The sequence below is a fragment of the Apodemus sylvaticus genome, chromosome 4, assembly GCF_947179515.1.
Source record: "Apodemus sylvaticus chromosome 4, mApoSyl1.1, whole genome shotgun sequence".
In the NCBI taxonomy this organism is placed as follows: domain Eukaryota; kingdom Metazoa; phylum Chordata; class Mammalia; order Rodentia; family Muridae; genus Apodemus; species Apodemus sylvaticus.
Genome location: NC_067475.1, coordinates 55248241 through 55317420, shown reverse-complemented (window position 1 = coordinate 55317420; position 69180 = coordinate 55248241). Strand labels below are relative to the sequence as shown.

General features: G+C 49.3%; 4 protein-coding genes across 11 annotated transcripts; 1 reads left to right on the top strand and 3 right to left on the bottom strand.

The window, feature by feature from the left end:
• Positions 1-25569: 25569 nt before the first annotated feature.
• On the top strand, positions 25570-33979 carry Amigo1 (adhesion molecule with Ig like domain 1). Of its 4 annotated transcripts, XM_052179454.1 has the most exons (3): positions 25570-25921; positions 26342-27845; positions 30943-33979. In XM_052179454.1, the coding sequence occupies exons 2-3, from the start codon at positions 26438-26440 to the stop codon at positions 31011-31013; spliced, it is 1479 nt and encodes a 492-aa protein (XP_052035414.1). In that variant the 5' UTR covers positions 25570-25921; positions 26342-26437; the 3' UTR covers positions 31014-33979. The 4 variants fall into 4 exon arrangements, with proteins under 4 accessions (XP_052035414.1, XP_052035412.1, XP_052035413.1 ...); XM_052179452.1 differs by having other exon boundaries at positions 25570-25707; positions 26342-33979; XM_052179453.1 differs by having other exon boundaries at positions 26377-33979.
• Positions 33980-34873: 894 nt separating this feature from the next.
• On the bottom strand, positions 34874-40356 carry LOC127682808 (probable transmembrane reductase CYB561D1). 4 transcript variants are annotated; one of them, XM_052179457.1, is made up of 3 exons: positions 39794-40356; positions 39286-39323; positions 34874-38741 (listed from the first exon to the last, which is right to left on the bottom strand). In XM_052179457.1, the coding sequence occupies exons 1-3, from the start codon at positions 39939-39941 to the stop codon at positions 38313-38315; spliced, it is 615 nt and encodes a 204-aa protein (XP_052035417.1). In that variant the 5' UTR covers positions 39942-40356; the 3' UTR covers positions 34874-38312. The 4 variants fall into 4 exon arrangements, with proteins under 4 accessions (XP_052035417.1, XP_052035415.1, XP_052035419.1 ...); XM_052179455.1 differs by having other exon boundaries at positions 34874-38816; positions 39794-40348; XM_052179459.1 differs by having other exon boundaries at positions 34874-38816; positions 39927-40338.
• Positions 40357-41449: 1093 nt separating this feature from the next.
• On the bottom strand, positions 41450-49975 carry Atxn7l2 (ataxin 7 like 2). 2 transcript variants are annotated; one of them, XM_052179450.1, is made up of 12 exons: positions 49446-49537; positions 48020-48198; positions 47528-47593; positions 47077-47181; positions 46557-46767; positions 45998-46284; positions 45401-45483; positions 44820-45070; positions 43915-44113; positions 43699-43820; positions 42447-43242; positions 41451-41614 (listed from the first exon to the last, which is right to left on the bottom strand). In XM_052179450.1, the coding sequence occupies exons 3-12, from the start codon at positions 47544-47546 to the stop codon at positions 41600-41602; spliced, it is 2088 nt and encodes a 695-aa protein (XP_052035410.1). In that variant the 5' UTR covers positions 47547-47593; positions 48020-48198; positions 49446-49537; the 3' UTR covers positions 41451-41599. The 2 variants fall into 2 exon arrangements, with proteins under 2 accessions (XP_052035409.1, XP_052035410.1); XM_052179449.1 differs by lacking the exon at positions 48020-48198 and having other exon boundaries at positions 41450-41614; positions 49446-49975.
• A 3836-nt stretch (positions 49976-53811) lies between these two features.
• Positions 53812-65964, bottom strand: Sypl2 (synaptophysin like 2). Its single transcript, XM_052178526.1, has 6 exons — positions 65911-65964; positions 65670-65744; positions 58504-58628; positions 57144-57345; positions 56112-56303; positions 53812-53958 (listed from the first exon to the last, which is right to left on the bottom strand). Exons 1-6 carry the CDS (start codon positions 65962-65964, stop codon positions 53812-53814), a joined length of 795 nt encoding a protein of 264 aa, XP_052034486.1.
• Between the last annotated feature and the right edge of the window lie 3216 nt (positions 65965-69180).

Sequence of the window (69180 nt, the reverse complement as noted above, 5' to 3'; positions counted from 1 at the left end):
TCAGCTTCCCAAGTGCTAAGCTTGCAGGTTTGGGCCCCCACACTCAATTCCAGAGGGTTATTCTAGAGTCCATTAGTTTCTGACCACAGTTACCCTGCTGTGCTGTAGGAGAATAGAAGCTTCTTCTGGGAGGGGCATTAACTGTGAGTGACAGAAGGAACCTGAGTGGGTGGTCCAGAAGAAAGGCACAGGCTTAGCAAATCATGGAGAATGGTGAGTCTAAAATCATATGGGGGAAGGGGAGGGCTGGAGAGATGGCTCAGTGGTTTCTGCACTTTCAGAGGTCCTGAGTTCAATTCCCAGTAACCATATGGCGGTTCACAACCATCTGTGCTGGGCTCTGATGTCCTCTCCTGGTACACACACACACACACACACACACATACACACACACACACACCAGGTCTGGGCAGAGGTGGCACATGCCTTTAATCTCAACACTCTGGAGGCAGAGACAGGTGAATCTCTGAGTTCAGGGCCAGCCTGGTCTACAGAGCAAGTTCCACAAAACCAGGGCTACAAAGAGAAACCCTGTCTCATAAACAAAACAAAAACAAAAAAACAAAATAAAAACCCCAGAACCTTTGCATGCTGCCTCATTCGCTGCCTCGAGTTCCCACGAGTGTCGACTCTGTTGTAGAGACAATCTTGATTCCTCCGTCCCCTCTGGTTCTTACATTGTTTCTGCTCCCAGGATTCCCTGGGGCCTGAGGGAAGAGATTTGATGGAGACATCTGTTTCAGGCTGAGTATTTCAAGGTCCCTCACTCTCTGAATGTTACCTCACTCTCTGTATTGTTCCCATCACCTTCTCTAGTGATGGCTGAGCAAGGCGCTGATCTGCGTACAGCAGAATGGCGTTAGGAGTGTTTGCTACATTCTTTTAATCCAACAGTAGTGCCTGGCTTTACCTTAGGCCCTAAGCTATCTAAGGTTCTTGGTCTCCCACGCAGTGTCCCGTGTGGGTTAGCTATCTGCCATGAATACAAATTGAAATGAAAGTGTAGTTTTCTCCAACTGGAGTCTCACTGTGGAACAAACTACTCTTAAGGGTCGACTGTGTGCCCAGCGGTAGTGGCCAGCAGGAAACAAAGCCAGCTGCAGCTGTGGTGCTTCCTCGCTCCATGGTGTCAGAGATTTTTGTTTCTTGAATTTCCCTCTGTGTGTCTGTGTCTCTCTCCTCACCCTACAGGTCCTTTGTGTGTTTCCCAGTTTTGTGTTTTTATGGGACTCCCGAGTGTGCCTGTGGCTCTCCACATCCGTGTCTATTGTTTCCGAGTTTCCTTGGGCTCTTTCCTTTAGTTTGTTTTGTCCTATTCTGATGTGTTTGATTATGTTATATTAGATTACATTATAATTGCTTCTTTGTTTTCTAATGAGAGACAGAAAGGGGGCAGAACCAGAGGAGGGGAGGAGCTGGGGGGGCAGAGGGAGGGGAGCTGTAATCAGGATGAATTGTATGAGAAAGAAGCCTATTTTCAATAAAAGAGAAAAACATATCAGGAGCCCTGAATGGAGATGCACCCTTGTAATTCTAGCACTCAACAGGCTGGGGCAGGAGGATCATGAATCCAAGGTTAGCTTAAGCTACGTTTGAGATTGTCTCTAAGAAACAGAGATCTGAGATGGCGGCTCAGGTCAAGGCAATTGTGCTGCAGGCAAGAGAATGTGAACCTGATCCCCAGAATTCATGTGAAAAGAGAGGGCATGACAGCAGGTGCGCGTGACCCCAGGACTGGGGAGGCAGCAGCAGGGGTCCCCAGGGCTTTTTGGAACAGCTGGTTTAGCCTTAAAGGGTGAGCTAGGGTCACCATGAGAGACCCTGTCTCAAAAGAGATGTGTAGGGGCTGGAGAGATGGCTCAGCGGTTAAGAGCACTTCTGAAGGTCCTGAGTTCAAATCCCAGCAACCCCATGGTGACCAACAACCAGCTATAACGATATCTGATGCCCTCTTCTGGAGTGTCTGAAGACAGTTATAGTGTACTTACATATAATAAATAAATCTTTTTTAAAAAAAAAGAATAAAAAAAGATGTGTAAGGTGTTGGTATCAGAACCTCTGAAACCTGTGACATCACATAGGCAACAGTGTGACCTACACACCTGTTGCCAAGGCAATGACTACCATATTCCCAGAATCCACTTGGCTCACCTCCCACCTTTACCTGACATCACCATCCATATATAAGAGGAACACCCCTTCCCCTCTCTCTTCCCCCTCTTTTCTTTCCACCACCACCTTGCCCTTTCCTCTCTCAATAAACCTCATGTGAACTGTTTGGCCTGGTATGGTCTTTCTGGAGCTGCTGCCTGATGATCCCAACATAAGGCATTTCCAAAGATGACACGCAAGGTTGCTCTTTGGCCTCCACATGCATGCACAGACATGTGCACATGCACTAGTCGCCCATGACCACACACACACACACACAGAGAGAGAGAGAGAGAGAGGGCAGGGAAGAAGGAAGGTAGACAGATGAAAAAGAAAAAAGGAATTATCAAGACGTTCGTCTTGAGTTATTCACTTGACAGGAAAATCATTCGTACACAGGAAACAAGGGAAAATAGACAGGCAGCTCTACGGAGTTGTGGGGGTCTGGTGAGCCTGGCTGAGGCGTGTCAGGCTTGGACAGCAACACAGCAACATGTGGGCAGGGAAGCATGGGCCTAACCCCAGTGATCTTTGAGTCAATGGTTAAGTATGGCCGAACCTACAAGTCCTAGAGAAAAGGTAACTAGACATGTAGGCTTTTCCTTGTGTTTTGATACCAGAGAGAGAAGCATAACGTGTCTATGTCATGAAGGAGCTAGGACTTGGGACCAATAGAAAAGAAAAGTCAGACAGAACACAGAACAGGACAGGTCAGAGGGTAGGAGACACAGAGATCAACAATTCTCAGGTTTCCAGTGGAGCCTTTAGACCAGGTCCCTGGTTCGATCTAAAGGTCCCTGGTTCGATCCCGGGTTTTGGCACCAGTTGTCGCGTCCACCCTCGCCGGCAAGGAATGACGCAACACAGGAAGATCTTCTTCGAGCAGTTTACTCAGGATCCTTGTACTTCTTCTTCTCCCCTGTACTTCTTCTCCCTCCTGTACTGCCTCTGCCCACCAGCCTGATCCACAGGGGCGTGGCACCCAAGGTCAGCTTCAGATGCCCATCTGAAGACCAACTTTAGCTCTGGCCTAAGAACAAGGAGCTGAGCTGATTTCCCTTCTGAAAAGAACCAGCCCCGGGTGTCTGGCCTCTTCATCTTGGAGCCACCTCTGCTCTGTCTCTGGGGCAACCTTTCAAGGTTAGCCTAACCCAACCAGGCCCTAGTGGGCGCCAGAGAAATCTAACTCTTCCCTCCCCAGGCTGGCCACCACCTCATGATCTTTTACCTTAGCAATTCTTCATCCCTCCTAGCTGTCTCCCTGTACTTCCAACTACCCACAATTAGAACTGTGCCGTACTTGGCTTTCATGCCCCTCTGACCACCACACTTAAACCCTGAACGGCTCCTTGCAGGTCGAGAGATGTCTTGCGAATACCCCCTTGGAGTGCGTGATAAAGGGTGCTATGTTAAATCTGTTTTTCTTACAGTCTGGCTCTAAGGAATAATCTTAAGAGAGTCCAAATCCGCCGGGCGGTGGTGGCGCACGCCTGTAGTCTCAGCACTCTGGAGGCAGAGGCAGAGGCAGGCAGATTTCTGAGTTCGAGGCCAGCCTGGTCTACAGAGTGAGTTCCAGGACAGCCAGAGCTATACAGAGAAACCCTGTCTCGAAAAAAAAAATCCCAAAAAAACAACAAAAAACAAAAGAGAGTCTAAATCCGCTTCAGACTGAGGCAGGGGGACTCTGGATAAGAAAGATCAAGATGGGAAAAGAACCAATCTGCGATGTTTCGAGGCCCTCAGCCCGCACTGGTGGATTTTAGCCACAAGAGGGCAGTGTTGGCCACAGAGCTCTGCTGAGTTACTACAGTGTCTTGGTACACAGCTCTTCTTTGCCAAGCCCACACCTACTTGCTTTATCCCGAGGCTTGTGGTCTTGCGGGCACCTTTTCACATGGCTGCAGTCTCATGTGTGAAGGGTGGACAGATCTCCTAAGAGAAAAGGCTGTGGTGAATCTGATGAACTGAGGTCCCCGCAGCACCCCTGTGTAAGCCTCAGCTTCTAATGGATAGTTGAATTGAGACTGCTGACACGGGACTGTGGTGTCCGTGCGTACTTTGCTCTGAGTTAGCAGCTGTGGTCTTTGGGTAGCTCCTGGCTCCACAGCCCTGACAGCTTCAGAGGCTCACTGCCTGGGCAGGTGGGCTAGAAAATGAACGAAAAGGAACACTTCTGATCTCTCCAAATGGGTCTCTTCTTGGAATCGCAGCCAGACAGAAATAGTACCCGAGATCTCGAGATGGGCAAGAAAGTGATAACCATAATCAACTGGGTCTGACTGGTTTGTGTTTGAAGTTTCAAATGATGCAATGGCTGGGAATACACACTCTTTAACCCCGGCTACCCCTAAAAACCATGGGGCCATATTGACTTGCTCTGAATTAGAGGCTACAGAAATCCTAGCCCCCCTCCCTCCAGAGCCTTGTTGAGGATCCTAAAATAACTCCTTCTCCATTCTTCCGACTTTGCTCTCAGCGTCCCCTGAACTTAGAGAGCACAGCTCACTGCCTGCTCACCCCTCAGGCAGCCCCGCCCACACACCCATGGTTCTCGCCTTGTGGCCTTGTGACCTTCTGACCCCAACCATTCTCTTCCTGGTCCTGAAATTACACACCAGGCCCCTGGAGAGTCTCTGTGGCACCTCAGCTTCCCTGGTGGGGCATCCGATCTGTCACCCGGGGCCTGACCCTCCAAACACAAGGCGTGGCCTGTTTCTTTTCCCCAAGCTCCTGCTTCTTCTGACAAACGATGTGTCCCATTTTCTCACCTTTTCTGCCTTTCTTGTTTGACTTTTTTGTTTCCCTCCTTTTGCTTCTTCCCTCCCTCTCTCCCTTCTTCCCTCCTCCTCTCCCTCCCTCCCTCCCCCCTCCCTCTGAACTCTGGTCAGCTCCCCACTCTAGAGTCTGCCTGAAGGTGCACCTTTTGTCTCCTCCCCTGCAGTGACCACACTGAGAAGCTGATCCCTGCCTCCCTGGCCCAGGGTATAAATAGCAGAGGGAGGCTGGGCCAGCGGCCAACCTTGCCTTTAGCCTCTGGCTTGGCCATCTGGGACCTGTGTCTGGGAGAGTCCTCGACAGAGCCTCAGGCCTACAGAGCTGGAGGGGACCAGGGCTGAAGACCACTGCACAGTAACTGCCAGCAGAGATCAGGATGTGACAGCAAGCAAGGGGAGCACACACACACCACACACACACACACACACACACACACACACACACCACACACCACACACACACACCACACACCACACACACACACACACACACCACACACCACACACACACACACACACACACACACCACACACCACACACACACACCACACACCACACACACACACACCACACACCACACACACACACACACACACACACACACATATAGGAGAGAGAGAGAGATGAGAAAGGAGGAAGAGGAGAGAGAGGGGAGGGGAGAGAAGGGAGAGAGAAGAGAAAGGAGGGAGGGAGGGAGTGAGGGAAGTGGAGAGAGAGGAGAGAGAGAGAGAGAGAGAGAGAGAGAGAGAGAGAGAGAGATTCTGCAGCCCCTACTTCTGCTTCCCTAGATAGACTTCTGGGCCACAACCCCTCCCAGTGGCCACTGGAGGGCCGTCTGTTCCTCCAGGGCGCAGATGCAGGGGCCCAGGTGGCTGCCAGCAAAATGCAGCTGGAGACTGGAGTGGAAGCTGCCCCCTCAGGAAACAGGCCACACGTTCACCCCAGCCAGTTCCCGGCCTAATTAGAGACCGGAACGGCATTGATCGTCCCTGAGCTCATTATGTCACAGCTGGGGAACAGCTGGCCAGTCTTTTCCAGGCCATTAGCTGCGCCATGAAGTGGAGAAAAGGCGGGGGTGAGCGAGCAGGATCAATACCCTGTCTGTGTGTGGGGGAAACAGCTCGGTGGCTGCCTCCCCTGGCTCTCCGGCCTGGGTTTCTCTCAAAGGCTGCCTGCCTCCTGCTCACAGCTTCAAGTTCACACGTGGAAGCTCAACTCTAACTATCTGGGAGCTTGGGGAGGTAGACTCACTTTGGGGCCAGTGCTGTCCCAGTTCTGGGGACCATTCCAACCTTCTCTCCCAGGGCAGTGGGAGGGGAAAGGCTCACGTTACCTCCCCAGTCTCAAAGGGGACCTTAAAAGTCTAGGTCCTCCACTCCTGCAGCAAGATGACACCCAAGGCAGCTGTTTCTCTTGGCCCCTGGCCACTTCAGTGTGCCCCTGGGCTCAAATGGGTTTGGTTTCCTGTGAGATGGGGAAATCACAGTTCTTCTGATCCTTAGGGGATAGGGGTGCTGGAGGGAAGAGCCCTCAGTTTTCCTGAGTTCCATCCCTGGCCTAAGGCTCAGCTAGGTGGCGCCTGAGACAGGCTGCCTGACCCCAGGAGTTCGAAGGAGCCCAGAACTGCTTCGTAAAGCCAGTCTTTACTCTCAGAATTTTAAAGTGTCGAACCTGGAGGGAACCCCTAAAACACTCACGGGCTTCCCTCTCATTTGATTTAGTGAGCGAGAGTTCCGAGTTCTGCTGTGCCCGACTGAGTCTTCTACCAGATGCTCCTGTCTTGCAAGCATCCCATACTGAGTTTTCACAGAGCCTGAGGTCTCCCAGGCTCATGTCCTGGCAGAGAGGTAGAAGAGGAGTGATCTGTAGGAGAGGGAGGATCTGTAGGAGAGGAGTGATCTGTAGGAGAGGATCTGCTCGCTCGCTCGCTCGCTCGCTCGTTCGCTCTTGTCCGGCTCACACAGCACGGCCATGAGAAGTAGCTCAAGTCTCTAGGCCACTTAGGACCCCCAGATGCTGCAACGCCAGACAGTGGTCCTGCCCCTGCGGAACAGAGGCCAGGCCCTCTGCTCTCCAGACTGCTATGCCGGCCCCGGCAGAAGCAGCCGTGATTAGACCCACAGTGGTCTGAACTCTAGACTTGAGCTCCTTCCGGGCTGGGCTCCAGCCCTTAGAAGCCAGCGCTTGGCTCTAAGCAGAAGCACGAGGAAGCAAAGGGTACTTGTGTCACAGCATTTGTGTCACAGATGAGGAGGCCGTGTCCCTGTGAAGAGGCTTTGCTCACGGGCACCCACAGGCTGAACGGGAGATCAGATTTCCAGACCCCAACTGGGTCAGTATTGGTAAGTTTCACTGCATGGGCCTAGCTCTGAGATCTTTGCCAACAAACTAAAATCACCACCTACCTTCATCCCCACCTCCACTCCCAATCTCTAGCCTCTGCTCAGTGACAAGACCCAGGACTGTCCCAGGCATGTTGGTCACACCACCAGAGTCATCTATCAGGTAAACTTTAGGAATGTAAAGGAACAGCGACTGTCTAAGAGGCTTAGCAGAGACCACTGGGCTCCGCTCTGTCTGGCTCTGTCTGCCGGGCGAGCCATCTGTCTGTCTGCAGCCAAGCAGTGCTGGGGCAGACAGAGGCTGGGGGTGGCTTTGCCTCAGCTGAACTCCCTCTAGCCAGGTACACAGGAACACACTAGAAGCCAGGGTCGCTCGCTCTTCCTTCTCACACTGAGAGGGAAGGGGACATAGCAACAGGACCAGGAAGCAGGGCAACACATTTCTGGGGCTCCCTGGAGCCACTGGCATCTTTGTTTCCTGTGCCCATGTGATGCCAATCTTTGTTTGTTCCTCCTCCGGAACAGGGAGGGAGTGAGTGACAGCCTCAGCCTCAGCCTCAGCCTCAGGGACTAAGAGGTTGGGCCCCTGTGGTTCTACCTGGAATATGGGGCCTGGGGGACAAGGGCCTGCTGGACCAGCTGGAGCAGGAGTGCCAGAGCAGAGTATTTCAGGCACCAAAGATCTAGCAGTGGAAGTCTTGTGATTGGAAAAGATGGCGCTGAGAATCAAGGACACCAGAGAGCCCCCTCTCCAGGCAGAGAAGGGGTCCCGGAGAGGGAACAAAGGGAGACAAAGATGGCTGTGGTGAGGAACACTGCTAAAGCCCCCAGTTTGTCCCCTTGGATGCCCTTTATAAGCTCTGTGGCCTATGGCAAATCCTAGACCAGATCAGGGCAAGTTCCGATCTGTAAGAAATCAGCCACCCAGGTTGCTGTGGCTTCGAGGCTTACATGCAGGAATGTGGGTGAAAGGCTTTGAGAAGGGTTCAGACCTCAGCAGTGATTTTCATTGGCCCGTGCTGCTGTCTGTCAGCAGGTGGGTGGACAGCATTAGGACCCTACTTCCCAAGCCTTCAGAGTAGCTTGACCTTACACAACAACGCTGTGTGCCCAAGTAGTTCTGTCACTCGGGACAAAAGCAGAGGGCTTTCCTTCTAGAAGGGACTACCAGCCACTCAAGCAGATGTTTATGAATCTGCAACGACATCCATTCATCCCCACAGCCTCTCTGCTGATACAGATCAGAAACCAAGGTGTGTGCACTTACACAGCTGCACACATGAGCACAAATACACTCCACATTGCCAAACTCTGGTGTCTGTGCCAACAACCACCTCTTTCTGGGAGCCAGGTGTCCTTAGTTCTCAGTCCATAAGAGAGGTCATCTCCATGAGAGTGACCATGTGGAGAGACTTGGGTGAGAAGCTGAGAGGCCTGCGGGGGAGGGGCAGCTCAGCATTCATTGGCTGTAGTTTCCTGAGAGAAACAAAATACTATTGTGACATGCCTGCTGACACATTTCATGGCTCACAGACTTCTGTCACATATATTATTATGTTAATATTTAAAGCTGCGTGGCACTCTTGAGGGGCTCTGTCCTGTCATCTGAGGCTCAGCCAGGTGAAATGGCTTCTTCCGGATCCCCTGACTGACCGAAGACAAGATCAGAACCCAATCTAGCTCATCAAACCCAGATCTGTTCACTCCCTGACTTTACCAGCTCCTTCTCACAGCTGTTACCCTTCCTCTATGTGTCTCTCCTGCCCGGGTCCAAAAGCATTCTGCTCACCGTGTGCGTTTTTATTATTTATTATTTTGCAATTCTATTTATTTGCATTTTGTGCATATGAGTGTTTTGCCTGCACGTCTGTCTGTGACCATGTGCATGCAGTGCCCAGGAGGCCAGAAGACAGACAAATGACATCGAATCCTCTGGAACTGGAGTTACAGGAAGGTTGTTAGCATCATCTGGGCACAGGGACCTGAACCTGGATCCTCTGGAAGAGTGACAGGACTCTTAACCACTGAACCACCCGTCCAGCTCTGACTTTTTATTTTGAAATAGCTTTGAATTTCAATTTCCTCGGTTCCTTTTACATCTCAATTTTTCTATTCTTTCTGTGCCCCTGTCTCTCTTTCTCCCTCTTCTTGTATATGTGTGTGTGTGCATGTGTGTGTGTGTGTGTGTGTGTGTGTATGCATATGGATGTACAGTTTTTGATACATTGGGCAGTAAATTGCAGATATAATATCCTTTTACCGCTTAATATTTCAGTATATACTTAATGTTCTCCAACATAACCACAGTACAACATTGCAGTTGGGAAACTAATCGTGATGCAGAACAATGTTCAATTCAAATTTCATCGATTGTCCTAATGACATTGCTTACAGATCTAGGTTTTAATCCAGATCCAGAATGATGTGTGTTGCATTTAGAATTTTTTTTTTTTTTTGAGACAGGGTTCTCTGCGTAGCCGTGGCTGTCCTGGAACTCACTTTGTAGACCAGGCTGGCCTCGAATTCAGAAATCTGCCTGCCTCTGCCTCCCAAGTGCTGGGATCAAAGGTGTGTGCCACCACCGCCTGGCTAGAATTGTTCTTTAATTCTCTCTCTCTCTCTCTCTCTCTCTCTCTCTCTCTCTCTCTCTCTCTCTCTTTCTGGTTTTTTGAGACAGGGCTTTTCTGTGTAGTCCTGGCTGTCTTGGAACTCACTCAATCTGTAGACCAGGCTGGCCTTGAACTCAGAAATCTGCCTGCCTCTGACTTCCAAGTCCTGGGATTAAAGGCATGCACCACCACTGCCCAGCTATGTCAGTTAATCTCTTATACACACAAACACATACACACATTTGTTTTGGGTTTTGTTGTTGTTTTTTTTTTTTAAGATTTAGTTATTATATGTAAGTACACTGTAGCTGTCTTCAGACACTGCATAAGAGGGCATCAAATCTCATTATGGATGGTTGTGAGCCACCATGTGGTTGCTGGGAATTGAACTCAGGACCGTCGGAAGAGCAGTCGGTGCTCTTAACCGCTGAGCCATCTCTCCAGCCTCTGTCTGCTTTTCATGACAGAATTTCTCTGTGTAGTCCTGGCTGTCCTAGAACTCCCTCAACCTGAAGGAGATCCGCTTGCCTCTGCCTGCCAAGTGCTGGGATCAAATTCATGCGCCACCACATTCCTTTTTCTTAAGAGTACCTCTCTGGTTACCTTTAGAGCATCTCTCAGTTTGGGTTTGGCTGATGCAGCCTGAGCGAGTGGCCTTAGGTTCTGAGACTCTGACAGGAATATTACAAAAGTGATGGTGCTCATTATTGTTCTCAGTTCATTTCACGCAGACATGACCGTGGTCATCTGTCCCATTACCTGGGATATTAGCTTTTGTCACTTGGTTGGGTTGAGGTCAGCCACCTTTTTCCACTATAAAGTCAATTGGTATTGTGTACTTATCAATTAGCAAGTATTTGTGGGGAGACATTTTGAGGTCGTGTAAACATCTAATTCTTCATCAAAATTTCACCCAGTGGTTTTAACATCCACAGATGAGTCTCGCCTAAATTATTTATTACTGTGATGGTTGTTGCCAAGTGGTGATTTTTCTAACTTTATCCTTTTTTATATTGGCATTCTATTGTAAGATGAACACTTCCCTTTTATTTATTAATGCATGGACCAATCCATTCATATTTTACTCTGGGTTATAACCTAATACCAAAATGATTTGTCTTGATGTATAACTTGTCTCAGATTTGACCTGTGAGCACCCCTTAAGGCTGAATTTCCTATCCTCTCCAGAAGTGAAGACACTTCACTTCTTTGATATTTCTTCATTTCTATTGTAAGATATTCTGGGCTTATGAATAATCTCTAGGTTCATCAGCTGTGTGTGTGTGTGTGTGTGTGTGTGTGTGTGTGTAAAATGATAGAAGCTAAGATCTGAGTGGCTGGGGTGCTTGCTGATAGTGCTTTCCATATCTCTGTAAGCACATAAGTGAATTCTTAGATTACAATAGAAAAATAATCGTACTGTGTTGACGAGGTGGCTTGGCCAACGAAGCACAAGGACCCGGTGCTTTGGGTCCTCAGCTTCCTCACAAAAGCCAGGCTTGGTGGTTGCTGCCTGTGATCCCTAAACTGAGAAGGCAGAGACTGGAGAATCCCTGGATCTCACTGCCCAGTCAATGTAGCCATGTCTGCGAGCTCCCGGTCCAGGGAGGACCCTGCCTCAATTGCTTGATTAGGGAGCAATTGAAGAAGACACATGATTTGCCTCTGGCCTCTGCAAGCAAAGGAACAGATATAAACACACCCATTACTGCACCTACACCATAGACAAGAGATATGATTGCATATATACACACATAGCTACACCTATTTATATTGCAAACATGAAGGTGGAATTAACTACCTCCTTCTTACCAATGTACCTATATATGAGGCTTTCCATGCCCATAACTCCAAGATTACTACAGGAGAAACACTGTTCTCATAAATCAATAAAGCATTTGTTTATTCAATCTCTGATCAAGACCATCTACTGACCACACAGGCACCATCTCTGCCCCAGGCTCCTCCAGTCCGCAGATGGGGGCAGGCAGATCATGATCCTAGGCACGCTGGCCACGCCAGCGGTGAAGGTTGCGTCTTCCATTCAGAACAAGGACAAGGGGAGAGGAAGGACATTTTAAGAGTTGAATGTATGGAAGAATTTATTTCCATCACAGCATGAATTAAGTTTCTCTGCCATCCTAACACGCGTCCTCTGGTTCAAATAAATGTATTCCAACTACAGAGAGCTATAATGGTTCTAATAGAGCCAGTAATTTTAATGTTAATGTTAGATCAGTTTAAAGGGGAAAAAAAAATGAGACACGGTCTCACTATGCAACCCAGGCTGGCCTGGCATTTGTTATGTGGACCAGGGTTTAGACTAGTTAATTATATGTTAATCTGAGAAGCACACACTTGTATATCTGCTCCGCATTTGTGAAGGTCATGCATCCTCTCCTGTTTTATATCTTGCCCACTCAGATGACAAAATACAGGCTCCTTGCCACACAGAAACAGAATTTCAAGCAATGTCTTTCAGGAACTGACTAGTTGTTTACCAAATGGTTTCCTTTTTACCTCCTGTGTACACAGCCTGACTACATTTCCCAAGTTCCCCTTTAGTCAGAAGTGCTCATATGACCAAATCTTGGACAGGGGAATGTGGCAGAAATGATGAACGCCAGTTGTAAACTTGACTTCTGAAACCTTCCATATAATTAGGCATGTTCCCTGTTTCTTCCTGCCACTGCCATCTGAATGCAGAGGGTCCAGCAGAGACTTCTAAAGCGGGTACAGTGAGCAGGACTTCCGGATAGACAGAGCTGCTTCCCAGCGTCCCCAGTCAGGACGGTCACTGTACACCTACACTGCACCTTCTGCTGAGATAAGCAGGGGTGCTGGGGTTTCTGGTAAGCTCACCCTACCTGATTCAGAAATCAGCAAATTATCAGGATACAACTTAAGAAGTGCTGAAGTCTAGCCTCTCCACCAGGTCAGGCCAGGTAGTACAGACTTGGTTCCTGGGGCTATCCCCAAACAGCACATTTCTCTTTGGTCCAAATATAGCATCACTCCTCCCCCTTTCTCCTTCTCCCTTTGAAAGGAGTTTATGACCCATGCGAAGTTCTTCATCCTTTTCCTAGGTTTGCTTTCTCTAGATTTGACTTCAGCAGATGAAAACATCTGGCTTGTGTAATGTCTGCCCTCCAGTAGAGATAGACTTAACATCCTATACCCATCGACCTCTCACCCCTCATCCCTTACCCCCCAACTCTCAATCCCCTTCTCCCCCCTATTTTGCTGGGGGGGAAGGGGATGGGCCTTCCATTTTCTACAAGTGGGTCTTGCAGTTGGTGTGAAGGTGCTAATAGAACCTCTAGCCGGGGATGGTCCAAAATGCCTAGGAGGCAAACTGACTTTTTCTTCTGTCCACGGTAGTCCAGAAACAGTTCTGTTCCAATAGAAGGCACCTCCACATCTATCTTTTTGCAGGCTGCTAACTACCACAGGCTCTGCAAAGTTAGTTAGCACAGTATAGGCTGCTAAGATTCTTCTGGGGTTAGAGAGATGGGTCAGCAGTTAAGAGCATTTTTGCCAAGGAGCCCATCCCATCCACATCTGGATGTTCACAACTATGCATAACTCCAGCTGCAGGACACTTTCTTCTGGACTCTTCAGGGACCCTCATTCATGTGCATATACTCCTGACACACACATATGCACATATAATTACAAAAAAATAAACCTTGAAAAGAAACTCTTTCTAAAGGCAGGTGTCACTCAGCCTTTGTTCAAGATCCCATGGAGAGGAAGGGCTAAGTTAGCAGCACAGAAGGGGACATTCCTGCTGGGGATGCAGCCATCAGAGGCACAGGTAGCTTCTTCAGTGTGGAACTCCAAGACAACACTGTAATCGGATTTCAGGGAAATAATCGCAAAACTGTGTTTCCAGACAGAAACAAAGTTCCAAAGTCATCATTCTTCATTTATAAAGAAGAAAGAGGGACCAGAGTGATTATGGAGGACCTCTAAGGTTGAAGAGGTAGTCATGGTCTGACGAGAGTCCGGACCAACGTCCTCCTTTACACTTTTCGTCTTTTATCTGCGAGCCTAATGGAAATCACTCAGTTTTAGGAGTCAGAGTAACAGATGTAATTAGGATACTAAGTACTGGAATATGTGGTCCCTAAGGACCGTCCTTCCATGCCCTTGGCCAACCTCTAGACTCCCTCCGAAAGCCTTTGCCTGCTTCTTTGAGAAGCCGGCTCCAGCGCCCACTAGGGAATGACATAAACAGTCTGTCTGGGGTGAGTCTCTCAATTCCAAGGTGAAGCAGAAGAGTGAACATTTCCACTCAGAGCTCCAGGGCATCTGGGAAGGGAGTGCAGCAACAGACTGGAAAGGCATGGAAATTTCCCCGAGCCCAGAAGCTTGCTTGGAATAGTATCAACTGCCGCATCACCACTCCAGCCCAGCCTTGTTAGTGAGGCAAGCCGCAATCAGGGAGATAATTAGCTCGCTGTTATTTATTCCCCGCGCTAATCAGCGGCCCACTGCTTGCACAGTGGAGAGGGCTCCCGCCTCCAGAGCTATTGGTGGGGGGGTCTCAGGGACCTCTAGTTACCAGCCAGAAAACAAGCAGCAGAAGACAAAGGGCTCGGGAGAGGACAGGACAGAGGGAGGAGGAGACCTGGACCCCCAGGCCCCAGCTCCTCTGCAAGGCTTTCTGCTCAGGACAGAGGTCCCTGGGGAGAGGCAGCCCAAGCCTCAGCAGGAGCTCAGGGCCACAGGCCACATTCTTCATTTTGTTCTCAGGCTGGGCTCTGGTCGATAAAGGGCGGCTGGTGTTCAGCTCCCTGTTCTGCCTCACTGCAGTCAAATTGCCTTTTTCCAAGGCGACTTTCAAAAAAAAAAAAAAAAAAGATGACATTTATCAAAGCCTGCTGAGTGGTGACCTTGGTGGGAGGGAGGAAGGGCGGGTGTACTGTCTGTGGAAACAGGCACAGAAAATGAAGAAAACCTGCAGGGAAGGAAATGCTTTCAACCTCAGAGTTGTCGGGACAATTGTGGGGAGCTGGCCAAGGGTTTGAGCATAGCCAATCTGTGCTCGCTCGGCACCCTCCACTCTGTTCACCTCAGCATCCTCACCAGTCCGCGCGCACAGCTCCTCCCTGGCTTCCACCTCAACAGCAAATTGAAGATGTTCCATCCCAATATTAATCACGGGGATGGGCTCAGGACTTAGGGTCCCTGGTGGTTCCAGAATTTCCACATAGGACAGGCTAAGAGGTTGCCAGTCGATTGAAAGGCAGGAGGCGAGGGTAGAAGGTTTGTCCTGAAGTTCATTTGTATAGAGTACATTGTTGCTTTAACAATACATCTGTCTGGAAGGACATGGCTGAAGCCCTCTCCAATGCCAGTTAGCCACTGGCCCTGTTGCTGCACTGTACAGAGCTGGAATAAGACAAGAAGCCATCTGTGCTGGGCAGGACCCGTCTGTACATTCGTTTCTTTCTCGTCTCTGACTCTCTGAGCCTTTTATACCACCATATCCGATGGCAACACGTATCTTGGTTTCCTTTACGAGCGGCAACTCTAAGAAGAGAGTTTCTCTTGTGTGTGCCTTTGTATTCTGCTCTTGCACTCCTAAACACTCACAAGAGTTCTTACCATGTGTGAATGGGGGTATGTATGAAAGACTGAATGAAAATATTAAATGAATGGACATCTGTGCAAGCCGGTCATGCACACGATCGCTTCCTAGGATGGGATGCACACTGCCTCAAGATGCAGATGATTCATCGCTGAAATGGCAAAAAGGATATTTCTGGACGTGGAATAGAAATCTGTTTCTCTGACCCTTGCTACTCAATAGTAAAGTTTCATCATTGAGGGGCCCAGAAGAATAGATGTTGTTCTCAATCTAGCAAAGCATGAGGTCTAGCCTCTAGGAGATGAACATGAAACTGCATGTATGCCTACACATGTGCTTTGTGGAACATGAAACTGCATGTATACCTGCGCATGTGCTTAGTGGAAGGGAGTCTGCTGGTTTCACAAAAGGGACAGAACTTCCAAATTTCTGAAACACACTTTATTTCTTTCCTTCTTGTGTCTCATAAACATCTAGATGAATAAAGGGCTTGCTTCCCCCCCCCAGATTTTATTGTTTATTTTAAATTATATGGGGGGCTGATATTGGGAAGTATACTGAATAAATAAATAAATAAAATTTAAAAAATTATGTGTATGGGGGTGGGAAGCAGTTGGGCACACGAGTGCAGTGTCCACGGAAGCCAGAAGAGACTGTTGGCTCCCGGAGCTGTGGGTAGAGGTGGCTGTGAGCCCACAGGTATGGGTGCAGGCCTGAAGGAAGGTCTTTGGAAAGAGCAGAATTTGCTCTTAACCGCTGAGCCACCTTGTCAGCCCCACGCTTGCTTTAAGATTTTTCCCCTGCTTACTTTCCTAAAAAGAAAGCAGGCCCCACGTATTACGTATCCAGTTATTATAAGCAAAACTCACTCTGTTCACTAATCAACACGATTAAATGGAGATTGGTCAACAAACTAAGATTAAATATGAATGGTTGGGGTGCTAAAAGGAAAACACTTGACAAAAATTCTACCAAGGGTTCTTCATATTGGATGGTAGCAATTTGACTTATTCAAGACCTATATGCATGCCCTTGTAGAAACAACAACAAAAAAGTAAGTGACTCTTGGATAATAAGCCTCTTTTTATTTTTATTTTATTATTCTTTTTCTGAGACAGGGTTTCTCTGTATAGCCCTGGCTGTCCTGGAACTCACTCTGTAGACCAGGCTGGCCTCGAATTCAGAAATCCACCTGCCTCTGCCTCCCAGAGTGCTGGGATTACAGGCGTGCGCCATCACGCCTGGCTTCTCTTTTTATTTTTTTTAAGGTTTAAAAAAAAATTTATCCGGGCTGGAGAGATAGCTCAGCGGTTAAGAGCATCGACTGCTCTTCTGAAGGTCCTGAGTTCAAATCCCAGCAACCACATGGTGGCTCACAACCATCCGTAACAAGATCTGATACCCTCTTCTGGAGTGTCTGAAGACAGCTACAGTGTACTTACATGTAATAAATAAATAAATCTTAAAAAAAATTTAAAAAAATTTATCCATCTTAGTGCCCAGCTGGCATGCACATCTGTGTGCCACATGCATGTCTGGTACCTGAGAAAGGGATGAGCCTCCGCATGGGTGAAGGTAATTGAATGCTGGTCCTTTGCAAGAACAAGTGCTCTTTACCACTGAGCCAACTCTCCAGCCCCCGAAAGCCTCGTTTTAGCATTTCACAACACTGTTTTAATTCTCTAAATTGTGGAGGCTCTGGGCCAATGGTTTGTGAAGCTAGTACCTTTTGAGGTCTTACAGCAATCTCTGTTCCCAAAGCCTGCTATCTAAGATTATTGTTAATATTGTTATTGTTTTGATGATGATAGTGATGATGATAAGGAGGAGGAAGAGGAGGAAACAGGGTCTCACTAGGCATCTCTAGCTGGTCTGACTGGCCTAGCATTCACTACATAGATCATAGAAGTCTCAGATTCACATATGTCAGCCTGCCTCTGCCTCCTAAGTGCTGGGATTAAAGGCATGTACCACCTCACCCAGACTACATGAGACTCTTGTTTGCAAAGATTTCAAACAGCACATCATTCTCCATTATTCAAAAGTGCTTATGATGACTTCTTTTCATGTTCTACCATCCTTTGTGCATGAGCTACCAATGTTTCCCCAAAAGTCTTCACTTAATCCTGCCAAATTCTATAATAATGGCTTGTAGATCTAAGGATACAAACAATCACTTAGAATCACATTAAAGATTTACAGGTCCTAAACCCCAGCATTCTAAGTAAGACTGGAGAGGGTCTTTGGAATCTTCTTTCCAAGTTCTTTTGAACATTCCGATGGAGTAGGTGTGCAGCACACATCTGGAGAACGTCGTCCTGAAGTTACTTATTTTATTTATATGAGTACACTGTTGCTCTCTTCAGACGACCAGAAGAGGGCGTCAGATTCCATTACAGATGGTTGTGAGCCACCATGTGGTTGCTAGGAATTGAACTCAGGACCTCTGGAAGACTGAGCAGTCAGTGCTCTTAACTGCTGAGCCATCTCACCAGCCCCACAGCAACTCTTATAAAGGAAAACATTTTATTGGTGCTGGCTTACAGTTTCAGAGGTTCAGTCCATTATTGTCATGGTGGGAAGCACAGCAGTGTCCAGGCAGACGTATTGCTGGAGGAGCAGGGAGGTCTACATCTTGATAGGCAGGCAGCAGAAGGAGCCAGTGTGACAAACTGGGCATAGCTTAAGGGTGAGAAAGCTCAAATCCCACCCAACAGTGACACACTTTCTCCAGCAAGGCAATACCTACTCCTACAAGGCCACACCTCCTAATAGTGCCATTTCTTATAGGCCAAGCATTCAAACATGTGTCTATGGGAGCCAAACCTATTCAAACCACTTCTGATAGTGTTTCCCCAACTTCCCTGATCAAAGTGCTTCTCAGGATTTTAATTAAGAAGATTCTGATTCAGTAGGTCCGCAGCTCTGCAATTTGTGGTTTTTAAGTATTCATTTTAATTTTATGTATCTAGGTGTTTTGCCTGAATGTAGGTATGTGTGTCGTGTGTATGCCACGCCCATGGAGACCAGAAGAGGGCACTGGAACTGGAGTTACGGTGGTTATGAGTCTCTATGTGGAACCTGGACCTTCTGCAAGGACAGCAGGTTGTTTTAACCACTGAGCCATTCCTCCAGCCACAGTGTGAACTGTTAATAAAGAAGGTCTTATAACTTCTACTTTCTATGTGAGAAAACTGAGACTTGGGGTAATGTCTCCATAGTCTCACAGCTGGTTGATGGGGCAGAACTAGAGTCCAGCTGCCTTGGAGTCAATCCAGTGATCTCCTTATCAGACCCCAAAGCCGTACCACCATCAGGGAATCCTGAACACAACAGGCAGTTGATAGGTGCTTGCTAAAGTACATATCTTACTTTCTAGGCTCCAGAAAGGAGGAAAAACTATTTCCAAAGGATATTTATATTCTGTTTTACCCAGCCTCACCCTGAGGCCCGTAACGTAGTGCTCTGCCCTAGGGACTCAACAGATGTTTGTGAGCAAATGCATATAATATGATTACTGGACTCTGTACAGCTCCATCGGCGACCTCTGGCTGTGCTCCAGGCTGTAAACGAGCTTCCCAGAACTGATCTGGACACTGCAGAGTACAGCAGAGCTCCTGCAGTCTTAAAGGAACTGCTGTCTGTGCTGGGGTCCGGACCTGCTGGAAAGACATGAGCCCTCTCAGGAGCCGGCGGGACGGCTACTGACGCCTGGTCCTTCTTGCTGGTTCGGCTTCTATTGTGGCTTCCTCATGACTTTCCAATCCTTTAAATGTTTTTCTTCATTTTATGTGTATGGTGTTTTCCTTGCATATGTCTATGCACTGCATGTGTGTGTGCAGTGTCTGCGGAAGCCAGAAGAAGAAGGTGTTAGATCCTCCAGGACTGGCGTTACAGCAGGTTGTGAACCTCTGTGTAGGTTCTGGGAATCAAACCTGGGATCTCTAGAAAAGCAGTCAGTGCTCCTATGCCCCAAGCCGTCTCTCCAGCCCCTAGCCTTCCATTCTTTAACAATTACAACTCTGTTCTATCCATAAGTTCCACTGGACTCTGGAACACAGAACTCTGCAGAACAGACTGCAGATGACAGCTCCCCCTATTCTGTGTGTTTGGAATTGTCCCTAACAGTCTTATAGTACACAGAGATTCAATGAAGCTGTGGTTACCTGCAGGACATTAGGCCCATTGACATTCTATTATAGACAGGGAAAGAGCTCATGAGGCTCTGCCCTCGTCTGAGGGACTATGGACTGTTAATTGTGGCTGGGATGAGAGGTTTGGCTTTCTTTAGTGATGTAGCCTTTCATAAACTGCCCGTCCTACACTAAATAAGCTCCCACTTACACTTGTGCAGGAATGCTTGCTTAAACTCTCTCTCTCTCTCTCTCTCTCTCTCTCTCTCTCTCTCTCTCTCTCACACACACACACACACACACACACGGGAGAGGCAACTTGCTATGAAGAAGGATTTCAGTGGGAGGCATGGTGGTGAAAGAGTACTGGGGTGTAGGAGAATGACTGCAAGTCGTTCTGTACATGTATGAGACTGGGAAAGAATAAAAATACATTTAAGAAAAGCACCTCAACCAAAGATGCAAAGACAGTCTTCTCGTACTTCCTGATGTATGTGGCACTTACTGCCTATTAAGAGACTATTGGGATGGATAAGCTAGCTAAAGTCTCAGGATCCAATTAGGCAGGTATTCTTATCGTCTCTACAGCAGAGGTTAAGTAACTTGTCCCCACCCCAGTAAGAGAGGGCAAGGACAGGAAGCCTGGCTGCAGAGGCTACGCTCTAAACCACAAAATCAAACTTCTCTCTCCTGGCCCCTTTTGCTCTTCCAGCTAGCTTGTGAACTCAGCTGTTAACATCTCTTATGACACAGGCAGTTTGATGTTCTCTTATTACAGGTAAGGGCCAGATCAGCCAAAATTATAAGTAACATGATAACTAGTTGAGAATAGTATAAATGGTTGGAATTCCTCAAACCTAATTGAACTGGATGCAGAAAGCATAATAAGAGCTGGACATGGTGACACACGGCTTTCATTCCAGCACTTGGGAGGAAGAAATAGGTGGATTTCTGTGCATTTGAGGCCAGCCTGATCTATATAGTGAGTTCTAGGATAGCCAAGGCTATGTAGAGAAAGCCTGTCTCAAAAAACAAACAATAAAAACAAAACAAAACAAAAAAAGAAAGAAAAAAAGAAAAGAAAAATAAAACAAACAAACAAAAAGAAAGGTTAGAGGAGAAAGATCTGTTCACACAGAGTTAATCAAATGGCCATTGATCAAGAGAGAGAAATCCTTAGCTGTTCCTTTAACAATTATTTGTCCTTAAGTGGAAAAATCCTGACTTTCTAAACTGTAATATTAAGCTCTCCAGATACAATGCAAACTAGTCAAGAATCTGTCTGGTATGAAAATTAGCTGAGAAGTCTCAGAGTTAGCTAAAATTTAATTTTAGACCCAAAAGCCCTTAAAAATCAAAAGAGAGGGAAAAGAAAATGTTTTCAGGTTCATGACAAAAATCTAAAAAAAAAAAAAAAAAAAAAAAAAAGCCAAACCCCCTTTAAAAGATTGTACTTGTACTTTGGGGGCTGTAGGGGATTCTTGTTTGTAACCATGCCTTGGAAATGATCCTCTGTTTCTGGGACGCCTGATCAGGTGCACAGAGACTGTGGTAGCAGAATCCTGTCCTTCAAGGATGAAATAACAGTTTGGACCATCAAGTTGTCAGCTATATTTCCAAGAAACGTCTATCTAGTGACTCAGCACAGGACTATGTGAACATCAAAAGTCAAGACAGTGTTCATAATTTAGCTGCCTGGAACAATCACTTCTGTAAAGGCAGGGCGGCCTTGACTGGGAGCTATAGATTAAAGGAAACACCGTTAGATACGTTTGATAAATCCAAGGAGCCCGGAGCACTGTAAGCTGTCTATGGTACCCGCTCCGGCCCACATCACCCATCCATTTTCAGTCTCCAGTTAACTTGCTCATCCTTGTGGTTTCTGCAGACCACCCAGAGCTTTCAGGAAGTGTGAATGGCTGAGGTGACAAGGGCAAGGAGTGACGAAAGGGGAGTGTGACATCAACTGTCTAAAGAGAAGGAATCACTTACGTCTAGGGTGGGAAAGACCTCAGTATATGAGCATGTTCAGAACTGAGTAAGAAACAAAGCAAAAAAAAAAAAAAACAATCGCTAACTTATAAGGTGGGAGGTGGTTGTAGAAATTCCCTTATAAAAGAGCCATCAAGAACGAAACAAAAGGGGAAATGCAAGTGAACTTCTTGATATAACTGGGGTTGGAGAGATGGCTCAGTGGTTAAGAGCACTGACTATTTTGTTGAAGGTCCTGAGTTCAAATCCCAGCAACCACATGGTGGCTCATGCCATCTGTAATGACACCTGATGTCCTCTTTTGGTGTGTCTGAAGAGAGCTACAGTGTATTTACTTATAGCAATAAATAAATCTTTGGGATGGAGCAAGGAGGGCTAGAGCAAACAAAGGTCCTGAGTTCAATTCCCAGCAACCACATGGTGGTCACAACCATCTGTAATGGGATCTGATGCCCTCTTCTGGTCTATCTGAAAACAGCTACAGTGTACTCACATAAAATAAATCTCAAAAGAGAGAGAGAGAGGGAGGGGAAGAGGGAAGGAAGGAGAGAAAGAGACAGAGAGACAGAGAGAGCGCTTCCCACTGGGGCTGGGGAGACTCTCGGCAGTTAAGAGCACATACTGCTCTTGCAGAGAGGAGCTAAGTTCCCAGCACCCACATCAGGCGTTCACAAACACCAGTAACTCCAGCTCCACAGGATCCAACCCCCTCTTCTCGGCTCTGCAAGGGCACCTCCACATATGGTACACCCACCTACACACACACACACACACACACACACACACGATTTTGAATCCTTCCTTATTACTTATTTTTAATTTTAATTTGTAAGGTGGGACTTTATATAACCCATGCTGGTCCTTATCAAACTCGGGGTGTCTTGAATGCTAGGCAAACACTCAACCAGCTAAGTATATCCTCAACCCCAAGTTTTGGTGTTCTCTAGACCCAAAGTTAGCATCCTTAAAGGGTGTCTTCCCCCACCATTCTCTACTTTGATTCCAATGGTCAATAACAGTCAGTCCAACAGAAGGAAAAATACTTCTAGTGTGTAGGGATGGGACTCATCCAGTCTCATAAACTTGTAGATACATGCAGCCTCTTTTGTTCAAGCCCTGAGCTAGACAAACAACCTTTGAAATTGCAGTTAGGAACACTGAGTTGATCTATTCCAGCAAGAGGAAATAAATGCAGACTATAAATAACCTGTTGCTATTTATCCTGCACAGGTTGTCTTTTGTTGTGAATTAATAGATAGCTGTTTGGCCTCAAAAGCAGCTGTGGGAGAGTTACTATGAGTCAATTCTCTATACAGTGGCACCCAAAGGACTTCCTGGGACAATGCCTTGTTCCATTGGGTAGCTGGCCACATGTCACTGCTATTTTCAGCGTGGCTAGGAAAACCAAAGATGTGGTTTCTAATGCTGTTTATTTGTAATTAATTCCAATAGCCAAATGTGCTGAGTAACGGCTACCTATTTAAATGGCACACGCCTAGCCCCTGTGACTCAACACATAGTCTGTGGATCCAGAGCAGTAACATCTAACATGTTAGAACCACAGGCTACTGGGCCCTCTCTGGACTAGTGCTTCAGAATCTCACTGTTAACAAGAGTCCTCAGTGGTTTGTATGCATATTTAAAAAACATTTAAGTGTAATCGAGATTAAAAGAAACTGAAGAGCTATCCAAATTATAGATACCAACTCTTTTGTTGATTGGTTGTTTTTCAAGACAGAGTTTCTTTGTGTAGTCCTGGCTGTCTCTGTAGACCAGGCTGGCCTCGAACTCAGAGATCACCTGCCTCTCCCTCTCTGCTTCTGCCTCTGCCTCTGCCTCTGCCTCTGCCAGTACTGTGATTAAAAGGGTGTGCCACAACCCCCTGGCTTAGATACCAACTCTTAAAACTGATGTCCAGTTCAAAGGGCCTTTTTTTGTTGTTGTTGTTACTTTGTTTTCCCTACCTTTCAAACACAGTAGAGTGATGGTGGTGCACGCCTGTAATCCCAGCACTCTGGGAGGCAGAGGCAGGTGGATTTCTGAGTTCAGGCCAGCCTGGTTTACAGAGTGAGTTCCAGGACAGCCACGGCTACACAGAGAAACCCTGTCTCGAAAAAACCAAATAAAAAAAATACAAAAAAACAAAATACAAAAAACAAAAACAAAAACACACAGTAGAAAGAGGAGAGGGACAGACTGATAGACAGACAGACGGATAGACGAGAGTCTGGAATGCTGGGGTCTGAAGGAAGAATAGGAGAAGACAAAGCAGGGTGGGAGGAACATGCATTTTCCCAGGGATATTTGCATAAAATACAATGATAGTATTTCTTTGTCAGTTATGGAATAAGGATTGTGGATTTATAGGAGTTCATTGCATACTTTTAGTATGCTTGAAAAATCTCCAAACTTAAAAATAGATTCAACTTCAGAGACCATGTGTGTGCTAACAGCTTCTAGAGGGCCCCCATCTATCCTCTCCTGCTGGAATCCATGCCCTTGTGTGGTCCCTTGCCATCAGGATCTGTCTCTGTGACCAAAGTGAAGACGACAGCAACACTTGGAAGAGCTGGTCATTGTGACCTCTGTCTTGCAGGCTCTTGGGTCTCTTGCCCTGCCAGAGGGATCCATGCGACACTCTGTGAAAGTTGACCCTCTGCTCCCAGCCACTGTGTCTGACGACAAGCTTCCACGCCACATGTGCCTGCCATGGAGAACGCACCAAGCCAGGGCAGCCCAGCACACTGCTCTGCGTCTCTGGCCAACAGAAACTGCGCTTCTCAGCAACTGATTTCCTGATTCCCTTTTCCTTCTCCTCCAAAAAGGATCACCCACCATCTCAACTTTTCACCATGCCCGGATTAAACAGGAAAGGGAAAAAAAATCTTTTCAGATCATGCATAAGTTTAATATGCTAATACCCCTTGAAGAGGTAAAGTCACTTAAACACAGTAAAAACATGGGAGAGATCTATCTTCCTTCTTTTTTAAACTCTTAGCAAGCTAATTTGTTGAGAAATTAATTTCAGGCTTGGACTTGCTATCGTAAAAGACTGGAAAGAAAACCTTGCTAATTTCTCCCTCTGTGTCCACTATCTCAAGAATGAATTCTTGGATGACATTATCTTGGTTCATCCTGGGCCTTGCCCCCAATCATCAATTATCAAACATTGATTAACAGCTTCTTGGTCTTTAGGGAGGCCATCTTACAGAAAACACCTCAACGCCCACCACTGGCCTTCACTTTTGAGAATTAATAGAAAAAGTGCTGGAATCATGATCCGACAACCAGGAAGTGCAGGTACTGCTTCGGGAAAAGACAAGAGAGAGCTGGATATGACGGTAAGTGGGGGTGGGGGGATCATGGTGGGTTGCCTGGGGAAGGACACACCGTCCCAAGCCCAGTCGTGACTAGCAAGCTTGCAGGCTAAGCAGCTGTGTTCTTCAATGGTACTCCAAGATGCATAGACTAGTTGCATCAAAAATAGAGAGGGAAGAACAAATCCAAAAAAGAAACAAAAACAAAATAAAGCTCTTCCCCCAAATTTTAGTGACTTCACAGCTCCACAGAGAAAGCAGAAGGAACGTCAAAAAACGTGACTAATGAATTTCCCGCCAACACTGACAGCAGGAGGCGAGCCAGATTTCTTTAATTTGGAAAATTAAAAGACGCGTGACGCTTCTTGCCCTGGAGTCAGTTCACTGGATCCAGCGAGCTCACTCTTGTTAGACTTACTTTTCCCGACAGTGGGTTTGGGTAGGAAGAGCGGTACTGGGGCATGAAGAGGATGGAGAAAGGGAGCCTAGGGAGGAGAGGCGCTTGAGGGGCGACGCTCGCTAGCTCTGGACCCAGCCCAGGATGGCGGAGGAAATGACCCCCGAGTGCAGCCAGCGGCCCGCGTGTCCGCCGGGAGCCGGAGACAAACACACGCACGTGCGCCCCGCCCCCGCCGCGCGCACGCGCCCCGAGGCTCCGGCGGCGGCGACGGGCGGGCGCGCGCGCGGTGCTCGCTGCCCCCACGCTGCTCCCTCGGCTGGGATCGCGGCGTCTCCCGCTCGCCGCACTGCTTCTTGCCTGGCCGGTGGCTCCGGAGGCGGCAGTCGTGCCAGGTGGGCTCGGGTGGACGGGCGCGGCGGTGCGGGCGAGGCGGCGGCGCGGGTGGACAGCGCGGAACCCAGCAAGTTCCTCGCGGGCGATGTCGCCGGGCGCGGGCCCCTGCGTACGCCGGGCGCCGTGACAGGCCAGCCGGGGAGGCGCGGACGGGGGAGGCCGCGACGGAGCTCCCGGACTGGCCATGGGCTGAGACGCAGCCTCGCGGAGCAGGTGCAGTGACCGGAGGTTCTGGGGAGGGAACCCGCGCCACAGGCCCTGGGAACCTTCGGCCCTTCCTAGCCCAGTATCCTGTTGACCTTCCCTTGGTTCCTCGGGAAAGGCCCCATGACCCCGCCTCCAAACCTCGAGCGTGCAATCCCTGTGACACCCCACCACTGCCACCACAGGGGACACGCTGTGCACACCCTCACTCTGCACCCGCGACCCTAGCCCACTGGGCCTTTGCGCCAGTGCCTCTAATGCCCTAGTATTTTGAGCCCACAGCCTGCCTCACTGTGCCTGGGACCTACCCAGGATGGCTTCCTCTCTACTCACCAAAGGGTAGGAGCAAGGGTGGGAGAGGAAAGTGGGAGTGGTGGTCTTTCCCTCCTGAGTCCTTGGTGACTACAAACCCATCCTCTTTCTCCCAAGCCTGTAGTGAAAGTGGCCCTTCCATACTCCACCAGAACATGCCGGGGTGACTCTGTCCCAGATCCTGTGGCCTTCCTCGCTCTCCTCAGTGACACTATGCAACCCCTGCGTGACCTGCGAGGCCTCTGGCTCCTGCTGCTCTCCTTCTTCCTGCTTCTCTTGGAGGTAGCCAGGGCTGGCCGAGCTGTGGTTAGTTGTCCCGCCAACTGCCTATGCGCCAGCAACATCCTCAGCTGCTCCAAGCAGCAGCTGCCCAACGTGCCCCAGTCTTTGCCCAGCTACACGGCGCTCCTGGACCTCAGCCACAACAACTTGAGCCGGCTGCGGGCTGAGTGGACCCCCACGCGTCTGGTCAACCTGCACTCCCTACTGCTGAGCCACAACCACCTAAACTTCATCTCCTCTGAGGCCTTTGTCCCAGTACCCAACCTCCGGTACCTGGACCTCTCCTCCAACCATCTCCACACGCTGGATGAGTTCCTGTTCAGCGACCTGCAGGCGCTGGAAGTGCTGTTGCTCTACAATAACCACATTGTGGTGGTGGACCGGAATGCCTTCGAGGACATGGCCCAGCTGCAGAAACTCTACTTAAGCCAAAATCTGATCTCTCGCTTTCCTCTGGAACTGATCAAGGATGGAAACAAATTACCCAAACTAATGCTCTTGGATCTATCCTCCAACAAGCTGAAGAAGTTGCCCCTGACCGACCTGCAGAAATTGCCAGCGTGGGTCAAGAACGGGCTGTACCTGCACAACAACCCCCTGGAGTGTGACTGCAAGCTCTACCAGCTCTTTTCCCACTGGCAGTACCGGCAGCTGAGCTCTGTGATGGACTTCCAAGAGGATCTGTATTGCATGCATTCCAAGAAGCTGCACAACGTCTTCAGCCTGGATTTCTTCAACTGCAGCGAGTACAAGGAAAGTGCCTGGGAGGCTCACCTGGGAGACACCCTGACCATCACGTGTGACACCAAACAGCAGGGGATGACCAAAGTGTGGGTGACCCCAAGCAATGAACAGGTGCTAAATCAGGGGTCCAATGGCACGGTGACCGTGTCCGAGGATGGCAGTCTTCACTTTAAAGAGGTGCAGGTTGAGGATGGGGGTGTGTATACCTGCTATGCCATGGGGGAGACGTTCAACGAGACACTGTCTGTGGAGTTGAAGGTGTATAACTTCACCTTGCACGGACACCATGACACCCTCAACACAGCCTATACGACGCTGGTGGGCTGTATCCTTAGTGTGGTTCTGGTCCTCATATACTTGTACCTCACCCCTTGCCGCTGCTGGTGTCGGGGTGTGGAGAAGCCTTCCAGCCATCAAGGAGATAGCCTCAGCTCTTCTATGCTCAGTACCACACCCAACCATGACCCTATGGCTGGTGGGGACAAAGATGATGGTTTTGACCGGCGGGTGGCCTTCCTGGAACCTGTTGGACAGGGGCAGGGTCAAAATGGCAAACTCAAGCCAGGCAACACTCTGCCGGTGCCCCAGGCAACAGGCAAGGGTCAGCGGAGGATGTCAGACCCAGAGTCGGTCAGCTCGGTCTTTTCTGATACACCCATTGTGGTGTGAGCAGCATGGGCTGATGGGGAGGTTCTGCCCCAGGAGAGGTAGTGTACCCCTGAGGGAGATGAGGGGGCGGAAGAGAGGGCTGGCTGCCCAAGGGAGTGGGTTTCTCCTGACCACCAGGGAATTGGTCATGGGCACAAGAGGAGGCAAGACCCCAGTGAGGGTGTGGATGCTGTGAGTTTCACATATGGATATATTAATCCTCAGGCAGATGCCACACCCCTACCCAAAGCCTTGGCTATTCTCAGCGTGGTAGAGGAGGAGAGACGCGTCTGAGTTGGACAGGAACGAGGAAAGGGGTGAGGGGAGGAGCAGATTCCCTAAACTTTTTTTGAGGTCATCCCTAGCTCCTTAAGAGAAAACCATTTGAAAAACAACTTTTTTTTTCCTGTCTCTGCCCACCCACACCTGCGAAGTTGTGTGTGTTGGGGGAGCTTCACAGGAGCCGTGCTGGGGAGCTGCAGTTTCTTCTCTGGTCGGGAAGTCACATTCATAGCTAGAGAACTGGAAACCTTTGGAAAATGAGTCAGGAAAAGGCTGAGACCTGGATCAATAACACTCCCTAAAGCTGCTGTAAGAGTTCTCGCTAGAGCTGTCTTCTCTCCCTGGGAGTCCTGAGTAGGTGGATCTTTGCAGGAGCCTGGCCTCTTGCCTGTTAGTTATGGCAGCAATATAGGACATTGTGTCTGTGCCTTGTCCTGGGGCAGGTGGCTCGGATGGGTACAGAATGAATTAAGAGGTCACTGTCATAGCATAAAACTTGTAGATAAGGCATAAAGTCCAGGTAAGCTGATTCCCTGGCTGGGGAAAGCTTTGATTAGTATTTGACTCCCAGTGTCTATCTATCGGGACAAGAGTAGGGAATCCTGAGGAAGTAGCATTGATGGCTGCCACCACTGTGGCACAAGGGCTGCCACACTTGCTAATAGGATAGGGAAAACCAGCCTCTTTGATTTATCGGCCAACCAGACCTACCTGATCTCCCATGTATTCCATCTCTTCCATCAACCTTCTTAATCAGCTCAGGTGGGGTTCTGAGCCTTCCATAAAATGCTGCTCTGCAGAGGCGGAGTCAGGAACATCCACTCCTGCTCCGTTAGGCTAGGTCTGGAGCTAGACAGGACCTACCGTTTGTTTATCTTCTCTCTGCTGACAAGGCTGCCTCACTCCTGCAAAGTGTGGGATTTTTTTGTCAACTGAAGGGTTGGAACTTAGTGGTCTCTGTCCCAGAACGGTGATACAGAGTGTGCCTTAGAGTTCTGCACTCCCCTACCAGACTCGAAGGCAGGCAGTCTTGTAACAGAGGCAGAAGGGGCTCTACAGTTTGAAAAATCAGTTGGAGATCAGTGCAGTTGTGGCGCTCAGAGCAGAGGCGCTTAAAAACAAACCCAGCCTTTGCTTCCATCCAGACTCAAAATGCTTTGGATACAGAGGTGGCTGTGCCCTGCATCCTGCAAACATAGTGCAGGCCCCAGAGGTGGTTGTTCTGAGCTTTGGCAGAGGGGTGGTCAGGGCAGAGGTCAAAGTGTTCCCCAGTGTGGGTCTTTTCCGGTGTCTTTTCTTTCCCTTGTTTCCTGTGGTTGGAAGTCATCCAGGTCCTCCGGTTTCCTGACCTGCTTTTGAGGTTCTTAAGAAGTGTTGTTTACCTGTGGGTGAGGGCTGCTTAGTGCTAGGAAGGCCTGTCAGGCTACTTATACAGACCGGGGAAGAGAAACTGATTGTCCCCTGTCTGCTCCTGGGATCTCAAGGCTGCTGTCCATCCTTTCTTAGTAACCTAGTTTTGTCAAGAGAGAGGTGCAGCGATTCCCCTTAAGTAGTTGCATGCTCATAGGAACGCATGCTCATAGGTATGCATGCACGCCAGCACCTTGACCTCCACCAGGACAGTGAGTCTGTGGCCACCTCTGATGCCACCATTTCTAGACCGGCCTCCACCCACGCGCACAACTTCTTGCACACATTTTTCTTGAACTGCAGGAGAGAATGACCATGCCAGTCTCCTCAAATGCACCATCTCTTATACTTTAATTTCTGAACACGCTGAACTTTTACCCATATCTCCATGGAGCTGAATCACTTTTCTGCAGATGCTGGAGTTAGGGGGAACCACACGCTGGAGCCTTTGAGAAAAGGGTGGTGAGGTACTAGCTGGTTCATCAGACTCCTCAGAAACCCTCTTAAAAAACTGCATACCTGTAGACAGGAGGCTAGAGCCAGAGTAGCGAAGGACTCCAAAGGATGCTGGTGGAGGCCAAGAAGCTCTTGAGTTGTTCTTCCTGTGTCCTATTAGACCAGGGTTGGGGAGGAACTGGTTGTATTTCAAACACTTCTGGGGACTTTGTCACCAGAGGTCCAAGAGCCAGACCTCCATCCTCAGACTCCTCAGAGAATGAGGAAATCTCTTAGGTAGCAGCATCCTCTCCAGACACCATTGAGAGCTGTAAGACTCTTTAAAATGGAAGTCAAATGAAGTTTGCCTTCTGGGGCATTCTAGCTGAGCTCCTGAGGACCAGGAGGGTCATTTTCTTTTTAAGTCCTACTCTGCAGCCTAACTCTCCCTACTACAACCACTAACTTGGGCCCTAGTTCAAGACACCTGCAGGACATATCTGGATGCTCCAACAAAAACCATTTAACTGACTGGTCTCTCCTTGTGGTTTCAGTTCTTATAACCCAATGGTAGCTTCGTCCTTGTAGGTGGGGTATATGTGTGTATCCGTATTCTGCATCATATAATCCCATTAGACCTTGGGAAGAAAACAGCCAGGTGTAGATAAAAGAGAGGATGGTCTTCACCCCATCTGTACCCATAAACTGTATCTCCCAGGAAGGAGAAGCAGGTTTCTCTGGAGACAGGATGTGATAAGGCTCTATAGTCTGTGTAATTATCTGTGATCTTTTCCTTTGCTGTATCTATGGGGCCCCTGGAAGAGGCCAGGAAAGGGTAGACCTATCTGAGGAGAACAAAGCCAATTTTCTGGGTTTGTGTGTGTTCTTGCCTTGTAATTCTTTTTTTCTGTGTCTAGGACTCTTCCTCCCACTGTGTACACCAGGCTGGCAAACCTCAGAGCCCGTGGGCTCTAGAACTAGACAATGACCATTAAACCTGGCTTGAGTCTCTGCTCTGGCACAGTTTGTGGTTGGTTTATTTACCTTAGCATGTGGGTGGGTTCAGTATACTTCAAAAGGGTGTGACATCAAAAGAGAGAATCTCTTCAGAGTGTTGTTATCTGCATGATCTAGGAAACTAAGTATAAAATCAGATTCATCCAGGCATTAAGATTAGAGAAGAGAATAGCAAACTTTTTCTCTCAAGCCAGACAGTAAATATTTTGGGCCTTAGAGGATTCACCATCTATTAATTCTCCACTGCACTGCTGTAGCAGACAAACATCCACAGTGTAGATGAATGGCCATGGTTCTGTCCTAGCATAGCAATCTTTTTGCTGGAGGGAAATGTCCAAGGCAGAGCATTTTATAAGGGAGAAAGGTTTACGTAGCTTATAGTTTTGGAGGATGGAAGTTAAAGATCCAGTGGACCCATTGGTTGGTCATGTCATGAGGGCCTCATGGTATGTGTCATTACAATAACAGGAGGAAATGCAAAAGAGTTCACATAAAGAAATGGGGTGAAAGGCAGGTTCCATGGCCTGTTTGCTCTTTTTGTAACAACTTGTTCTTGTGAGAGCAAACCAGGGCCCGATGAGAACTGCATTATGGTCTTCAAAGGACGATGCCCCTTGACCTAGCTCTCTCTCACCAGACCTTGTCTGAAAGGTTACACCATCCTTCAGCTGCACCACAGAGGTCCAAGCTTCTAGGACATGATTCTTTGAAATAAATCCTCAAATATCTGCCAAAACAGAGCATCCAATAAAAATGGTACCTGTAGGCAGTAAAATGTTAGTCTTTTTAGGTTTTTTTCAACCCGTTAAAAAAGTAAAGGCTCCTATTCTTACAGACCACACAAAATCAGGCAGGGGCTGATCTGCCCAACAGACAGTTTTCTAACTTCTGAGATAGCCTCAGAAGCAGCATCTCAGTACCTTTAGCAAGCAAGAGATTAGGTACCCTGGGCCAAGGCTTATACATACTGATGCTTTGCTAGATCCCTGAGGAGGAGGCTTGCCTCCCTACAGGCTTCTCTTAAAAGGCTAGATCAAGCTTTCTAATGGTACGATGGCAAAATGCTTGGGTTGGAAGGTTGATTTTTTTTCCTTAATGGTGGCAAACAGCTCACTTTCATAAAATTTTGATTATTACCAGGATATTTTCATCTTGAGCTAAAAGCATATTCATCTCATGGGTATGTTAATACTCAATGACTGTTTCATGTGAACTAAGTATTCTGTGGAATGAAAAGCAAAAACTGCAGAATCTTTAGCTTCTCTTAATAGACATACCCTGCCAGAAACTAGACTAAACTGTAATGTCGGGCTAGGCTCTTGAGGCTTCTGGAAAGGACTGTCCTAAGACACTAAGGCCTAGGCCTGTACCATTCCATATGTGAGATCTCAACTGATCTCAGAAGCTAAGTGGGGTCTGTCCTGGTGCGTACTTGAATGGGAGACCAAAGAGGGAGCATATATAATTACCATAACCTCTTATGTGTATGGAATTGAGCCACCATAGCCCTGTTCTGTCTGGGAAGTTGTCTGTCTCACTAGAGGAGGAATAGTGAAACTACTTTACTGCCAGGCACATCAGGTAGGTCAGTGAAATGCAGACGCTGAGTGAGGTCAGAGCTCTCCCATCATCCACATCTGTGTATTTCCTCATCTTTACGAAGTTGACTCTGCTATGGCTGACTGCCTGGTAGAGAGGATGGTGCTGGTAGAGGAAAGGCTTGGAAGGGTTCTGGGAAGAGCCTGGAGTTCTCAGAGGCTGTACCTCTTCTGCCGTTTGTGCTCACCCCACTCCCAAGCCACAAGCTCCCTGGCTCATGGATAAGATGATGTAGTTTTGTCTGCTGGGTCTTGCAAAACTTTCTGTCCTTCCTCTTAGGCAGCACTTCAGGGAAATAGAAGCCCTGTGTGACAGGGTAAGGGTACAGTGTATGGGCTAGCCCAGTCTTCCTTCCACCTGGCCTCTCAATTCCTCCCTTTTCTGTATTTGTACCACTTATCTTGTCTCCTAGGCAACCAGTGGTGATGCTGTGCTTTCCCCACCCACATGGCAAAAAAAGCTCAGGCCCTGCAGTAAGGACAGTTGGCTTTTTCGTCAGGCCACAAGGAATCTATGCTGGTGGTTTCCTCTCCCAGGGCTTTGAAAGAGAAGGCTAAAGCTGCCAATCAAGCACTTTCATCAGGCTGAGACACTAATAGGTAGAAGATATCAAATGGTTAGGATCCTTAGAACTGCCCTGATGCCTTCCCTTCTGTGGTGTGCCAGCCTGGAGCACAGAAAGCATAGAACTATGGCCTGAGAGCCATCCTTTGGTGAACCAGGACATGTAATCCTACCAGGCGACTTCTGGGTCTCCTTCTGCACTGGCATAGATAATGTGCACAAAGGTTGGCTAGGACTGTGACCAGGTAATACTTGTACTTCTTTCTTCTCCCTCCCTTCCCACTGCTCCCTCTTTTGCTGTGATTACTTTAGGTGTGGTCTGAGCATCACTGCTAGGACTCACTGGGAGATAACTAGGAACCTTTTTAAAAGATAGGGTCCTGGGAGCCACTATGTCACCAGTGACACAAAATCAGCTCCAAATTCCACAGACTAGCCTGAAATGGTTCCTTCACCTGCTTCAAAGATGGGTTAAAAAATTCTTTGGGAAATTCTGACAATAGCTGACCAATTAATAATGGGCCACTGCTCTCTGACCACATCTGGGCTAAGGCTGTCTACCAGAGGTCATCTGTTTGTACTGAGCCCTGCCCAGTGCTGACCGTCTACTTCCAGTCCGTCTCTAGGGCAGTTCTGGGGCACTGCCCCCACACTCCCCTCCACCTTCTGTTTTCCTTGTGCCATTTAGGCAAGAATGACTGAGGCTAGACTCGCATTTCATTCCTGGATCCCAGGACAGAAAAAACAATTAAGATAAAGAGAGACAAATGTTCACGTGGTTGGTTCTGTTTGCCTTCACGCACTCTGGGCCAAATGCTGCCTGCCATTAGACAAGTGGAATGGAAAGCATCTTTCCTCTTAACTGAAAGTTTATACAATTGCTATCGCCTGTGTGTGTGTGTGTGTGTGTGTGTGCTCACTTGTTTGTGTGTGGTAGTTCCAGTAAAACATCTTTTCAGACAGAAAGGAGCTGCCTGAGACAGCAAAGGAACCTTAAGTGTGGACCCTGGAAGCCAGAAGCCACAGCCTTCACGGTACCACATAGGACTGAAGCTACAGAGAGGAAACAGGGTTGGGGTGGTAGTACCATGATTGCTAATATTGATCCTCCCTTTCTTGGTGCCCATTCTTCCCTTAGAAGGGCAGAGTTAGGCACAAGAGATTTAGATAACTTATGATCAAAACTTGTGGCTGAGACCTGACCCTCCAGATTTGACCTGGAGGATGCTGTACTGACTGAGACCTTCGGTCACCCCTGTGGCTTGACCACATGAGGTAAGCAATGTGTAAGACACACCAGTGACTGTGGTCTTGGTGGCATATCACGCAGGGTTGGATAAGAGATGACCTTGCGCCGGATGGTGGTGGCGCACGCCTGTAATCCCAGCACTTGGGAGGCAGAGGCAGGGGGATTTCTGAGTTTGAAGCCAGCCTGGTCTACAGAGTGAGTTCCAGGACAGCCAGAGCTACACAGAGAGAAACAAAAAAACAAAACAAAACAAAAAAAGAGATGACCTTGCATCCAAAAGTAAGAACTGTGACCATTATATGGCTCCCAAAGCCCCTCTGAGACTTGGCTCCTCCTCAGCATCATGTCTCAGAGTTTATTGCCTCCCTAGGAAGCATAAAGCCCAGAGCCAGACTCAGAGGCCGGGACAGAACATAGCATCTGTTTTGCATTCGTTTAATACTTTGACCTTCGCTCTCTTGTGGAATCCTCACAACATCCCTGTGAGGTAAGATGAGAAGCAGTTGGCTGTGCCACCCAGAGTCAGGAGCTGAGACGCTCCTGAAGCAGCTTTCCCAGGCTGCCACACCTTCCGGTTCAGGACACTCATGCTCTCTGCCAATCACAGGCCAGGGCATTGTGGGGGTACCAGCCCAGAAACTTTCTTGCTCTCAAGACTTGCATAAGGGCATTCAGGTGAAGTGCCCCCCAGAAGCCAAGGCAGGTACACAGGAGTACTAGAGGCGTGGGGTTATCAGTTGCCACAGCCATGGCCGTCTCGGCTGAGCACTGTATTCTCTGTATCTTGGCCTGACTGCTTACTCTCAGGAGAAAAGCCTCTGGCATAGCCAGGCAGCAAGCATCCTGATTCCTTCCTCTCCCACAGTGCCTCCCCATGCTGTTACACTCCAAAGCCCGGGGAGAGGGGGAAGGGGAAGGCTGACTGACTCAGCCTGGAAGTGCTTAGAGCTCTGGAGCTGAAAGGCCCCAGCACCATTCAACTAATGATTATTATTAACTCTGAACAGGCCTTGGCACAGCACCCAGCTGGCTCAGGGAGGATGCCTGGATCTCCCACAGTGAGGTCTAGAAAACAAGACCCACAGCAGCCGTGCATGGGAGTGAGAGGTGGGGACACTGAGAGATGGGGCAGGCCAGTATCATGGATGGCGGGTGGCCTGCTTTGAAGGGGAGAGCAAGAACAGGCTGGCAACTGATAGCAGCCTATCGAGGATGGGGTGACAGCCAGAAGGGAGCCAAGAGTTCTCAGATGCAGAGCTGTCATTCACTGCCACCCCAACCCCAATGGGACTCAACCAACAGGGAGGTTACAGGAAAAAAGAGGCTCCTGAGAGGACTCCAGACTGTGCCCATTACCATTTGAATTTGATATAAAACTATCTTTCTAATGCCCTCAAGGTTGTATCTGAATATAATGAAGCTTGGAACACAATCAAATATGGAATCAGAACTTAGCATGATATGGAAATTTGTGCAAATGATGGGCGATTTTTTTTTTTTAATCTTGAGCATCCTGAGTGTCCCCTTGAAAAAGCAAAACAGGCTGAGTACTAGCTTTAGTCACGGAACACGGCCAAAGGACAGCCATTTGTGTTCCTACTAAGGCCCCTGCCTTGCTACTGAGAAGTCCAGGTAGTATCCTGACGTTAGAAGATACAAAAGGGGGCAGGTGTGGGGCACAAGCCAAGAGGCACACGCAGCCGGCAGCCACAGATCCCAGCTGGAGGAAGAGTACCCTGGCACTGAGGACTAAATGGCTGTCCAGCTGCTGCCCTAGGAACTGCAAAGACAGAAGGGAGGGAGGGAAGCCCCGCCCCAATCTGGCCGAACAGGAAGAACGGCTCCTCCTGGTGCCCTGCCCCCTACACTATGGTCAGATCCCTAAGCAGGGAACCGCCACTACCTGTACCTTCCTCTCTGCTCTGCACCGATGCCCTCCAGGCCCACTGGTCAGAGGAAGCGACAGCTGGGTCCCTTCTTCCTGCAGAATATAAATGACTCCCCTTCCTCCCGGGGCTGGGAATAGACATCAGATGGCACAGCCCACGCAAACTGCCGGCTGTCAGCACGCCTGCCCGCCCGCCCACCAGCCCCCGCACCACCTGGGAGGAGGCAACACCTCAGGCAGGCTCAGGCTTTCTGGCATTACCTCGGAGCTCTGCGAACAAGCTACTGGACCTTACCTGGCCCACCCTAGGGAGCCCCTGGCACTGGCCTTTATCAAAGTGACCCTAGAGAGAGTCTCTTTCATGTGACCGGGTAAACATTTCCTCCAAGTTCACAGCACACTGGATGGCTTGAGAGGGAGAGAGGGTTTCGAAAAAGACAAGAACAGTTCCCCTCTGCACTGCAGGGGCCTCTGTGGGCAAGCTGTATCTAGAGAGCTTAGAGTCATGCTAGCTCCCTGAGGAAAGCACAGTGGGGTCTGCTGAGAGAGTGCTTCTGCCCCCAGTCCCCACTCCTGTACTAGAGAATCCCACCTGCCTTGTTTCTGAGCCACAAGGAGAAGAGGCTCTGAGATTTTCAGAGGATCTGAGATACACAACACTTTGTCTCTAGAACTGGTGCTCTAGCCCTTAGACTGCAGGCCCCCCAGAGGGTTTGATTGGCTGTCTCCCAGGTCGAAAGCTGCATGGGTACTTTTTCTGGTTCAGCAGGCTGTAGTCCTTATTAAGATCCATACAGGGCCCATCTCCTAGATTGACCTACACCACAGCTTACTAGTTAGACATGTAGCTGGCACAACCGAGGATGCTCTGTGGAACTCAGTTGGATCAAGGAGGTATATCGGTAGGGAAGAGCACAGTTATCAACATCATCCCATTCTTAGGCCCGGCTGGCTGGAGACAGCAACTAAGGAAAGCTTAAATGACAAGGAAAGAAGGGCAACAGGGAGAGACAGTTTTCTTTAGGTCAAGAGGGGCCTACTCCTTGGTTTTTATTTTGTTCTAAAAGCTTCAGAACAGTTCCATGGAGGAACATGTTGAGTAAACACTCTAAGCCCTAAGGGCAAAGTGTAAGCCGCCCAGGACCACTGTGCCCTGAGAATGAATGTCAGGAGCATACTCAGAGGCAGCCTGAAGGAAGTTCTTAGCTAAGGAGCCCAAGAGTCAAGGGCTTGGTAAGGCCAATGCCTTCAGTTCCTCTAAAGAACTTTAAAGTGACTTCAGTGCCTTTACTACCTTACTGTTCAGGAGACCCTCACCTGGGTCCCTTCTTTCCACAGTTCATGGCCCCTGTTCCTTGGTTCAGGAGTCAAGTCAGCATGATTTCTAAAGGGTTCTTCCAGGGGAGTAAAGGAAGGATGGATGAAAGAATTACCTCCTGAGCTGCCCCACATGGTCCAGAGCTAAGAGGGTATCAGCGACATCAATCTGTCAGACACCGATGCTAAAGATAAGGGACTTTCAGATGCAGAAACTGAGGCCCTGAGAGATGGAACGTGTCTAAGGTTGATTGTACAGCACTGCCTAAGAGATCATGGCTCTCCATAGCACTGCTTTTTCAACAGGGACCCCAGTATCCGTGGCTGTCATTCATATCCTGCAAGAACTCTTCATCAGGCACACAAACAAGAAATCATCATCACCACCACCACCATCATCACCACCACCTAATATTTCTGTCTCTCATCAAGAGTGAAGCTTCAGGTTTTCCATAACCTTCCATATGCACACAGTTTCCCCATTTGAGCCCACTGGGTCATGCCTCAACAGTAGCAGCTAGGGTTTCTGCATACTGTGGCTCAACCATGAAGTGCAAAATTCATCTACTTCCGAAGTGGGTCCTGTGAAGATCACCAAGGAACTGTTGAAATCCAAGGCAAGGATCCCATCTAGATTCAGAGTTTGGAGGCATTCATATATCCACTTTCTTCCTTGGCAGGTAGGAGCTGGAGATCTGGTGCATGATCACCAGGGCTGGGTACAATGGCAGTGCCAGGCACAGGTACCAGGCTGCACCTTTGATCTGAGCCTGGAACCACACAGAGTACATGCCCAAGAGCACCGTTACTGTAGCCATCAAGTAGACAACCAGGCCACATGTCAGATGGTAGAGCTTTAGGCGAGCCACCCTTGAGACCCGGGCTGATCGTGGACAGAGGAGGCAGAGCCCACACAGTGCCTGTCCTCCAGTGGCCAGCAGCGTTAGGGCTCCTATCCAGCTGTGCCAGGACACCAGATGGGGCAGCTCACTTCGGATCTTGCTGGAAATGATGAAACCCAAGCCTAGGACAGCACAGAGGATGGCCATGGTCTGCCCTGCCCAGTGGAGTCGAATCCGGGTCTTTCGAGAGCAGAAGAAAAACAGGGAGTGCTCAGGTGAGAAGAGTAGAATAGCTTCAGCCATGCAGAGACAGAACTGTAATCACAGGGAAAGGCCAGTGAGCCTTCAGTCTGCATGGAGCGCGAGAAAACGGAGGTCTTCTTGCACATCCAGAAAGACATGGGGACACTAAAGGACTTGCAGCCTCACACATATCCTTTCTGGACCACTGAACAGCAAACACTGAACTTCCTACTGAATTCTGAGGGCAAGGCCTTGACAACATCCTTCTTGCTTCTTCCTTTTAGGCACTAGAGGAGAAATATCTTTTGTGCCTCCCTCACTGACACTTACTCCCCTTCCCCCAATCCCACACAGTGCCTGTCCTCCAGTGGCCAGCAGCGTCAGGGCTCCTATCCAGCTGTGCCAGGACACCAGATGGGGCAGCTCATCCCCCAATAGGTTTTAGGGAAAGATGAAGCCCTCTTTACGCCCATCTCTTTGATCCTTAGGCTGAAAAACTGAATGCCTCCCCAAAGGTTAATCTAAGTATGTCCAAACTCACCGCCAAGGCCATGAACACAGGGTGCCAGGAGAAAAGACCTAAGTAAGAATCAAAGAGAACAGGCTGACGGCTGGGGCACCACTGATACTGTCCCGTGGTTTGTAAATGGCAAAGACCTGGCCACAAGGGAAAGGTCAGCACACCATCTTAAGCCTAAATAAGAATCAGGAACTCATCACAAAGGGCAAGGATCCGAGGAACCCTTACATCACCTGGACCTGGGGTCTGCATTTGCTGCCAGCCCTGTCTTAGAGTACCTTAATCAGCCCAGGTTCCCCTAACGCTCTCCCACGTGGGGCCTCCTAAGGAAGTATTAGTTCTCTTTTTAAACCCCACCCTCCCAGGACTTCCGGGGCCCCGCCCACTACGCCTTTACATTCATTCCAGGGCCCGCCCCTCCTCAGCTGAGGGTCCGGGTTTTGCGTCTCCCAGGGCGCTCAAAGCGCCCCTCCAGCGCCTAGGCTCCGCCCCCTTCCAGGCCCCGCCCCACCTCGCCTCGCACACTCACTGGTTCCGGGCCGGGACAGCACTGTCAGAAAGATGGTGAAGCCCAAAGCTATCAGGTGCGCCAAGATCCCACTGCCTCTCCGCAGCCAGCGGGTCAGTCTCGGCTCCCTCGATGGAGCGGGAACCAGACCTACCTCCATGGGATGCATGGCAGTGCCGGGCCCGCCGGCACAGTCCAGCTACCAGAGGCTTCTTCCGGGTTTGCGATCGCGGAGGCGGCAGCGGCTACAGGAGAGGCTCCTCCCCGGGGATGCTGCGGGGCTGTGTAGCGGAGGTGCCCACAGCGCCCTCTGTAGAGTGGGGGGGAAGCGCCTCGGCCCGAAAGGGCGGCTCCCGGAAACCTCCACTGACCTGATGGAGCTCCCAACCCACCTTCATTCTATCTTTGTGTCTATGAGGGTATCTCAGGAGGCCTGTGAAAATTACGTCCTACCAGCAAACCCCCAAATTACACTCTTGGTTCGCTGACCCAAGAGCGTGAAACCAGTGTTTTAAGCAGCTTTCTAGAAGTACTGGATTCCCCGGGCTGCTTCCTCCTCGGACATTTCTGTCTTGTTCAAAAGACAAGATTCCTCCCTGTGTTAACATAAATGAAACGCCAAAGCCAAAACCTAGCGATCTAATCTGATGAATTCAGGTATGAAAACCAAAAGAAGCAATCTCATCCCTATTTACAGGTGTAGTTGCTTCCCCCATCCCCTCCCTCCCATGCTGCCCCCTCAAAATACTCCAAAGACTTAGTTAGAGGGTACTTTCAGTCTTTGCTGCCACCACAATAGCTGCACAGCCTTGGTTCAGAGGAAACAGAGCTTCCCACAACCCCAAGTTCTGCCGCATGATTACCTCCAGAAAGGTGTGGTCCAGCCTCACTATCTGAGAAGCTTTACTCCATTCTTCAGGGCAAACTCACAGGAGACCACAAAGAGCTGTCCCGTGGCTGGGGAAATGGCTCAGGGGTTAAGAGTGCATATCCCTCTTGCACAGGGCCTGAACATTCACATCAGGGGGCTCACAGCTGACTGTAACTAGCTTGGGGGGGGGGGGGGAATCCCACACTTGCCTCCGCAGGCATCACATGCACATACCCACACACAGACACACAGACACCATAATTTAAAAATGAAAAGAAAAAAAGAAAAAGAAAAGCTGTCCAGCACCTCTTGAGCAGCAATCACTAAGTTCAACCTTTGCGTGGTTGAGAAACTAAGGCTGGTTTTAAGACATGGAAAGGGCAAGAACAGCCATTTGTAGAGGGATGGAAGCCCAGAGTAGCTAGAAAAGCAGAAAGGGGCCATAGCTAACTCCCACAATCCTTCAGGACAAAAACCCATGGATGGCGTCACAAGTGTGAGTCCCCTCCCTCAGTTCTCTCCCAGTGGAACCACAGTTGTCCCTCTTAAGCCTCTCGGGTGCCTTGTGTCATGTGCCTTATCATCCTCTCTGAAAGAAGATCCCCAGGGATGCCAGCTCCAGGTTTCTGTGCACCGTGTGTGTGTGTGTGTGTGTGTGTGTGTGTGTGTGTGTGTGTGCTGGGGTGTAAACTGCCTATCATCCCAGCCTCTCGGGGTGGGACTGCGGAGTAAGGACACTCATTTGGCTACATCAGTTTTCATCCTTTTCTATGTTTCTGTTTTTTATATTTTCTTAGCAGCAACAGAACAGGGAGACAGTCTTGAGGTATTTTAAAGAGTTTTTTTTTTCTTAAAAAAAATAATATAAAGTTATAAAAAGCGGCAGCAGCCTGGGGCCCAGATCTGGAGGGGAAGAGGTGCTGACGGCTCCGTTGCAGTGGGCAGGCACTTTCTTGTTAATGAGCTTTTGACTGCAGGGAGACAAGAGGTAAGAGACAGGGTCAGGCTAGGGGCCTACCTGTTATCCTTCCCGTTGACCATCTGGGCTAACCCTTGACTTCCTTCAGCTGGCCTAGTAAGTGCAACTGAGCATGGGAAAAGGAGTGCCAGCCTACCAGGTGGCCTGGGCAGGAGGCTGGAGAACGCACATGCACACACCTGTACACACACAAGCAGGCCCTGCGATAGCTACCAGGTTTCCCTTAGAGGCACTGTGAGGGTTGGCATGCACATAATCCATGCCTAAGCCAGAAGACTATTACCCTGTCTCACCTCCCAGAAGTCCCTCCTTACAGAGATCACAGGGATAGATCAAAACAGGCTCCAACCGAAAAGGTAAATAAACCTAACTGCAAGGTTTCCTAGACCCCAGAGAACCTGCTGTAATCTGAGATGACTCCGTGGACTGTAAGTTGTGCACTTGCTTTCCAGTGTCCTAAAGCCAGCGGAAGAGCCAGAGAACTAGAGCCCGCCCCCTACTCTGCACACTGGGACCCAGTGTCCCTTCCCTTAAGGAAAAGGAGCTCCAAGTCCTAGAGGGTCACAGCCAGTTCAGAAAGACATGGTCCTTTCAGTAAAGCCAAAGCAAAGGTAGGATGGGGCAGCATGGCCTCCGCCCAGAGGAGACTGGGCGGAGGAAAGGTCCCTCAGGAAAAAGCTGGGGTCACCTGACCAACCTCTCCCAGGAGCTCTCTCGGTGCCCCCCTCAGTCCCCTCGGGGGCATCCCTAGCACCTTGTCCAGGTCATGTGCCTCCCCTCCCGGCTCCTCTCTGCCCATGCTCCTCAGGAAGCTGGACTGGTACCTTCAGTGTAGAGCACTTCTCCTCAAAGGGCAGGGCTGGACCTGGCTTCTTGCGACGCACAGAGCAGGTCCCATCAGGAGGGACGCCAGCCTGACAGTGCTTGGCCTTGACTGGCCGGCAGTAAGTGGCCAGGTTTTTCCGCTTCTTGGCTACCTCCTCCTCGGAGAGGCAGTTGGTTGGCAGGACCTTAGCTGGGTGTCCAGCCACTCCCCGGTTTTCTAGCTGAGAAGCCTTGACTGGTATGGGGGATGAATGAGGGGAACCCCGACAGTCCAGGGGACCTGCTCGTTTCACTCGTGGCCCCACTGTCCCATTGAGCCCCACGTTCAGGACTGTTTTCGTCTTGGTCGAGAGACCCCGACAGCTGGAGGGTTTGCCTTTTCCAGCAGGCTCTAGGATGCAGGTCCGTTTGAAAGTGGTAGGGCCAGGGGATAACTTCCGCTTCCGAGAAGGGGCCTCCATCTCCACCCCCTCCTTGCCTCTGGATGACTTGCTGGCCTTGGAAGGTGGCAGCTTGCTAAAGGACGGAGATGGAGTGTTGGCAGGCAGCGGGGAGGTAATAGCCTGGCTACCGCCCATGCACTCTGCCTGGCTGCAGGCAGCTGCTACACTGGGGGAGCCTGCAGGATAGCTAGGGACCAGGCTGTCCTTGATGGGGGGCATGGAGGCTGGACAAGCAGGTCGAGGGGGTGGGCCTGGAAGTCGGGGGCAGCTGCCCATAGAGGATGGACTCAAGGGATCAGATAAGGATGGACTGACAAGATGGGATGGAGGCTCAGCCGCTGGTGGGATCTTCCTGTAGCAAAGAGAGAGCTCCACTGTGATACTGAGCAAACACCGGGGCTTCCCTAGTATACACCAGTCTGCACCTTCAAATGGCCAGCAAAGCCCCAGGCTGCTGCCCCCTGCTGGGAGACACTAGAACTACGCTGAGGAAGGCACAAGAGAAGGAATGGTCATTGTATCAGGACAAGACATACAACTAGCTTGTAGATACATTAACAACCTGATTTTTGGTCTCAGTTTGGGCACTCCCTAGCCTACATTACCTAAAAGGTACTGGAAGTGATGGGTAAGCATCTAGGTTCACCCAGATCATCCACTCATGCCCTCCTCCAGGCTAAGTCTTGCCCCTTCACGCCACACCCTGTTTGGGTTTTCAGCAATCAGCCATGGTACCACCAGCCCCGGGTTACTGAAGCCCAAGTACACTCAAGCCCAAGGAAGGAAGTTCTGAATCCCTGGAACTCACTTCCACATGTGTGAGCTGAGGTGCCGCTCCAGCATGGAGCTGAGTGCCGAGCAGAACCGGTCCAGCCGGCGGCTAAACACATAGCATCCTGGGCTCACCAGCCGGCTTCCAAATGTGCAAAACTGGAGATGTGCAGAAGGAAAGAATGTGGTTGGGAGGGCCTGAGATACAAGCCTTAGCCACCCTCCACCCCAGCTCCCTGTCCTGCCACCTTACCGCCTGTGGCCTAGGGGGCCGAGTTGTGTAATGGCAGTCAGGGTTAAGGTGGAGGTCATCAGATGGCCCCTCTTCCTCACTTTCCTCGCTGGAGGCCTGGGCCCCACCCCGGGGCAGAGGGAAGGGGAATAGGCCTGGATCTCCATCACCACCACAGGGACCTTCATCATCTGCCTCACTCTCAGAGGAGGCATGGGACCTGAAATGGCCAAAGGATGTGTGAATGCTGCAGGGGTGGGAAGGGTGTCCAAGCTCAAACAGCCAGGGCAGGCATACCCCTCCGGTACTCAGATGAGTGGGATGGCGAAAGGACAGGAAAGTATAATATAGCTCACAGAGTAAGAGACAGAACCCAGGGTCACAGCCTCCAAGGGATTCTCTCTTCAGCCCCTTCTGAGGCCTTGTCTTTTTAAGGAGAAAATCTGCTTCAGATTTGCTTCCTCGAGAAAAATCTTCCCAGCTGAACTATACTCAGCACTGGTCAGCCTAGTCAACTCTCTTCGTCACATACTCCTGTGAGCCCGTCTGGGAGCTGAGCCTGCATTGCACGCCAAGCCTTGTATTACAGGCGGAAGTGCATGTGAGGAGGCGCTCCATAGACTAGGGCAGCCTCTGCTCGCAAAGGGGTCAGTGGATGACTACACGGTGGCACTGCTTCACCCAGGACCTGGCCCGCTCAGCTCTCCGATGATAAGTGCTAACCCATGGAGGAGTGGAGAAAGATGTTCCCACCCAGGTGCTGCCAGGTGGCACACCTCCCAGAGGCTGGAGTGCCGCGGTGTGCTGAGTGCTTAGGGGAAGTGAGTACGTTGTCAGGACATTTTCCTGGACCCGTCTCCAGGACTTCCTGGCACCTTAGGGGCTGAGTATCCCCATGTTAGGTAGACTTCAGATTCTGTACATACCTGGGAAGTGCACAGTACGGGTAGGTCTGCTTAGACAGAGAAGAGGTGTTGTTGGGGGCAGCTACTGGCGCCACGCCCTGGACCACAGTGGGAGGCTCCTGGGAGGGGCGCTCGAGGGTTGGCTCTTTGCGTGCTGGGCTCTTCTCCTTGGGAGACTCTCCTTTTCGGGAGTTGGCCTTCAGTTCGGCCACTAGCACATCAAAGTCCTTGGCCCTGCCTGGGACCTCCCTGCGCTGGTGCACTGAGTGGATCTAGAACACAGCAGGGCAGAGTAGTGGGGGGTGTGATCTGCGCAGGAGGGAAAGGGATCGGTCTTCTCTGACACACAGCTGTGAGTGAGGGGTGTTTGGATGTTCATTTTAATCTTTCAAGGAGCCAAAACTCTCCTCTGGGTAAGGGGATCTGGAGGGCACTCCCTGCCTACTGCTCCTACCCTGTGCCCGCTACAAGTAGCCTCTTCTCTCCTTCCCTGGAGGAAGCCCCATCCCTTCAACTGCATTTACAGCAGCTTCTGGACTCTCCTTCCAAGGTTCCGTCTACGCTGAAGCTGCCCCCATCATCATGCGGAGGGCTGGGGTTACCTTGCAAGTCAATAGGCGTGTACAGATCTTCTTGGTCTCTGGGTTTATGACCCCGCACTGCCTGTTGAGGTCAAACTCTTTTCCTGCGGGGAAAGAGGTTCTGATGACTCTCAAGGCTGTTCTGGGGAGGAGCCGAAGTCCCAGGAAGCAGTAGGACTAAGGCAGGAGAGCCTCGCCCTCAGCTCTGGGGTTCTACCTGCTTGTTTTAAACCAACTCAGCCCTATCCCTGGCCCAGGTACTCTTGGGAGACTGTAATCTCAAGGCAGGGCAGTAGGTACCAAGAAGCAAGAGTAGCTACCCACATCTGAGATGCCAGGAAAACCAGCTGGAGGGGGTGAGGCAGGAGAGAATGGTCAACTGCTCAAGGCAAGAATGAGTGACTCTGCCGGCTTAGACTCGTGCTCTCTGTCTGCCTCAGAGACCTGGACCAGCAAAGCTTCCTGGGAACAAGCAGGACAGGAGGTAATGGGGCTTCCGTAGCCTCCAAGCTGTAATGGTCAGACCTGGACAGGTTCACTCCTTCCTGACCCAAGAACAGAGAAGCCCAGTGAAGTCTGCACTCGGCCTTTCTGAGCCCCATGTCCGTTACTACTCACGAGCCATCTTTCGGTGGGTTTTAGGAGGAAGCCTGGCTCCACTGGGCTCCTTCTCCGGAGGGCTGCCTTCGGCCCGGTGACTGGAGCCCTCACCAGGGATTAGCTCGATGTTCTCTCTGCCCAGAGGTTCTTTAGGAGAGGGGGCCATGGGGACTTTTCCAGGGCAGTCCTTGGGGAGGCCTCCTGGCTGACTGAGGAAAGCAGAGGGTGGGGCCACCCTGATTCCATGTCCATCAGACTTCGGGAGACTGGACATCTTCTCCAGATTCACCACAGGCACGAAAAGGCTACACGTGGAGAGAGGGTATGGGCTGGGATGTGGGGAGGCTGGGACTGGGTTCTGGACTCTAGCCCAGAGCCATCTCCTCCCTAGCTCTGGAGCTTGGGTAGACGCCAAGAGAGGCGTGGAAAAAGGGGAGCCCATGTTCCCTGGAATATATGGAAAGGAGCCGCAGATGCTGTTTCTGCTGTGAGCAGTATCCTACAACCAGGGCTAAGTGTCAACCCTTCTTGGGTCAGGTTCGGGGCTGGTCTTTGGGGGTCTCCAGCTTCTTCTTACCAGAGGCTGTCCTTCTGGGTCTTCTCAGGAGGCTGATGGCCACGGCTCCGGGACCCCTGGCCCTTCTCCCTGGAGGAGGTTTTGGTGGAACCTGGGGCTCTACAAGCTGGGCCCTGCCCATTCACTACATGGCATTTCTGAGAGCTGGCAGGGGCTGGAGGTGGGGGTGGGGCCCGGGCATAAAGCTTGCTGAGGGGCCCATGTCTTCTTTCTGTCACCAGGAGGTGGAGAGAGTAACTGAGGTGAGTGGGATTGACTGCCTCCTTCCCCAGCTCCTAACCAGCCCGCCAATCGCTAGCGCTTGGGTTGTGAGTTTCTCTCCTTCCCATTTAAGACTGAACCTTTCAAGAGTCAACAATTCTAGTCCAAACTTCTTGAGCCTCTTAACTCTACTCGATGCTAGAAGCTTGTTCAAACAATAATCCCCACACCTCCACTGCTGACCTCCCAACTAACACTGTCCTAAGAGTCCCATGTGCCACCACCCCGCCCCCTTAGCACTTCCCTAGGCGCCCCTCACCGCAGTGCTTCTGGAAGGCTTGAGGCTTCACCACCTGGCTGCAGTGGTTACACACAACCAAATAGAAGTCGTCATGGGCAGGGCAGTGCCCGAAGATGGACATGTCTGCAACAAGAGAAACCTTCATCACTTGGGCTGAGTTCTCTGGATCTCCCTAATCAAGGAGTACTCTCATCCCGCCACTTAGAAGATGCTCTGCGGGATACTTCCAGCCTCCACAGTCCAATCTGACCAGACCCAAAGTGTATGGGCTTTCCTGTGAGTGGGCACCAACCACATACACAGGCTCACCACCAACAGGTCCCAGGAGCCAGGGTGACTGGCAGACTCGGACCTATCAAAAGGAGGCTTCCCCCAGCAGTGTCCTGCTGCTTCGAGTTGCTTCCTCCAGTGGGAGAGGGAAAGGTGGTCCAGTTTCCCGAGTCCCAGCCCTCTGTGTGTTGACTCCCACCTTCTTTAATGAGGGTCATGGCGTCCAGCTTCTTGGCGTTTTTGCTACTCTCCTCTAGTTCAGCCCCTGGAGGAGAAGCACAGTTGAGGAGGCCCACCCGAATCCCAGAACCCAGCAGGGCCTGCAGCCCAATGGTATGAAGCCCACAAGCACTCAGAATTCCTGAAGACACACTTTCCATGGGTCATTCACAAATGCCTATGTTTCCTTCCTGTGCCCCTCTGAGATGAGATGACCCCATTACGGATCACAGTGACCCTTCACTCCCAGGTATAGAACAGAGTTCCACAGCTGACTAGATGGGTGACTATGGGTAAATGTCTCTTTTCTGGGCCTTGCTTCCCCCATTTAAAAGGGAAATGGTTCTAAACGTTTCTACAGGTCCCTTTTGAGACTGCTTACATGGGTCCTTTCTACTACTCTGTGGTATCCCAGACGAATACCCTCCCAGGTGCCCACCCCCATAAACTCATTTTGCTCCACCCAAGTTACCATAGTATCATCAAAGTTACACTCAGCTTCTCAGGTCCTGCACTGATAGGACGGCCATAGAGTAGAGAAACTGCTGTCTTTGGACCCTTTGGCATCTTCAAAGTCTCCTTGATCAGCTACGCAAGCCCCTCCCCTTCTTAGGGGGGCTTTGTCCAGGGGTTGCCCTTGTACCTCAGTTTCTGGGTTAATGACAAAAACATCTTAGCTGTGCAAAGCAGCTCTTTCCCCATCCCCCTGCCTCACTCCTCACCCCCCTCCTCTAAGCTCCCTCCCTGTCCCTTGGGGTTGGGGGAATCAATTCTGAGTCACCAAATCTGAGTCCGTTTCCAGTTCTCAGTGCACCTAGACCCTGCCGTGGGCCCCATCTGAGCCCACTCGGCATGGGGGCAGTCCAAGGGTGGCCTGTACGCCCATCTAGGATGGCTCTCTGATGCTCACTAACAGAGTGGCCCCTTTCTAGGATGAGAAGATTATTGGCAATCATAATACCCAGACATAAGTGGTAGTGGGTTAGGCATGCAAAAGATAAGGGGCAGCTCCCACTCTTTTAAGTCCCTTAAATGTAAGTGTAGGGAATGACAGAACAGAGCTGGAAGTCAGATATCTCAAAAGAGAACAAGTGGCATTAGAGACTGCTCCGTGAGATCTCCTCCTCCACCTCTTCTCACTTGCAAACTTCTTCAGGGGTGTGATGCTTGTTGTCACCCCGAAAGGCCACGAGGCCAGGTGCTCCCTGGGGCCCAGGAGACAAAGATCAGAAGGGGCTGCAGGCCTGCTCACCAAAGGCACTCAAGGGCCTACAGAAAATAGGGGTCAAGGGAGAGAGCCAAGGGGTAGGACAAGAGGCCCAGGAAAGGATGGAGGCTTGGAGTCATGTACGGATGGACGACTGATGGAGGTCGGTCGGGAGGATGGATGGACGGATGGATGGAGGATGGATGAACTAAAGCAGAGGGGGCGGGGGTTCAGGAATACTGAGCAGACAGGGAAGCGTTGAAAGAAGCTAAGGTGCGGGGCAAAAGGCGAAGAATCAAGTGGGTGGGGAGGGGGTCACAGAAGTGGGGTGCGTGGGAAACACGTGGAGAGGACTATTGCAGATGGGTAGAGCCGGAGCAGGTGCAGAACCGAAAAAAGCTGGAGGCCGGCTCACGTGAAGAAAGATAAAGGCAAATAAAGTGGGGGCAGGTACTGTACACCCGCAGAGGCAGAGATGGGCAGGGTGGGCTGCAAGCGATATGCCGGCGCTAGGACCCGGAGGCGCGAAGGTGGCTGAGCAGGCGGGCACTAGGACCCGGCGGGTCCTTTGTTTGGGGGGTCGGGGAGCCGGACGGCGGCTCTAGTCGGCGGCTCCCCTCAGCTGGAGGGGGCCCTGGGGGGGAGGGGAGATAGTGATGGGGTCCCCGGATTCTAATGTGTCTGTACTCACCGTCTGCCGCGGGCAGGTCGGCCCGCTCCACCCACGAGCTCCAGCTCTGTCCCGCGAAGTCATCGAGACTCGGCACTCGCCGCTCCAGAGCGGCCATTGCTGCCACCGCGCGTTCACGCACCGCCATCACCGCCGCGGACGCGCGCCCGCCCCGGCGCCGCCGCCGCGCGGCCCCCTCCCCCCACCCTCCGACCGGGGGCACGCCTCCCTCTCCCCCTACCTTTCCAGTTCACTCTTTGCGCAAGCGCAGCTCGTGCCTCCTGCCACTACCTCCTCATTCTCAACACAGCTTTCTGGGAAGTGTAGTTGCGGAGGGGTGGTGATGCTTACGGAGGTAGCCGAGGGATCCCTTCCGAAATGCACAATCGCACGCGGGGAAGGAGAGATCAAAGCCTCGGGAATTCCTCTTTCAACCCCTCCGTACACATCCTTTGTGCCACTAGCTCACTCTTCCAAACTTACTGCACATACCCGAGCCCCAAACCTCTCTCTGCCCAAGATACTCCTCTAAAGCCGCGTATCCGCCAGCTGGCTGGCGCCCCTTCCTGGGCTGGCGGCCACGAAGCGCCTCTGCACCCCTGTAGATCGAATAGGGTAGGTGCAAGGAGGTGGGCGCAATGAATCAGAAGGGCAAGGGGAGGGAGTGTGCAGGACGTGCTGAAGGACACAGGGCTTGGAGTGGGGGAGGGCCACAGCTCCTGTGCCGTTCCTCTATGGGAAACCCACGCTGCCTTGATGCAGAACGGAGGTTTGGAGTACTGTTGTCTAGGTTTGGGAGGACCTGGCTGAGCTTGCCAAGATCACCTGTCATACGACTGAAGGCTATCGCCGAGCCAGAACCAGCCCCAGAACTAGGGTGGCCCCGAGGCTGCTGGTATTTGCAGTGTCTCTGCTGATCCATCTCTCTCCTCCTGGGAACTACAATCGATGATAACCTGCACTGCTTCTTCCCAAATCCTGGCTGGACCCTGACTTCATCCATCATTTTGGCTTCTTTTTCTAATGAATATTTTCGCCGCTGGAAAAGCTGCTACTGAATCCTTGACATAGGGAGGTTTCTCGTGTCTCTCTCTTTTTCTTTTCTTTATTTCTTTTTTCTTTTCTTTCTCTTTTCTTTTCTTTCTTTTTTATTTTGCTAAGGCCCAGAAAATACCTAATCACCCACCCTTCTTCTTAGCTGATATTTCTTTCCAACGTCACAGAAGAGACAAAAATCTGCCTTCACCCCCGTCTCCATTCTCATTAGAAATGAAATATTAATCCTCTTTTTCTTTGACTACCTCACCCATCACGCCATATTGCATCTCTTTGCATAAAGTGAAACCAAGTTTGGGAGCAAATAAGTCATGGTCCGTGACTTTCTGCTTCCCATTTAAGAGCAGTTTAACTATCTAAAGAATAATATCTTCTGAGGACAGAAGTTCTAAACCTAAGACCCACCCAGAGAAGGTCCCTAAGAGACCCAGGAACCTGATGAGATTAAATGTAAAACTGTGCCCAAGCACATTTTTCTAGGGACTGTAAACGTGACCCGTCTGAGGAGCTGGAGGTGCAGGTCTGCATCATGAACCCTGCAGTGAGGAGAGGGAAGCATATGGCCCTCGACTCCTCCTTTGGCTCACAGATGGTAGGAGAGCAAACGGAGGCAGCATTGTGGAAGCCACTGTCTTTTGCCTTTTGAGTTTGGTCCAAATTTGCTAATGAGTCTCGGTTTCTCTGGACTAATTGGGTGCCACCAAAAGAGTGGATGTCACTAGACCGGGGCTTGCCAGGAACAATTGCTCATCCAGCAGACTCTATTGCCTGGGGTGCAGAGTTGCAAGGAGAAGAGTATGCCTTGGCAGACATGCTGAAATTTGTCCAAAAACATAGAGCAAGGGAAAAGGAGAGGGGAAAAAAATCCCCAGAAGTCCTCTGGTCTTGGCTTCTCCTTGGCAAATGTTCGCAGCACTGTTTATTCAAATGTGTAATAACAAGCACCACAAAACAACATGCAACATTCTCCCCACACTCTTGATCTGCAATCCCAGAAATAGGAGACCCATGGTCAGGATGTTGAAGAGGACTCATGTCTAAGGAAAGTCCTGGATGGGCATCTCCACATGGTCAGAGTCTACCAGGGCAAAGGGCAAGTTCCCTACTTGTTGGCCTCCTGTAATAGCTAGAGAAACCAGACACCTTCTCCTACTTCAGGCCTGACTAGGCAAAGTGGTGGTGCCAGCCCTGGTTGGAGAGGACATGAGTCTTATGAGGACAGAGCTGCCCTTGGCACTTACTGCTGCCCAGCCCCCTGGAGGTAATGAGGTGAACTGGTCTTTCCTCTTAGGGCAGCCATGGAGAGAAAGGCCATAGCCTAAAATCAAGGCTTTCTTGGCCATAGCTAGACTCTTGCTGAGGAAGAGCCTTCTCGACCCTAGAGCGAGCTCTGGAGTAAAGGTGCTCAGTGGGAGTCTATAGCTCCCTTTCTAAAGTAGTTGATGGGCCAGTTGCTAACTTAGGCCCCAAGTGAGGACGCTTTATCCATCACAGTTCAAATAAATTATCAATATAGATGCAGAATCCAAACACAGTTTGAGTAGAAGCTGCCTCCAGATCCCCACAGGGACTTGCTTGAAGAAAAAGTGGTCACCCCTTTGTTCTTTGTATCTCTAGAGCTGTAGGCGAAACTGTCCCCCTTGTCCTTTAGTAACCACGGGGACAACTTTGGATAGAGAGGTTCAGATTTAGGAACAAAAAATTTCCCATCCTTAACTCTTTTCCCTAAAATCTGAAACAGAAAACAAAAATCCAAAATTCTTTTCCTGAAGGGCTCCGGGAGCATCTGGAAGTAGAAAACTATCTTACTTCCTCTGCTGGTTGGGGGAACTGTAACCCAACAAAGAAATGAATGGCCCAAAGTTAAGGATTCTGAGCCCTGGGCACCCAAGCATTACATCTTGATGTGGGCAGCATTGAGGGGTTGGCGAGGGTTGATCACGTCTTGAGGACAGGTTGGCACAAGGCACATTCATCTTTGGGATGCTAAGTGGGCCGATCGCCACTAAATGGCTGGTTTCTCGCTTCTTCAACTTCCCCTGAGCAACCCTACTACCAGGGTAGATCAAGGGGGTTTGATCTGGGCAGGAGGCAGATGGCATTTACCTGGTTGTTACCCTCTGACCTTGGGGCCCAAAGAGGGATGACAGGAGGTATCAGGAAGAGGAGACACATCAAAGACAAAAATGGAACTGGGTCCCGAAGTGAAGAAGCACCAATAGCATTGGGGCTGCCCAGGACTGGGGAAGGATGGGGCCTGGCTGCCGTATGGAGGCGAGAGACCAGGAGAGATGACCCTCTTTGTAAAGATGGGGAAGGAAAGGCTTGAAAGAACTAGAAAAGGTGCTGGCTTGAGAAAATGAACAGACGGTAAAGGTCAGGTGGGCCCATGTATCCATGTCCAGGGACTCCTGGGCATCTCAGCCTCACGATGGTCCTTCAGGCCCTCCCAAAGCCCACAGGAATGAAAGGAAGGCTTGGGCAGACTGTTAAAATGATCTTAAATGCCTCATCTCCAAAAGGTTGGGGAAGGGAGATGGGCCAACAGGTGTGATGGGGATGGGAAAATGAACGGGACATATTCCAAACCATTTCATCTTGTTTCCTAAGTGTAAGACAAAACCAAGGCTGAGAAGGAGAGGAAGTCAGGGGTTTTGTGAGCCAGTGGAGTGTAGGCCACTACTGAAAGTGTTCCAGCTGAGGGGAAGGGAAGGGAGGACCGAGGGAACAGAAAACTTATTCTGCCAGCAACTTTCCTGACTTTCTTCCTTGGTGCTTCAATACACTTGCAACTATCTGCTCCCACTGGGTCCAGGCCTCACGTGGACCCTAGAGGGACCTTTGATAGGGTAATGAGTCTCCCTGCTTCACACATGGTGGGAGCTGTGGACAAACAGAGGCCAGAGACAAAATTGTGGAGCACACTGGGCTCTGGGAGGGCTAGAGATAAGATACAGATTCGATGACAGCTATTGAGGGATGTCACAAAAGGGTGGTAGATGGGCCCTCTGCACAGAACTCAGGGCAAGGCTACCAGCTGACTCCCCCAAGTAAGATGCCCCAGTCCAGGCAGGGGACAAGAAGCACTGAGATAGATCCTGCCATTTGCGGCCCCAGCAGGAGGAGGGATAAGAAACCAGTGGAGCTCTGCCCAGGTTACCAACAGCTGAGGCCCACCCATCCATTCGCTCAAATCTCAAAGTCCAGAATAATGGGGGAAGGGAGTTGGAGGAGGCAGAGAGGGAGGAAGAGGAGGAGGAGGAAGGTCCTGTAGAAGCTGGAGGAGATGAAAGGTGCTGTCCAGTTGGGGGAGTAGGCAGATGAAGGCTGCTTACTGCTTCTCCACTGCTCCCTGTTCTGCTGCACTCTCCTGGCTGGGGCCCTGGCCCTGGTCCTGGCCTTGTCCGTGCCACGGGGTCTCTTTGAACACAAACCAACAGTTTCCAGCCCACAGGAAGAAGTTGATAAAGCCAAAGAGCTACAAAAGAAATCAGGAGAGTCTGTGAGAATAGTTAGGAAAGTGCTACGTGAGAAATGGGAAGAGGAAAAGCACAGAGAGCTTAGCATAGAGAAAGGGCTTAAGGCCACTGTCTATTAAGAGATTTTCTAATGGCAGTGTCTAAACTCTGTCCATTGTACTCGCTCACAATGTAGCTTGGTCACTCTTCGAATCTGGCCCCAGGAATGCCAAGTAAACCAAGGAACACATTTCTTGAGGTGAGTGTAGTTGGAGCTGTCCAAGGTACTCCCTAGGGCTAAAGACTAAGCAAAGGCTTTATTCCAACATCTACTGTTGTGGTTATTATTCTTTTGTTTTCTCTGTGCACCTAGCCTGTTCTAGGACCCATAACCCTTCTGCCCCTGTCAGACAAACTCTTGGTAATACAGATGTGGGCCACACCTGCTCTATTGAAATATTTATTTAAAATATTTTGAAAAACTAACAACATAGAAGGGTATTGTGGCATATGCCTTTAATAATAATTAATAATAATAATAATGTAATAATAATAGGACCAATTAACTAGGTATGGTGGATTACACCTATGTAATCGTAGCACTTAGGAGATAATGAAGGAAGACTGAACAGAAAAGCTGTGTGCAGTGGCACAAATCAGTAATCCCAGTACATAGAAGACTGAGGCAAAAGCACTGGGAATTTGGGGCTTGAGAGATGGCTCAGCAGTTAAGTGCATTGACTGTTCTTCCAGAGGTCCTGAGTTCAATTCCAAGCAACCTCATGGTGGCTCACAACCATCTGTAATAGGATCTGAAGACAGCTACAGTGTACAGAGTACTCATTTAAGTAAAATACATAAATTTAAAAAAAAAGAACCATGGATTCAAAGGCAGCTTGGACTATATAGTGAGTTCAAAGACAACTTGGGTGATATACAAAGAGCCTGTCTCTCAAAAATCAAATAAAAACAATAGATAAGGAAAGACAGATAAATACATATAAAGCAGGTGCATTGAATAGTTGTATTTTAGAAAGTGACTATGAGCTGGGCGGTGGTGGCGTACGCCTTTAATCCCAGCACTTGGGAGGCAGAGGCAGGCAGATTTCTGAGTTCGAGGCCAGCCTTCTCTACAAAGTGAGTTCCAGGATGGCCAGGGCTATACAGGAAAACCCTGTCTCAGAAAACAAAAACAACAACAACAACAACAACAAAAAGAAAGTGACTATGTGGGCCTTCCCTGTAAATGTTTTTCAACTTTTCTGGATATATATGAATTTTTTTGTTTTTTTAATTTTGTTTTTTGTTTTTTGTTTTTGTTTTTGTTTTTGTAGACAGGGTTTCTCTGTGTAGCCCTGGCTATCCTGGAACTCACTCTGTAGACCAGGCTGGCCTTGAACTCAGAAATCTGCTTGCCTCTGCCTCTCAAGTGCTAGGATTAAAGGTGTGCGTCATCACTGCCTGGCCGGAAACTTTTTATAATTAAAAATTGGAGGGGCTGGAGAGATGGCTCAGCAGTTAAAAGCACTGACTGCTCTTCCAGAAGTCCTGAGTTCAATTCCCAGCAACCAGAGAGGGAACCATCTGTAATGGGATCTGATGCCCTCTTCTGGTAGGCTGTGGGGGAGGTCTGGGACATTTTCTGAGTAGTTCCGGGATGGCTGAGATGACAGGACATTTGAGAAGTTTAATGCTATGGGTATTTACTAGCTTATATAGATGCAGCTCAATGCTACAACTGGATAGCTAAAACTTGGATTGCCTGCCAGCTGAGCCCACCACTGCCTGCCAAAACCATTCCAGTAGAGGAGGCTAAATGGCAAGGGACAGTTTTTCTCTCATGCTAATCCACTCATAGTTCTGAGCCCAGCCACAGCCATAAACCCCTTCTGCACATGCTCCCATGTGATACATGGTTGAACAGACAAGAAAGGGTAACCACCAGGGCAGATAAACATGGAAAGGAAAGATAGTGAAGGAGTGACTCAGATTTGTTTCATCCAAAAATATCTTCTCAGGTCGCCATGAGATGCAGGGGTTACTAGTCTAGGTGCAGAGCATCTCGTCTCTGGGGGCACCTTCCCTATTCTTCTCAGAACCAGTTAGCTAGCTGGACAGCCAGGTTAGTGTACCATCCCCAGACCCCTCCAATGATTACGATCACAAGTCTCACCACAGAGATGTTAGCCAGCCCCATAGAGGGTGTGGCCCCGGCACTGCACACTGCCTCCTCTTCGTGGCACACAGTCATGGCTGCGGTCAGGCTGGATGGTCGTGTGGCCCCTTTGACATCAGTCAAGCCCTTGCCCCAGGCAGCAGCAGCAACCAGCCAAAAGAAGGTGAATGAGACAGTCACACAGAAATCCTAGGAGGAGCAGAGGTAGGAAGACATTTAGAGGGGCCCCGTGATCATCAATTAACTTTTCCTTCCTCCAATCACACAAGAATCCTGAGGTCTCAAGTAAGATGTCTCTTCTCACCCTACAGATACCTAACTCCCATCCTACCTGAGGACTCTGTTCAGTACCACCAAAGAAATGCTGCCACCCAGACTACCATATTCCTTCCAATAGAATTAAGGTCAGGCAATGAGCTGCCACAGTATCTATCTGCTGGGAACCCTCCCTCCTTGCGACCCAAGTTACCTAAATTCCTCATTCTCTCCTCTCACCTCCCTTTTAATCACCATTGTTCAAACTGTAAGTAATGAAAAAGGCACATTCAGAAGGGAATTGAGATCTCTAAAGCACACTTCCCATCTTGAGTGCCTGGAATGCAGAGGAAGCAAATGAAATGATACTAATAATAGATAGCTCTCAGAGAATAACTACATGTTAGGTGCTGGGCATGCATCCTCATTCTATCCTCCTAAAACACGGACACAAGTATTTATTGCTTCGTCTTTATTTTATAGCCAAGAAAATTAAAGTGCAGGGAGGCTGAGTAACTTGTCTAATGTGTCAGCTACTGAGAACAAGTGCTGGGATTTGAACCCATTATGTCAATTCTAGAGCCTGCTTTATAAAGATACTGTTTTGCTTCCTCTGACTGCAAACAAACCACTGAGAGGTTTTTCTATTCCACACAGTTATCAGGGAAGTCATCCCTTTGGACCTCCCCTCCATCTCTGACTCCAGCTTTCTAACAAATGAACAAATGTCTCTTCCACTTATTGGTCCCATTCCTCTGGGCCATGCTCACTCACCACCAATGGGAAGCGTTTGTTCTCCGTGTAGAGTTTGTGGAAGCGCAGGTAGATGACCAGGGCAGCCATTGTATAGAAAAAGGAAAAGATGCCAAGGGTCACAAAGAACTCAGCGGGGGCAGAGAAGTCACCCATGAGGTTCATGGTTTTGGAGGTGGAGTCCTCATCACAGGCAGGCATCTCATACTGGACCTGGTACAACCTACAGATGACAAGAGAAGCCATGCTGAGATAGGGTTAGCCTCTCCTACTCTGCCCAAGAAGGGCTCCTATGCTGGTCTCACCCTGGGAAAGGAGTCACTTACCTAGGAACTCCTGAGGGAATCTTGCAGTCAAGAGACTTCAAGATTCTGCTCATTTGTTGTTGTTGTTTCTAATAGTACTGGGGATTGAACCTGGGATCCACACATGCTGGGTAAGTGCTTTAACCACTGAGCTACAGTCCTAGCTCAAGATTGCATCCAAACCTCATGTCCCCTTCAACAGCCACTCTAGACCTTTTAAGTCTTAAAATATACGCTGTCCAACTATTTCTGGTAGCTAAGCCACTAAACAAATCAGATTCAGTCTGCCCTTGGAAACAAACGGACTCATATTAAGCAGTGGCCAAATTAAGGTTTAAGTGACCCACTCACAGACTTGATGTGGGCCTCCCTGATTTGGCCACATTGAACAAAATAAAGTGAAAAACTACAGCTTGTTGTGTACAAGAGATACTTAGTCTAAATTGGACAGTGAAGTGGTTTCAGACACTCCAAAGGATGTGTGTCCTGCCTCCATCCTTTTCTGAACAGCTCTTTCTCCTCCCCAACTAGACTTCCAGACATTGGGAGATTAATATTCTCTTCTGCTTCCTGGTCAGAGCAAATCTCCCTCTTCTGCTTCCTGGTCAAGGTATACCTCCTTCCATTTGGGTGACATTGTGTAAGCATCCCACATCTCTTGTTTAATAACTAAACTCTAATAAGCTTCCTTCCTTCAAGGCACAGAGGAATATGCAGAGGGTCAGAGAGAGATGCCCTACTGGCCCAGACCCCTTCCATCCTTCCTCCCAGTGGCTTGATTCCTCCGGCTAAGCTGTGGCGATCTGTCATTGCTTGAGTTTGGACTGGACCATCATAACAATGATATGTCCATGTTTCACTCTGGTCAGAGTGTCTAAAAAAGTGCTAAAGGACAGAATGATCCAGGTCTTGTTTTATTTTAATTTTAATCTAGAACAGCACACACAAAAATATGGTCTTTAGATTGTGTGTCCTCTGAGCAGAAGAAACAACTGAGAGGTTGGTAAGGGCAGAGGAGGGAGGAAGCCCTGCTAACCTAAAAGACGGGCACTGGGTCAGAACCAATCCCTGCTCACCTGAAGGGATAGCCGAACAAAACAATGATGGAGCTCACGTCCTTGGCTTCGTTGTTGCAGCGAACCAAGGCTCCGGTCTCCCCGCTGTAGGAGCCGCAGGACCCGAAGGCGAAAATAGCAAAGAGCTGAGAGAAAGTGAAAGCCCTTTGAGAATCAGAAGGTCTCTCAGACGACCACCTCTGAGTCCAAGGGGTGCAGGTGCTCAGTGGATACAGAGTAACCATTCCTTTTATTGAATTCCTCCTGGTAAGGACCGAACCTCACAGTCTTTCTTCTTTCAACTGCAGACATTGTGTTCTCTGAACAAAGCATTGGACCCAGTAGCCAACTAAAGAAGGAAGACTCTGAGCGAGTCCTCAGAGGGGAAAAGGGGTTTCCATATCTTTATTGGGCACACACAGCTTCTCAAGAAAATGGCTAATACAAAACCTCTATAATTCTGGCTATGGGAACGTCTGTTTCAATCAGAAATAGACACCTTTTCTTTTTCAAGACAGGCAAACACTGGAATCAGTTTTTTCAAGACATCTTTTTTTTCTTCTGGGTAGTATAGGAACTCAGAGATTTGCCTGCCTCTGCCTCCCGAATTAAATGCTTGTGCCACCACACCTAGCCAATAGATTCCCTTTTACCAAGCCAGATCAGGTGTGCCTGGAACGTTGTTCATTTAGTTTCATTTTCATCCCTCCTCGAACAGCCATAGACTCTTGCCCTGACCGTGTTGCTAACTTGCAATAGTTTCCTGCCTCATCCAAGGGGTAGTGCAGGGGAGGCTGTACTGAGCCATCTCATGCTACTGCCCGCCTGAATTTTCTTCCCTTTAGTAACAGTGCTGGCTGGGGGATGTTGACAGGCCCCGCTCACACCCAGAGGAAAGTACCCTCCACTTCCTTGTCGGCTCTACTGCTTCCCACAGCTGCCTGCCCCTCTTTGTGATCTGTTGCTGCCATCAAGTCCAGGTGGTAGGAAGCAGGGAGTGTTAGAACAATTGATTTGTTTTCCTCTCGTTCTTGCCTCACAGCTGAGTAATCTGTCTTGTCACAACTAAACTTCTGTCTTGAGTAATCTGAAAAGTCCCCATCGTGTGATTCTCACGTTTCTTTTTTGGGGGAACACACATTAATAAGAAATGAAAAGTGGGCTGGAGAGATGGGTCAGTGGTTAAGAGCACCGACTGCTCTTCTGAAGGTCCTGAGTTCAAATCCCACCAACCACATGGTGGCTCACAACCATCTGTAACAAGATCTGAGCCCTCTTCTGGTGTGTCTGAAGACAGCTACAGTGTACTTACATATAATAATAAATAAATCTTAAGAGCCGGGCAGTGGTGGCGCATGCCTTTAATCTCAGTACTTGGGAGGCAGAGGCAGGCAGATTTCTGAGTTCGAAGCCAGCCTGGTCTACAGAAATGAAAAGCATTCCCATTCTATTATGTTGTCCACTCAGCCCACTTTCTTTTCTTTCTTCTTTTTCTTTTTCTTCATTTCTTTTTATTTTTAAAGAATTATTTATTTTATGTGTAGGAGTACACTGTAGCTGTCTTCAGACACACCAGAAGAGGGAATCAGATTCCATTACAGATGGTTGTGAGCCACTATGTGGTTGCTGAGAATTGAACTCAGGGCCTTCAGAAAAGCAGTCAGGGCTTTTAACTGCTGAGCCACCTCTCCAGCCCCCGCCCCCCCAGCCCGTTTTCTATGCACTTACCTTTGGTGTGATACAAGTATTCTTACTAAATGGTGAATATACTCTGCTAATTGTTTCTATCAGTTACTCTGTGACTCAGTCAGTGTTTTGTATATTAAGCAAGAAGACAGTAATCCCTACTGCAGACTTGCATCCAGTCAGGAATAGTATTGTGCATTATTTTTCTACTGCTGATTGGAGTGAAAAGAGATCTAGATTAGGAATCAAGAACCCAGCCGGGTGGTGGTGACACATGCCTTTAATCCCAGCACTTGGGAGGCAGAGGCAGGTGGATTTCTGAATTCGAGGACAGCCTGGTCTACAGAGTGAGTTTCAGGACAGCCAGGGCTACACAGAGAAACCCTGTCTGGAAACAAACAAACAAACAAACAAAGGAATCAAGAACCCCAGGTCCTGGTCTTGGCCCTGTAACTTATTGGAGAGGTGGCTTGGCTCTCCGAGTTCTAGTTTTTTCATTTGTAAAATGAAGGACTTGGAGATCATTTAAAGGCTGCTTCCAACTCTGGAATTCTTCCACCCTCTGAAGTTAATGCTATCAGCAGAGCATGCTCTTGGCTGCCTTTAGTAGCAGCTGTGCTCTACTCCTGGGTGGTGTCCAGTGCTACCGCCCTGCCTTGCATGGCCCGGCCGAACTCCGTGCTAGAGCCATTGACTGCTCTCTAAAGGTCATGTGTGCCCCTATTTGCAGTAGACTTGTTCCAAATGAGTGATGATTATCTATATAGGTAAAGATACCCGGGAAAGAAGTCAGTGTAATCTGCCTGCAATGGCTACACAGCCTCTACATCCGAACTAGGCTCTGAAAGCTGCAGTGGAGGACTGTTGGTCCACCTTCCTGACAGAGCCTGAGAGAAGCCACTAGAAGCCTCTGTATCATCCCCCTGAACATAGGCAACATGGCCGCTCAGGCAGAGCAGTGATCCTCTGCTAGCTGATCCGCAGGGGGACGGTCTCTTCTTCGTTCACTCTGTGGGTCTCTGATTCCTCCTAGAAGTCTTTGTTCCTCTTGGCTTCTGGGGCCTAGAACAGGTCCCACCTAAGGAAGGGCAGCACAGTTGGGTCGGTGTGTTTTTATTCACTGGATGTTGGTAGGATGTTGAGTAGAAAGGAGCATGGAAAGAGTCCTAACTCAGGGCAATATGGAGCCTCTTCTTCCCTGGGCACTGTTGAACATCTGCCAAAAATGGCATTTCTCGAGTATGTACCTGTAGCAGGCGCTTTAACAGTGAGAGACAGTGTGTGTGTGTGTGTGTGTGTGCATGTGTGTGAGAGAGAAAGACAGAGAGACAGAGAGAGAAGGGGGGGCTGTCCTCATGGAGTGTATGCCTTAGAGCTATACTGCTCAACTATGGCTATTTGGGTTTCTTCAAATAAAATAAAACAAAACCTAAGCTTCAGCTGCTCAGTCATAGAAACAGACATAGCAAGGGCTCAATAGTCATGTGCGGCAAACCAGCACTCTACTGGACATTATGGATGGCAGAACTTTTCCATCATCTATTAAAATTCTAAATCTCATTCCAGTTCTGGAAACAGAAGAAGCCCTCTTTCCTCTGATTACGTTACATTCTCAAAGTAGCTAATGTGAGAGCTGGCCTTCAAGTTCACATCTTCTGAGTCCCTGCTCTGAGCTTCATCCATCCATCCATTCATTCATTCACTTGAAGCTAAGCATCTACCTTGTGCCCTGAGGCTATCGATATGGAGGTGAGTAAGACTCTGCACTGTGGTCCTTAAGGCTGAAGAGAAGAGGGTCTCTTCTGCACGGTGCATGTTACAAGGAGAAAGGCAGGTGTTCTGCCCCAGGCTGCAGGAGCAGAGATACCTGTCCAGACCATTCGTCAAACCCTCTACTTTTCTGTATCAGATTTTCTTCCTATCATGACTGTGTAGGCAACTAACCCTGCAGGAACAAGAAGAGAACTTGAATCCCTCTCTCTCACACACAAGGCTATGAGATATCACAGTGGCCATAAAGAACAAATATGGAGTACCTGAGGGCAAGGGCATTTCAGGAACTCGGATGCTGGCAATAGTGGTGGGCATACTTTGCCCACCTCTGCCTCTTCTTCCTCCTACCTTTGCATCTCTTTGAAAAGATAGAATAACCTTCCCAGTTTAAGATTGGGGGTTGACTTTGATGCTGACTGGCTTACTATATATACTTATGTCAACCCAAAGGACACTAACCACCAGGGAGTTCAAGGTCTCAGCATCTATTGGTGCTATGGACTCTGACAGTATCCATTCAAAAACCTTCAGTAGGAAAAAAAAATGCGTCAAACAAATAAAAAGAAATCCCACCAATGAAATAGCTCCATTGTATTATAGATCTCTGACTGCCCCTCCTAACAAAGATCATCAGCCATCATCCGGAGACATACTTGGATAAAGTTAATATGATCTGTTATTTGTAAGAAATTGAAGCCAGACAGTGGTGGCTCATGCCTGTAATCCCAGCACTTGGGAGGCAGAGGCAGGCAGATTTCTGAGTTTGAGACCAGCCTGGTCTACAGAGTGAGTTCCAGGACAGCCAGTGCTACACAGAGAAACCCTGTCTCCAAAAAACCAAAACCAAACCAAACCAAAAAGCTAGTTTTTTGGGACCAATGAGATGGCTCAGTGGGCAAAGACACTTGCTGTGTAAGTCTGGTGAGTTGGAGTTCCATCCCCAAAATCCAAGTAAGAGTGAAAAAGAAAAAACAAACTCCTTTGACCTCCATATATGCCAGGCACTTGTGCACATACCCTATTCACAAACTCACTCTCTCTCTCTCTCTCTCTCTCTCTCTCTCTCTCTCTCTCTCTCTCTCTCTCTCTAAGAGTTATTAGGCTGCACTCAGGAGGCAGAGGCGAGCAGATGTCTATGAGCTCAAGAACAGCCTGGTCCTGTGAGTTCAGGACAACCAGGGCTACGTAGAAAGACCCTGTCTCAAAACACCTAAAATAGATGAATAGAAAGACAGACAGACAGATAGATGGAGCAAGCTATCTGGCTAGCTTGATATAGAAATGATATAATTCTTGAATTGGAACTGAGGTGAGATTCATTTCTGAATCTTTTAGTTAGTTTGGTTGATTTGGCAAATCAGGCTGAGATCCACCTGCCCTTGCCTCCCAACGCCTGGGACTAAAGGTGTGTGCGGCTGCGGCCAGCTTGATTTCTAAATTTTAAAGACACTCTAAGTCCTGCCGACATCACTTTCTTCTCACAAGGATTCCAGTAAAACCCTTGCCTTCGGCTGATAATAATAAAAGTTTTCAATTACCATTATAGTAACTACATGATCTCTGCTTTCTGTTTCTCCTCTGGTGAGGACTATTTCTCACGCTGGTTCCTATGCACTTTTCTGTTCATCTGCAAAGATTCAAGCAAGCCAAACTCATGACTGAGTTTGGGCTACCTAGATAGCACTGAAAGCACCCCATGACTTCTTATAATGCTACTATGTGAAGCAGTGGTTCTCAACCTGCCTAATGCTGTGACCCTTTGATACAGTTCCTCATGTTGTGGTGACCCTCCAACCATAAAATTACTTTTGTTGCTACCACATAACTGCAATTTCATTACAAGCTTATTTAACTCCAAAGGGGTCTCAACCTATGGGTCAGGATCACTGCTGTGAATGAAGGCTGCTTCCGAGTCTATCCCCCAGAGACCTGATTTAGCAGTCTGAGCGCAAGATAGTTCCTGTTTTGTACAATCCCTTCCCTATAAAGTGGGAGATCATAAAGTCAGAAAGGTCTTAATTCTTGGGGAATCAGTGATGACTTTGGAAGAAGACTGGACAGTTGGGCTAGGAGTCCCTGTGTGCGGGAATGCTGTAGAAAGTAGGGTGAGAATGGTGACCGAATTAAGGAAGCTTTCTAGACCCTTCCCAGGGAAGATAAGAGATAAGTCCGTGGTCTTTCCTATTGTTTCCCGTGGCCTGACGATCTGTCACTTTCCATTAGATCTACTTGTCTGGGGTAGATAAGATAGCACTTCTGCCTGCTCCCCGGGACTGCTCACAGTGCCTCCTTACTTCTGAATCCCAGCTCCTTTGAAACCTTACCTTTCCTATTCAGTCCCCTAAGGACTCAAGTTGGAACAAGGAAGGTCAAGAGGTGAAGAGTTCAGTCAACATTGCTCTGCCCACCCCCCTCCTTGAGGCAACAGAGAAAGTAGAATTATTTACTCTAGGGACTCCAAGCTGGCTCACATCCCATTAGGGTCTCAGATACCCAAAGACAATCCCAAATGCACTCCAGATTTGATGATTTCCATCCAAACCACAATTACTTAGGATTTGGTGACATCTCACTAAGTCCTATCTCCTGTGAATTCAAAGTTCTTTAGAACTCAGTCCTCTTGGGTATTAATGGCAAATTGGTCCCTAGCTGAATCCAGTGCTTGAGGGCACATTAATAACTCCATATAGAATCTGGTATATGGCTTGCCTAACAAAACCTTTTCTGCAAGAATGTACAAAATGTTCCCCAAGTCTTTATGATTTGAAAAACTGACTGCATCTGTCTATGTTCCTAATATATGGGGAACTTAGGTGTTAGGTCTAAGAACAGAAGGCTTATCAATGTCTTACAGTACCAGTGAAACAAGACAGGATACCCACTAGACCAAGGGAGGGGAAACTGAGGCCCTGGACAGATGAAAGTTTCAAGGTCTTAGGGTAAATCTACTGTTGAGCTATACTCTAGTATGCTGACAGGTTTGATCCACATTTGACTAATGCTGGAAACCTGTGTCCGGAGAAGTGACTTGCCCAAGGTCACAGAGCTGAGACAGTAGATCTAGGCCTGCAACCTACCATCTCTCCCGGCTCAGTGTTCCGTTATGTTAGCTGCCATGTTTTCTTCCAGCTTAACTGTTTTTTTTATTTAACTGTTGGACAGGGAAAATGTTCATTCATCCATCCACTTCTTCACTCGGTTACAGTTTCCCAAATTGCTCCAGTGATGTCAGCTGGGAGTCTGTCCCCTGAGTCCACCCCCAGGATCATCCAGGTCCTAGAGGGTTCCAGGCAGGATGGTTTCTGTAACCCTCTTCCTCCCCTGGTGCCTTCAGTAATAGCTTTGTTCTCACTGCAAAGTGGACCTTACCCTCCTTGTCCTCCTCTCCCCTCCCGCCACTGAAAAGTGGTATGTGCAGGATCAGAGTTCTGGAAAGGTTACACCCGGGTCCTCTCGTCCGAGTGAAATGTGAGCGCCCTGGGCAAAGGCGCCTTGCACATAGAAGGTCCGAATCCGGGACTCCGCATGCCTGGCTCCTCTCCCTCCTACCACCGAGCACTGGAGCAGCAACCCTGGTCCTCCCCTCCCCCGCCCACCTGTCGCCACCCCCCACCCTTCCGCGGTGGCTGGGCCCGCTGCATCTCCCCAGCCTCCTCTGGGGCCACATTGCTTCGGGTCCGCGTCACAATCCAGGCTCCCGAAATAGCCCGGGGTTAGGGCCGACTCACCCACTGGAGAACTTTGATGAAGCCCAGCGGCTCCTCCAGGCGCTGCCAGCGCAGCCCCAGGAGCAGACGGTCCACCTGCAGAGAAAAAGCCATCAGACGGTTGAGGCGGCCGGCCCGGAGGGAAAGCGTGGGTCCCCCTCAACTCACATTGGGGGACGGGGAAGGCGGAATGGGACACATGCAGGACATCTAGGTGGACAGGGACTAGGGAGAGTCCACGGGCCGGGCACTCGGGGCGTACCTGGGGGCGCGGAGACTTGTCCGAGGTGCGGCCGGGGTTCTCCGTCGAGGACATGCTGGCGCGTCGGGGCGCAGTGCGGGGGTTCGACTCCCTGGCCCGGAGACTGCGGGGCGCGCGGGGGCGCTGGGGGCGGCGGGCTCGCGGCCGTGGGCAGGCCGGGCTCCAGGCTGGCGGGCTGGGTCGTGGGGGGCGCTGCTGCTGGCGCTCTCGGAGGCTCTGTCCGTCGCGCTGCCCCGCCGGCTGCAGAAAACCCCCGAGTCCGATTCAAACTTCTGTCAAACTCGCTGGCTGACTTGACAGCCGAGTCACGTGGCGTGCGATCGCGAACCCTGCTCCCGCCCCTTGCTCTCCCCTTTTTCCGCGCGTAGGGCGCCTTAAAGGGACCCGTGGAGACTGCTAGCCGTCGGGCTGCCAGAAGGCTCCGGGTTTTTGCCAGAGGCGTCCAGGATGGGTCTCCACTGGAACAGCCCAGCTGCACCAACGCCACCGCCAAGGTCAGGAACCCACACGGGATGCTTGGGCTCTAGTGCAGCTTTCCCGATTTTCCTGGGTTCTGTGGAAGGGTTTTCTTCTTTTACATACTAGAGCACACAACATTTCCCTAAGGCATCCTTAGTGCTCCTGCTGCTGTAATAACGGTGCTCCACCAGACAGAACAAAGAACTGAACTATGGACTTTTACTTTGCATCATACATGGTTTTATTTTTTTTTTTTAACAACAAACGGCGTTTGGATGTTAATGAGTTTTAAAGTTGTCCAACTTTAAAAAGTAAGAATTCGATCTCCTTTTAACTGACAACATTATTTAAATGAGAATGAAGTCTCCGAGGAACCGTGGGAGTGGAGATTAGCGTTTGTATTGAAAACTAGGCAAAGTTGCATTTTGATTGACTTTGAATGGGCTTCATTTTGGAAAAGAGTTCTGCGGTGGCCGGAAGTGAACAGTTGTTAGTATTACCCATTAAGTTTACAAGGAGTGGAAATCTAAGTAGTAAAAGATGACTTCATTTAACCAAAGAAGCTGAGTGAGCCCAAGGGCGGTGGGGGTGGGGGTGGGGGTGGGGGGTGGGGGGGTGGAGACCAGCCTCCCTCCTTTGCTCTTAACTCTCATCCATCAAAGTCATCCTTTAACGATCTGCCACTATTCTTCCAGCATTTCAAAACCAAGGCTTTTGGATTAAACGTTCTGCTGTTATTTATACAATTCAGCCATTGAATAAATGTCTTTCCAAACCTGGCCATGAGTGGGTGGGGCAACCAGCTAAGGTTGGGATTGAAGGAAACTTCTGCCATGGAGTTATATGCAAATTTGGACTAAATAAGGAATTGCTGAGTCCACAGATATGCCCTTAATAAATCATGGGAACAGGAGAAATGCTTCAGCAGTTAGGAACATTGCTTTCTCAGAGAACCAGAATTTGGTTCCTGGAACTCACATGGCAACTCACAACCATCTGCAGTTCCAGTTCTAGGCTGTCCATGCCCCCATCTGGCCTCTGGGCACCAGGCTTACTCATATACACAGCGCGGGCAAACACTCAGACCCGTGAAATAAGGATCAATACATCCTTTAAAAGTTATTCTACTGTCTTAGATTCCTGTTCTACAGTCATTTCTGTACTGAGGTGTAAACACCCAAACCACACAGATATGAAATAATAAATATTACTGCTGGGGGTGGGGGGACACACCTCTACTTCCAGCACTTGGGAAGCAAAGACAGGCAGATCTCTGAGTTCCAGGCCAGACTGGTCTAGATAGTGAGTTCCAATCAGGACAGACAGACACAGAGAAACCCTATCTTGAAAAACCAAATAGTAGTAGTAGTAGTAGTAGTAGTAACACTAAGAAGAACAACAACAATAACAATAAATAATACATATTACCAACATCCACTGACCAGCTTTGCTTGCCTCAAGTCCGTTGCTCATCTATTCTGTGTACCAACCTCTCTCCCCTCAATTATACTATATTTAGGAGCAGTACATAGACATTACACCATATTTTTAAAAATTGTTTTAAGCTTTAGTCTACTAATATCATGGTTCTTTGACTTGCTTTAGTTTGGTGACAATCATCTGTCCTGATTTAGCTTTTTTTGGTGGGGGTGGGAGGAGGTTGTCTTTGTTTTTGGTTTTTTGTTTTAGCTGCAGAGAGTTCACCACAAACATGAGCAGAGTATTTTCCTACTTACATATTCATGAGTGTTTGGGTCCGTCTTAAAAGTCCACTCTTCAGACACACTGCTGTTACAGATGCACTTATCTTCTTGTATATGTTTCTTACACAGCACTGAGTTTTCAACAATGTGTGTGTGCGCGGTGTGTGCGTGTGCGTGCGTGTGTGTGTGTGTGTGTGTGTGTGTGTGTGTGTTCATCCAAACACATACCCATACCCTGATTGTATAAACAGAACCAGGGCTGACAAGATGGCTCAAGGGTTAAAAGCATTTGCCTGTCAAGCATGATGATCTGAGATCGATCCCTGGAATCCACAGCTGAAGGACACAACGGGCTCTCACAACAGACACAGAGACCAGTAATAAATACAATGTTAAAAGTAGCCTGAAACAAAGATTTTTGTAAAGCTCATATTTTTCTATCCCATTTCACTAAGAAATCCCAGTTACCTAGAGGAAGGTTCAAGTTTTATGTAGCTTAAAGTCATTGAAAGACTATTTTTTTCTACATTATATTGTTGTAAAGTTATTTTTTAAAGTTTTTTTTATGTTCATTTGTGTGTGGGTGTGTTTGTGACATGTATGGCGGTCAGAGGACTACTTGCAGGGCGCTAGTTCCCCCTTCTGCCATGTGGGTCCTAGGAATAAAACTCTGTCATCAGGCTCGGTGGCAAGTGCCTTTCCCTGCTGAACCATCTGTCTGGCCCATAAAATTCAAGTATAAAGCCTGAGCCTCGTTACTTTCAAGATAATGATTTATTTTCCTTTGATGGCTCATTCACAGTAAATATCTAGCAGCAGTTTGATAAACATTGCAATCTACTAAAAAGTAATCTAGCAGGATGGAGAGATGGCTCAGAGGTTAAGAGCACTGACTGCTCATCCAAAGGTCCTGAGTTCAAGTCCCAGCAAGCACATGGTGGCTCACAACCATCTGTAATGGGATCTGATACCCTCTTCTGGCACTTGGGTTGCATGCAGAGCACACATATACATTAAATAAATCTTAAAAAAAGAAAGAAAGAAAAGTAAACCAGAGCTAAGAAAGATGGCCCTACCCAAGCAGTGGTAATTCAACAAGGAAAGTCAT

Coding starts and splice junctions, on each gene's coding strand:
- Amigo1 (XM_052179452.1), top strand. CDS start 26,438: ATGCAACCCCTGCGTGACCTGCGAGGCCTCTGGCTCCTGCTGCTCTCC.
- Atxn7l2 (XM_052179449.1), bottom strand. CDS start 49,572: ATGGCGGTGCGTGAACGCGCGGTGGCAGCAATGGCCGCTCTGGAGCGG. Junction 46,285..46,556: donor ACCCAGAAGGACAGCCTCTG/GTAAGAAGAAGC, acceptor CTCCACGTGTAG/CCTTTTCGTGCCTGTGGTGA. Junction 43,243..43,698: donor CTCAGCTCACACATGTGGAA/GTGAGTTCCAGG, acceptor TCTTTGCTACAG/GAAGATCCCACCAGCGGCTG.
- Sypl2 (XM_052178526.1), bottom strand. CDS start 65,964: ATGTCCTCGACGGAGAACCCCGGCCGCACCTCGGACAAGTCTCCGCGC. Junction 58,629..65,669: donor TCATCAAAGTTCTCCAGTGG/GTGAGTCGGCCC, acceptor ACTTTCTCTCAG/CTCTTTGCTATTTTCGCCTT. Junction 56,304..57,143: donor ACAAACGCTTCCCATTGGTG/GTGAGTGAGCAT, acceptor TGCTCCTCCTAG/GATTTCTGTGTGACTGTCTC.
- LOC127682808 (XM_052179455.1), bottom strand. CDS start 39,941: ATGCATCCCATGGAGGTAGGTCTGGTTCCCGCTCCATCGAGGGAGCCG. Junction 39,324..39,793: donor GCTGTCCCGGCCCGGAACCA/GTGAGTGTGCGA, acceptor ATTCTTACTTAG/GTCTTTTCTCCTGGCACCCT. Junction 38,817..39,285: donor CTGTGTTCATGGCCTTGGCG/GTGAGTTTGGAC, acceptor CTGTGATTACAG/TTCTGTCTCTGCATGGCTGA.